The following is a 53,496-nucleotide window of genomic DNA, read 5'->3' on the forward strand; positions in this document are numbered from 1 at the left end:
TTTATTTTTAATTAAAATAAATTTAATCAGTAATCATTTTTAAATATTTTTTTTAATTTGAAAAATCACCGAAAGAATATATTTTATTTTTAATTAAAATAAATTTTATCAATAATCTTTTTTAGTTGCAACTAATTTTTCTTAAATGTAAGTAATTTTTTGGTATATTTGTTTATTTTTATAGATCTAAGTACTCTTTTGGTTCAAAAAATGTTTAGAAACTTAATTGTTCAAAATATGAAAGTTCATTGGATTTTTTTTCCAGATTTTTTCCATTATTTTACTACATTAACCAGTTGTATATGTCATAAGAATGTATCTAACATGTTTTAAAAAGTTCAATGAGTTATTTAACATGTTTTTGAAATGTCTAAGGACTTGTTTGTTCCAAAAAATTGTTCAATGATTTAATCATTCCAAACACTAAAGTCCATTGGTTTTTTTTTAGACTTTTCTTTAACAGAAAATAGAAAGTGTGTGTTTTGTTTAGGGCAAAAAAGGTAACGAGTTTTATTCTAATTAAATTGATATAATTGAAATATCAGGTTCATGTATATGCAAATTGCCATTCACATGATCGGAACAAATTTTAGGTGTTTTGGTGGATACGAGCTTTATAAATCTTAATTATATTTGCAACAGGAGGGGAACGGATTTACGTTTAATAGTTTACACTGTGTTATTAAATTTGGGGAGAAATGAAATGAAAAATGTCATTTTTATTGATATTTTTTTGAAAGACAGACAATAATTGTATTAAGCAAAAACGAGAAGGAAAAACAAAACCAACCACTGCGAGATGCAATGGTCAAAGGAAACACGAAACAAATCAAACTGGTAGTTAACGAAGAGAAAACAAAACAAGGAACAGAAAGACGAACTAAACTCGAAACAACGAAAATGAGAGCTTAACTAAATTATGAGATGGGAGAAATATGGTGCGGTCCAACGATCCACTACTCCCAACTCAAAGACTCCTTGTGTGATCGTCTGAAATCCACTCGAACACTTGAGTTCTTATTTCGGCAAATAAAGCATCATTCGAAGGCATCTTGCCGTGAAAAACCGTGTTATTTTAGTGACCCCGAACTAGGTAAAGAGTAGCTCAAACGAATACTTTCCACATCCTCTAAAGCCAAGAGGAAAACGTGATAGCACCTGGATGATTTACATTACCAACACACCGTATTTCCCAAGTTGTTGTCAAGAGCCACCATGTCCGAAGTAATTCCCAAATTTCTGATGGAAATTGCATCCCATAAGACAATGATCCAATAATTCATTTTTACTAATATACTATTTAAAAATATATCATTTAGAATGAAAAAGTGGGTCATTTTGTAATTTCAATAATTTTTAAGGGTATTAATTTATTTTATTTTCTTTAATTTCCTCCCACATCTGCAAGAAATTTTTTAGCAGGAAATTTATCATTATTTTTCTTTTCGTTATCTCTTAAAAAGTTTCAAGAACCCAATTCCCCTTTACCTTCTTTACTTCCTTTCATAAAAAATGTCTTGAGAATACAATGTTAATATAGTGGAATATTTCATCTGTTCAGGGTTCGTTTGCAGACACCAGACATACACAATTAAGGTGGAAGTCCGAAAGTAAAAGCAAAGCCTATAGAGACTGGTGTCCCAAAAAGTCTGTAAAATTCATAGAACCTATTTCAATTTCCCAAATCCAAATCTGTTTCAATATGTTGCTGTGGTTTGAGCTAATAGCCTCATAAGTACAAAAATTAAGACCAAGCTATCATCATATGTCAACTACAATCGAAGATGGCTTTGAATGTGTTCGATTTACAGAGAGCAGTTTTTGAATCCGGGTAAACGAATTGAATGATTTATGAATCAGGATAGATTGAGCGATAACCAACTAAATCGGATACAAGGTTGAGCGATTTAACACAGCTATTGAGCGATTTAGTTGAAATCAAAAGAAGACTGTTAATTGATGAACGATTTCCCTTGAACCCAGCTTAAATCGGACAGCAAGAACCTTGAGCGATTTATAAATCCGTTGAGCAAGATACTGTTGGTGAGCGATAAACATGGATATCTTAAATCGAGATGGATACCTTAAATCGAGATGGATACCTTAAATCGAGAGGTAGAAGACGGTAGAAGATGGTAGGCGCAGCAATGGAGAGCAACTGGAGATGAGCGACCGACTGGAGAAATGAGCGACTGAGAGTGCAGGCGGCGATGGAGAAATCGACTGGAGATGAGCGACCGACTGGAGAAATCGAGGGCTTGAGAGTGCAGGCGGCGATGGAGACCGACAGGAGATGAGCGACCGACTGGAGAAATCGAGGGCTTGAGAGTGCAGGCGGCGATGGAGACCGACTGGAGATGAGCGAGTGGAGACCGATCGAGAGATGAATGATTCCAGCAACAGCGATGGAGAAATCGGGGCTTGAGAGTGCAGGCGGCGATGGAGAGGTTAGAGCGACGAGGAAGGGGAATCAAATTAAGAGGTTTTCAGAGTTAAATTTACATCTAACCGATTCAGACAAAATGAGACATTTTCAGCACTTAATTTATAAAAAAAACAAACGCACTTAATTCCTCTAGGTCTGAATCGGTCAGACTTAAGAGGCAATTAAGTGATTTTTTAGAAAAACAAACAGGGCCTAACACTTGTGACAATTAAGACCTGATTTTTGACGGGATTAATACACCGGGGCACCCTTAACAAGCAGACACAGCGTTAATGTACAATACGACGTCGCACGGAACAAAAATGACAGGGGTATTTTTGTCTTTTGGGACTGCTGATAGAGCATGAGATTTCAGGGGCAAAGTGGCGCTCAAATCACCGGTGTACACGAAACCCGTAACCAAATTCCTCCCAAAATCTCTCCTCCATTCGCATAACTGTTTCATACACTTTGAATTCAATCGGATTTCAGATTGTGGGAAGAAAGAGGGAAATTCATAAAAATGTCGTGCAGGATAGTATTTCGAACTGTGATGCTCACCGAGCCATGGCGAGCTTCCCCTAATCGCACCTCCTTTTCCTTATCCTTAGCTAATCAGAAATCTAGAACATCAGCTTCGAATTCAAGATGTGGATTTAGAATCCCTACAAAAGTTAGAGATATTATAGCGGAAAGACGAATACATCAACGGTTTAATTGCTCTCATGATGAAAACCTATCGTCATCGTCTGCTGAGAGTGACCAGGAACCTCCTCAAGAAGCCGTTCTCAAGGCTATTTCAGGTACTAACATTTATCCCCAATTACAGTTTTATTTTGATTCGGATTCGAGTTAGGTGGTAATTGGGATGGACAGTTATGGAGATAGAGTTTGCAAATGAAGGATTCTAATTGTATTTTGAAATGCCATGGATTAAATTTGGTAGGGGGTTTGAAGGATTTTGATAAGTGTGGTTATGACTTATGAATAATGGATTAACTGATTTGATGTTGCATTCTTAAGCTGACTAATTCTACTTCATAATCCACTTACCACTGTTTTCCAATGCTGAAGATGATGGATGGAATCACCGTTTTCAGATTATGTTAGATGCAATGTTGCTTATTGTTGGTTGATGAAGATGCATATTGTATGAGATACTCCATCGTGTAGATTATAGAGTTCATTCACCAAAATTTTCATAACTTGAAGAATTTACACCATTGTGACAAGTAAATTTGAGGAGATTGTTTCCTTATGTACCACATGGGACTCTTAAACCAGAACAAAGTTCTTCGCAAAGTACATGATAGTTCTGGAATGGTGGAGCAATAGCAAGTAGGTGGATAATTGCCAATGGTAGTGGTGTAAAATTGAAAGAAAAACAAGTTGCAATTGTTTGAATGGAATCGAATGATTTCGAATGTACCAGCAGTCTCTAGAGGCGGGGTCTCTCCCAAGGCTTGAGCCAGAAAACACAATAACCAATACCCCCGCTTGATTCGCCCCCTATCACGTAGCAGAAATAAATCATTTTCGTTTACCCTCGTACTATCATTATTACCTTTCAACTACTACTACCATGAAAGGCGGACCTAGAAATTTTTTCAAGTGGTGGCATAGTTTGACTATAAGAAATGAAGATATGCGTAAAATCATCACCGGTCAGTTGGTTAGTTCCTTGCTTTTCATATGTGAGGTCATGTATTCAAGTCCTTTATTGCAATTTGTTTTAAAAAACATAATAAATCTGAAATTAAAAGCTAAAAACTAAGCAAATGACACAAATGGGATTCGATGGGGGAAAAATCTTGCTAACCAACTCTACCAAGGGGAATTTGTGTTCTCATTGTAGTTTCAAAATATATACAGTTGCATACAACAAAATAATACAGTGACACCTTTCATTACCCTATAATTATTTACATTACGACATCATATCACTAGACTAGTGTGGATCCACCCGTGACTACTGCTACTAAATATACTTTGTCCTCCTCACATACGTGATATTTTTATCAAGTAGTTGGTGTGAGTTGTTGTAAAGTTGCTAAGACTAACTATTGAGTTTGATTCAGAAGTTTCAAAGACCGAAGGTAGAGTTGGACAAACCACAAACATGGTTCTTGGAGGAACGGTTACTGATGATTCAACCGACGAGTGGCTCTCTCTTGATCAGAAGGTATATGTTACTTTTTCTTATTTTCAACTACAATGAGTTGTTTATCCTAAACTAGTTAGGCTATACTAAAATCAAATCCATTAGCAACTGATAGAGGTAAAAGCATCAATGCTGTAGACAATTATTAACATCTTTCTAGCATTTCCTAAAGAACACCAATTACATCTGTTTGTATTCCAAATTTGCATTGTCCACACCTGGATCAGGTTTTAAAACACCTTTGATAGAGGAGGTATCTAGTCCCTTATAAGACAACCTTTGCTCCCCTCCCCAACCGATGTGGTATCTTACAATTCACCACCCTTGGGAGGCCAACGTCCTCATCGGCACACCATTCCGGTTCCGGACTCTAATACCAATTATGACATCCCAGGCTAACCGCACCAAATACTATCCACTTTGTCCACACCTGGACTCACAAAAAACGTGTCTGATAAGAGGAGGTATCCAGTCCCTTATAAGGAAACCTTTGTTCCCCTCTCCAACCGATGTGGGATCTTACGACCCACCCCCTTGGGAGGCCAACATCCTCGTTGCACACCTGTCCTTGAAATAAATATGTATTGACTGGAAAATGAGATAAAAAGTGACAACCTTTTAGATGAATTGACCTTGGAAGGAAAATAAATCATGAAAAAAATAATAAAATCAAAATGGGAGAAAAATTAACAAAATATTGTCTTGCCATAGTGGTAGTAACGTTTATAATTGTATATTAAAAAACAAACTTTCACCTAATAGATTTGAAACCATGACCTCTTGTATATAAAGTAGTATTCCAACCATCTTGCCTATGTTTAGTTTCTGACATAGATTTGGTTTCAAAGTATTTAATGGCACCCCTCGAAATCACGTGGATGTACCTATCAAACGGCTAACTTTTTTTCTCTTGCAATAATCGAGTGAGCATGTGCACGGGAGCTACTCACCTCCTAATAGGTCCGCCCCCAGATCCAACCTTGGCCTAAATTTGTCAGAAAAATGATGATTCTTTGTTAAGAAGACAGTATATCCATGTTATCTTCTTTTCTATCTGAACTTTCTTCTAAGTAAGATATATTCACTACCCATAATTATTAAGGTACAATATATTGTGCTTGTTTGATTATTTCTTAACAATCCCCTACATTTTGCTGTGGTTATTGATCTCAAAGTCAATCCAAATGATCATCATGGAGATTTTCATACCATATAAAGCACTGCTGCATTAGTTTCTTAGGGAGTGTTTGTTAGCAGCTTAATGAGCTTAATGAGACTCACAACTTATTCCGTCAGCTATACATGACTGTTTGGTAGTGGCTTAATGATATGGAAAGTGGCTTATTCAGTAAGCTTTAGGGGGAAGCTTTAAGTTTTTTTCAAACAATCCCCTCCCAATCTCTTCTGACAGACTAATCCACATAAACAGTTTTATCCATACAAGATTTAATGGAAAGCCAACCAAACAACCGCTTAGTCAGAGCCATCCCGAAACATCCTCATTTCTAGTTATGTTTTATTGGTCCTCGATTCTACATTTACCCTATAAACCTAGTATATCTTCTTGTTGAACTATAAATTTACCCTTTTAGTTTTTAGTCAGATTTTTTTCAACATTGCAAATGCTTTTAGCTACTCAGATTATTAAAAATGTCAATTATGTTCCGATCACATAATAACTTTCACTCATGATTTGCGAATAACCATATGTACCAGGTAAAATTTATGGAAAAGGGTACTGGTGAAAAATTTATATTGTTAGAAATAGAAAATAAAACCATATAACTCTTTCAACCACAAAGAGTTAAAACACCCAAATCTAACTGTAACTTTGGAAGGGAGACGGTAACATTTTAGCTTCAACAACATTGCATGATAAACAGTCAAATTTCTATAACGGGTAACTGATTGTCGGTGAAGAAGGGCAGTTGAGTCAATTTATACTACTCTAGTAGTCTAGTTAGCTAGTCGGTTAGATAGTGCCGTGTATATATTTCCATATCTATATGCTGTTTTCCTTCAATGAATTCACTTTTCAGTTTCACTGCCTACTTAGAGCATCTCCAACAGATTCTTAAAAAGTTATCCAGATTGGAGTATCGAAGTTCAAAATCTCTAAAAATAATTGCATTTCAACTCCAACAGATTCTCCATTTTTGAGATTACATCATTAGTTATATTATTAAAATATTTCATACATTTAATAAAATATTATGTTCTCTCTCCAAAACATTTCATTTCAATGTTTTTTATTGGTGGAATATAATAAAAAATAATTTCTCTTTCATGGTAATCATTTGTGGAGAGTTCTCCGTATTTGGAGAAATTTACATTCTCTCCTACTTTCTCCGTTTTGGAGAATCTGTTGGTGCATAAAATTGTCCAAAATCCCCATTTTCTCTATTTTAGAGAATCTGTTGAAGATGCTCTAATGGCTAGAAGATTTTATCTCTGTGTGCCACGTGTTTAGTTATCGAGTTAAATAATTTTACTTATTCATATAACAGGTAAACACGTACCCAACGGTAAGAGGATTTACAGCAATTGGAACCGGAGGTGATGATTTTGTGCAAGCTATGGTAGTTGCTGTTGAGTCAGTCATTCAACACCCAATTCCACAGGTACATATTTCTTAAACTGCATCCTTCGTTAAATATGATGATGAACCTGCTAATTGTACCAAATATTGTCTGCTTTGTCCATACTTGGACTCACGGTTAAAAAACGCGTCTGATAGAGGAGGTATCTAGTCTCTTGTAAGACAACCTTAGTTCCCCTCTCCAACCAATGTGGGATTGTACAATCCACCCCCTGGAGCCCACCAGCATTGCCGGCACACCAGTTTGGTTCCCGGCTCTGATACCATTTGTAATGTCACAAGCTAACCGTACCAGATATTACTTTTTCCATACATGGATCTATGATTTTAAAACGCGTCTGATAGAGGACGTATCTAGTTCCTTGTAAGGAAAGATTTGTTCCCCTCCCCAACCGATGTGGGATCTTACAATTCACCCCCGTGGAGGACGCTCGCACAACAGTCTGGTTCTTGGCTCTGATACCATTTGTAACATCACAAGCTAACCATAATGTATGCCTTTCCATACATGGACTCACAATTTTAAAACACGTTTGATAGTGGAGGTATCTAGTCCTTTCTAAGACAACCTTAATTCCCCTCCAAACCGATGTGGGATCTTAAAATCCACCCCGCTTGGGAGCCCAACTTCCTCGTTGGTACACCAGTTTGGTTCCTGATTTGGAAACCATTTGTAACATCACATGCTAACTGTACTAGATGTTGTCTGCTTTGCCCATAACTCACGGTTTTAAAACGCATCTGATAGACAGTTCCTTATAAGGCAACCTTAGTTCCCCCTTCCCCAACGATATGGGATCTTACAATCCACCCCCCTTGGGAGCCCAACTTCCTGACTCGTAAACTGTTTGTAACATCACAGGCTAAGTGTACCATATGTTGTCCACTTTGTCCACACATGGATTCACGATTTTAAAGTGCGTCTAATAGAGGAGGTGTCCAGTTCCTTATAAGGCAAACTTTGTTCCTCTCCCCAACCGATGTGGGATGTTACAATGAAAATATCAATAGGCTAGTAGTAAAAGTATTGGGATTATGTATGAGGTCTTGAGTTCAAATCATTGTAAGATCCCATATCAGTTGGGGAGGAGAACAAAGGTTGCCTTATAAGGGGACTGGAGACCTCCTCTACTAGATGCATTTAGCGTGGACAAAGCAAACAATATTTGGTATAGTTAGCATGTTACAGATATTGTCACATTTGGATCTTGTTTTATAGATGCAGACATGGGGCAAAACCCCGAAGAATCTGGGGTTTTTGTCATTCATGACTCGGCATCGATTATGGTAATTGCTGAAACAGAAAAAAATGATTGATAATCACACACACAAAATAAGAATGCAGAAACGACAAATTGCACACAATACTTATATGGTTCAACAACTTGTCTACATCCATGGCCACTTTTTACGATTTTATTGTAGTTAGGGAACTCTTGAATAGTACATTCGTCATCGAAGAAACCTCCTATTCCGATGAATTTAGGGTTTTGGTAATCCTCGATGTTAACGGTCATAACTGTCCTGATTGATTTCTTAAACCATGAAACCGTAATCCTCTTTCTCAATTTTTTTCCCAACTTCATACTATGATATTTACAAGAATATTGATAAAAGGCAATTGTATTGGATGATTGTAGCATGAGATGGTAAAAAGACACAAATGCCCTCCACATGAATTTTCGGTACTCTAGACCTTCTAACGCCTAGGCTTTTGCTTTCTGTTTACATGATGCACATTTGGCTGATTTAGGCAACCCAAGATCTCTTTGGACTTGATCCAACTTGGTTATATGATTCTCTAACAGGGCCAGGTGAAGCAGAAAATGTCATCTGGTGGGAAGTATGTATCGGTGAACATTGGACCCGTTCAAGTAGTTTCTAGCGAGCAGGTCCTCTCTCTCTCTCTCTCTCTCTCTCTCTCTCACACACACACACACACACACTCCGCATTGAACTTCAAAATTCAATAACAAATTGTATATGTTCAAGTAAACAATATAAATTGAAACCGATGGTGTTTAATTGCTAATAAAATTGATATTTTTTGGTCGCTTATTTATTATTAGTATCGGTGGTGTTGGGAGGGTATTTCATCTTGATGACTATGGGCCCCTTCTTTTTAGAAGGGTGTCCTAGGCTATGTCTAGACTAATCCTGGCAAAGTGTGACTGCAAGAAATCAAATCTTATAAACCCAGTGGCTACAATTGTTATGTATGCTTGGAATCGAACCCTAGGCAGTTTACTAACAGTTTAATGAGCTTAATGGCGTGGGCAGTTTATCCGCTGAACTATAAATGAGTGTATTAAACCAAAATTGGCTATATGGAATAAGGCAGAACCCTTCTATTGTCTCCATTAAGCCACCTCAAACAAAATAAAACCAAAAATGCGTTAGAAGTAATCCAACTCTCTCTTTGCCTCTCACACCCATCTGTCTCCATCCCTAAGATAGACAAATCTATACCCATGTAGGGCTTAATGGAAAAGCAGAAGTAAATAACCCTACATAATGTTTCCATATCTTTTTCAGGTTCAAGCTGTATACAATGCCATGAGGAGAGATGATCGAATGAAATACTTTCTGTAGCGCATTTCTCTTCGCCTTATGTATGTATGCAACACCGATCATCTCGTTACGTTCTCATGCTTTTCCTTTTTCTTAACTAATATATGCCCTTTGTTCTTTCACATGTCTTTGTTTCATCAAATCATCATTGAAACCTCAAACTCATCTCCCAACTTTCACCTCAGAGGTAGTCTGAAATCTAAGTTTTCTTTCTGCAAGGTTAATGGTTGCATTTATAGTTTTGAATGAATGCATACTAGGGGAATAAAGTGGCTATTTAGTCAATGATCTTATCGACCCACAACTTAATAGGTGAGTTATACATGACTATTTGATAGTGACTTAATGATATAGAAAATGGCTTAATGATATAAAAAGTGGTTTATTCAGTAAGTTTTTAGGGAAGCTTTATGCAGGAAGCCAAGATTTTCCAAACCTACTCCTAATTAAAAAACACGCTATTTCCATCATTGAAGCACCCCTCGAACAAAGACCTTTCCAATCTATACATAGACAGAACAAAAAATCACAAGTTTAAGAGTAAACTACAATTTTCGTTCTTCTGGGTTGTCAAGAATAATACTTTTAATCATTACAGTTTCGAAATTACAAGATGTCCATAATAGTTCGTAAAAGAGTCTGGATTTGATCACTCCCTCCCATGACTGTTAAAAAAATTAAGCGGGTAGTATTTTCATCATTTTATCAAAAAAATTTATCATTTACCTGACCAAAAACCACATAAATCCAATCATAAAATCGATTTTAATTGGTTAAGAAACAAAAATATAAATCAATAAAAGAATTTTTTGCATTTGATTCAGTTAATTAGGTTAAAATATGCCTTACATTAGAGGGAGGAACCAAATCCGACATTTTTATAAACCATAATGGCTATCTTATAATTTCAAAATTATAGAGATGAAAAATGTTATTTTTGAAAACCACGAAGACCAAACATGTAGTTTACTCCAAATTTAAACAAACCATGAGAACATAAATCATAATTTACTTATTTCTGGAAAAAAATAGGAAAACCTAACAAAGTATTCCATTTTGAATGATTAAGTCCATAAACTATTTTTTTTGAATGAAAAACCATTAAACTTTATCATTTTAAACGATTAAGTTTCTAAATATTTTTTTCAAAAAAATAAATCATCGGACTTTTAAAAATTGATTAGTTACATCATTTTAACCTAAAAAACTACATGTAAGTGGCTGAGAAGATATTAAAGTAAAACTACTTATAACCCCTAAAAATAGATCAAAAAAAGAGAGAGATTGATTACACGAGTCAACAATACGATAACCGATACGAAGTACACACAACAATGGGACGAGAGAGAGTGATACCGTTGTTTGCGAGGGGTCTTGATGGGCGTATGATTTAATGTTTTTGTTAAAATATAAATTTTAAAACTTTTCTAATGGGTTACAAATAGTCCTTTTAAAATATTTTAGATAACTAATTTTTAAAAATTCGATAATTCATTTAAAAAAATTCAAAGATTGAATCATTCAAATAAGAAAATTTATAGTTTTTTCATTAATAATAATTTTATATTTTTTTAATTAACTTAGATATCTTACTCGTTATGCGAGCCAATTAATCCTAGGACGACCACCTGCTTTACAGATAGTTCGGAGTCATCGCATTTGACCTCCGTGGCCACAAGGGGATTTTTATTTCTTCTTGAATTTGAAACTGAGACCTCCCGATACTTTTGACATTTTGAGCTAAACTCAAACCAATCAAGCACCACCTTTGTAGTTAAATAATTCTATATTTAATCATTTAAAATAAAAATAAAATATAATTAAATAAAGATTTAAAATATTCTTGTGGCAATTAAATCACAAGGTTTTCGGGGAATTGTGGTGACACATCCAAGATTTTCTTCCATGCAACCGACCATACCAACATTTCGTGTTTCCACTTTCCCTTCCACCGGAGATCTCAAAATGATGAACAACCTTCCGCCGCTCCCTGACCGGAGACTCTTCACCATATTCACCGTCGTCGCCCTCATCGGTTTCTGCCTTATCATCTCTAGTTTCATCGGCGCCGGTGATAGCGGTCTCTTCTGTACTGAATCCATCTCCGACGAATTCTATTCCACCACCACAACACCGCTGCAACTCGACGCCATCCTCCACTACGCCACCGCCTTAGTCGTCCCTCAACAATCTCTCGCCGAGATCACAATCTCCTTCGATGTTCTCCTCTCCATTTCCCCCTGCAATTTCCTCGTTTTTGGGTTAGGTCACGATTCCCTAATGTGGGCCTCGTTTAATCCACATGGCAAAACGCTATTCCTTGAAGAAGACGCAAAGTGGGTCCTTAGCGTCCTTAAAACCGCCCCAGATCTAAACGTCTTCACCGTCGATTACCAGACGAAACTCTCCGACGCCGACGATCTCCTCAATTCGTATCACTCCGAACCGGAATGTTCACCATCCAGAGCTTTTATTCAAGGTAACACCCGGTGCAAGTTAGCAATCACCGGTCTACCAGATGAGGTTTACGATACTGAATGGGATATCATCATGATCGACGCACCGAGGGGGTATTACAACGAGGCGCCGGGAAGAATGGGGGCGATTTACTTCGCCGCCGTCATGGCGAGGAATCGTAAAAAACCAGGAATAACGCATGTGTTTTTGCATGATGTTGATCGGAAAGTGGAGAAGGAATACGCCGAGGAGTTTTTATGCCGGAAGAATTTGAAGAAAGGCGTCGGAAGATTGTGGCATTTCGAAATACCTCCGGCGGAGAATGTCACCGGCGGTGGCGCAAGGTTTTGCTAGGATCACAATCGGCGGTGGCGTATTGTTAGGTTACAGGCCTGTTTGCCACCTTTTGTACCAGTACGATGACCAAGTATTTTGGTTATGGAAATAGTGACCAAAATCGTTTGTATATGTTTTTAGGTTTTCAGAAAACAAATTATTATTATTTTATTGTTATATTTATAAAACTTGCACGTACAAATTTGGAGTTTATTTGGTTGGTTAATTCATGTTATGTATTCATAAAGTTGTCTGTATGAATTAATCTACCTTAATAGATTAAGAAGGTTTTTATTTGGATGAGTATGAAAAAAGTTTGCTTTTTAATGGGAAAAACATGTTTAGAAACAATTTGATTTTTTGTATAAAGTTTCTTTTTACTGAATAAGTCATTTTTATATCATTCGACCATATCAAGTAGTAATTATACTGAATAAGTCACTTTTTTACTATTGCAGGTTCTCTCCCTCAATTTCCCTCATGTAGGTTCGCTCTATCGATTTCCTTATTGTTGCAGGTTTGGTGGAGATTTGTTGAAAACTCCACCACACACCACCATCACAGGTTCCTTCCAGTCTCCACAGTTCCTTCCCTTTGGAGATTTATTGAAGACTCATCATTTCTTATGTTTCTTCTGCCGGTTCATACCATTTGCAAACCTGTTTTTCTTCTTTTTGTTTCATGAAACAAAATCATGGCTCTCATATGTAGATATACTTTCTTCTTGTTATTTGCTATGCGGGCTCAACTCTCGCACTCCTCCCATCCGCGAGTTCACAAGAAGTAGAATTCTAATTGGGAACTTGGGACAGTGAACAATGAGTTTTTTTTGTTAATGAAAAGGCTAAAAACAAAGAAAGGGAGTAAAATGGTCATTTATATTATTCAGACAACTTATTCAACACAACAACCAAACAACAATTTATAAGTTATTATACAGACAACTTTATCCATCCAGGTCTTAACAAAAAATTAACCGAACAATCCCTTAGAAACTTATAGGAATGTAAACAAACCGATAATTCTAAGCCCTGAAACTACCATAAGGTGTTTGGCTTAGCTATATATGGTCTATTTAACTTGAATAGGATTTTACCAGATCCCGAGTTTGAATCTCCTTGTTGATTCCCAAAAAAGGTCGTTTGATTGATTCATAATACTAAACACGGGTTATTTAGCTAAATGTCCTTCTGACATGGTTTTCTAATTCTTGTCTTTCTTACAAATCTTAAGAATATTTTTGCCCAACTGAAAAAATGTCTCCTCTTTCAAATACAAGAATGCCTAAAAACCTGTCATTAGACCATCTAACTAAACAACCCTCGATCATTTGGCTGAATGGTCTTTTAATAGATTTTTTTTATATCAACGATCTTCTGTTTTTTATGCAAGTGTGAATATTTATACAAATTTCTGTAAAGATTTTTTATTATTATTATTTTTTAAATTAAAAATCAAGTTTATATAAATACATAACCGTACTTGAACATATACAAAAAAGAATAAAATATTTTAAAAATAATTATAATAATATTTAATCCGATTATATTATTTTATACTCATAAAAAAATTAAAATGTCGACTTTAAAAAATAATGATAGATTTAAACAATAACAAAAAAGAAGTCAAAGTTCAACCAAAGTTTACAAAACGTGATAATCATGTTCGGTATCATCTCAACCGTTGATTCCGTCAAAACTCCATCTATCTACAATTCCCATATTTCTTTCAACGGTTTTTTAATTATATAATATAATTAGTTTATTTACTAATTTATTAATTTTGTTCGTTAATTTTAGTTGAATCTTTTTGTCAACCAACATCTCTGTTTCAGTTCTCCAAATTCCCATTTTTATGCCATCTTAAACCTCGTCCAGTTGTCTCCCACATTCCCTTGTCGTTAGTTCTTGCAATCATGCTACAATGCTAACGTTGGTTGATGATTTTGTTAAATACGTCTCAATTTTTTTATATTTTAGTTTCAAGATAAATCAATTCATCTAATGTTAATTTTTATATATGTTCAAACCAATTCATCTAGAAGGAAATTATATAAATTAAATAATAATGTAAATTATTATTCGGTTAACCGATATGGAGCAAAATAACCGAAACTTACTTTATTCGGTTATCTTAACCCTTTAACCCGAAACCGAATAACGTAAAACCGTTTTGATTCTGTTGAGTTAGTCGGTTTCAGGATTTTTATACCATTAGGCTCCCGATCACTTAAGTTTCTGGATCCATTACTGTGTATCTAGTACTCGTACGACTAACATGCAAGTTGTGCATTTTCAGTGTCACCCTCCACTGCTCCAACCTGTTGTTCATATGTACCTCCGACTCTGTAATAAGTATAATGTCGTCAAATTCTTGGTTTTTACCATATTTATCCAATAAAATATCTTAACTTAATAAGCGTTTGGTAAATCAAATCCAAATCAAAATCAATAAAAACAAAACAAGAGGATGAGAAACACCAATAAGCAAAGTAAACCATTTGCGTCCATAACAATCCTCAAATCGCAAACTTCCAAACACGCCCACCCTCCAAATTCACACGCTTCTACGTGTACAATTCCATCACCACTTCAATTTATCCCAATCTGTGTGAACTGTATATTACTGATATACATCGCATCCCCAAATATCAATTCCATTCACCCAAAAAATCTTCACAGTTCCTTCCTATTATAATCAATTCTCCTCATCATCGATCCTATACTCCCTCTACGAACCTCAATTCTTCGATATCCGATATGGGTCCGATCGTCTTAACTCAGATCGCGACTGGTCTCTCCGTATTGGCCGGAGCCGCTTTGTTGAAATCGGTAATGGATCAAAACCCGATGATGGGTCCGGGTTCAGGTGAGTTCCCAAGGTGTTCACGTTGCAATGGAACGGGTCGGGTTACTTGTCTTTGTAATCGGTGGTCCGACGGGGACCGTGGGTGCCGGACTTGTGCTGGTTCAGGTCGGATGATGTGTAGTAGCTGTGGTGGTTCTGGTACTGGTCGCCCGCTTCCCGTTCGGATCTCGGTTCGTCCTCCAAATCAACCGTATTAACCCGGTAAACCTATTTGGGTTTCTGTAATTGTAATATCTTGAGTAAATTCTTAGTTCTTTTGAATGATGGAAACGAAATTCAGATGTAAAATACTCTTCTATTCATTCAATTACACTCTCTAATTACGTATATATAATCATGTATTATAAGTTGATTTGAGTGGCGATTGAGATGTTTGTGATCACATTTTGAGGATTCTATCAATATATACATACACACACGCTATAAAATACCCCTTTTATGGATGATTTTTGCGAATTTGTTTGGATGATTTCTGGGAATTTGTATGAATGGGGTATAAATTCATTTTTCATGAATAATTTGTGGTTTAGTCTATGAATCAGCTTTCAGAAGTGCATATTTAGGGTTCTATTGAACTGGGTTTGCATTGAATAAAAGGTGTAATCTGTCCAATTTCATGTTTAAATGTGTTTTAACTTCTTGATTATAGGTTAAATATGTGTTTTAGGGTTTAAACTTGGCAATTTCTATGATTTTTTGATGATTGTTGGATGAAAACTTTGTATATAACTTGTTAATTTGTGTAATCGAGCTGCGAAGGTTCTTGATTCGGTCTTAATCTTTAAGAATGTTGATATTTTTTTGGGTTGCACTTAATTGCATCACAGTATATGCAAAACTTCATGTGATTGTTTGGTTGGTTTTTGATCAAGTTCTTTGTTGATAAAGCTCTTTGTGTGGATTAATCTGACTATATAGATTGAGAAGGTTTTTGTTTGGGAGGCTTTTTCATAGATGGAAGGAGCTTGTTTTTTAATCGAGGGAGACATGTTTGGAAAAAAAACTTGACTTTCTGTATAAAGCTTCCCTCTAAAAGCTTACTGAATAAGTCACTTTTTATATCATTAAGCCACTACCAAACAGTTGTATATAGCTGATTGAATAAGCTATGAGTCCGATTAAGCCCATTAAGTTGCTAACAACATGCCCTAAATATTGTCTTTATGTTTTTTTGACTAATTTCCTTAACGATGAGCTTCATGAGAGATTTTGTAAAGCACTACGAATTTCACAAGCCTAAAGATGGGAAGATTTCTTCCTTTCTTCTGTAGGATCATAGGTTTAAGCCTCACCTCTTTTCCCTTTTCCTTAAAAATAGCATAGAAATTGAAGAAGTGTTGTAATGATTTCGTAGTAAAGGTTGCAATAAGAAGTTAAGAACCGAGCACGTAGCCATATGCAGGAAAAAAATGGTGTTTTCATGGTTAAGTGAAACATTCCGGGCAACCGTACCGGATATTATCTCCTTTATCCATACCCGGACTCACAGTTTTAAAATACGTCTAATAGATGAGGTATCCAGTCTCTTATAAGACAAACTTTGTTCACTACCCAACCAATGTGGGGTCTCACCTCTCAACAACTCAAAATTGGCATGAGGACTAGTAGAAAGACCTATGTGATAGGTTAACCGGATAGCGTATGTGTAAAATGTGGTCGATGGTCCCGTTGGTTTCCTTATTTCACTATCTATAGGTTCTGGTATGTGTTTCTTGAATCCCATCTGCTCCCAAACCAATTTCTTTATCAGAAAGGATTGGGTCCTTGTAGCAGAGAGAATGGTTGGTCTCCTTTGTGAAGTAGTGTGCATTTACTAAAAAATTATGACATAAAACAAAGAGAATTTGAATAGAGAAAACACATAATGACACTACAATGAAGCTGGTGGTTGGGTTTATGATGCCCTGTGCAGGAATGCTAAAAAACGTCACTATGCCGATTTTTTAAGCAAATGAAACGTACTATTTTCTAAGGGTTTGGGACCAGTCAAGCAAGTCTCCTCATCCCCATACCAAAAGAATCAAAACAGTCAAACAAGAAGGGATGAGGTATAGTAGGAATCGGTTGGTTGTTCAATTGTTTGATGGCCGTATTCATGTTGTCTTTTTTTAATTAGATTAGTCGCTTAATTGATGTTCTGGACAGCTTGGGCTTGTTGTTTATAGCCCAGATGATTAAACCAAAACTAATAAACACATAAAAACTCGATGCTCTTTGGGCTTTTGTTGTCTTGTGCAGTTGCAAGGACTGCATGTGGCCAAGGCCAGGCCTGTACTACAAACACACACACACATATATGTATATATATATATATATGCATATATACACATATATATAGGCGAAAGATCGTGTGAGAAGGAGAGTTAAAGTGAGAAACGTAAGAAGGGTTTGGACCTTTGATCACTTTTAATCTCAAACTCACTCATGAATCGCACTTGATACAGAGATTGATCCGATGCATCTCATCATAGTATGCATCCAAGGGTAGAGATCCCTCAACTCTTCTTCTCACTAAAACTCAACTATATGTATGTGTGTGTGCGCGCACTAGTTTAGGTGGAAAAGAGAGGGAAATGGTTCCTTTTATGGAAGAGAAAAAAACAACTAGTCTTTGACATTTGAATGTGAGATTTCCATTTTTTGTGTTGGCATAAAAATGATTTCCAATTGTGGATAGAGGATGGTCACTTCTAGGGGTATTACTAAAATTTCACCTACCTCTATTAGTTTCCGTGTTCATGGATAGTTTTAGGACCATCCTTTCTATGATTGAGCCTATATTTTGAGCTTAATGAAAAAACCTCATTTCGTAAGCCATAAAATAGCTATTCCGGATAGTAGCTTATTGGGGGTTTTCCCACTTTTTCTAATTATACCCAGTATATTTTTAGGCCATTTTATTTTATATTGAAATTATCAGCTAGTTTTACCGAACATGGTTAGTTTATCAAGCCACAACCAGCTTTTTAGCTAACATCTAGCTTGTCAGCTAGTTTGCATATACAACCTATAACACGCCTCGATCTTGTATGCAGGGTACCCTATACCATCGTCTAATATCGTATAAGGAAAAATCGTGATGTTCATTGTGGGTTTTGTACTACCATGGGGCGAACAAAATAAAGAACGAGCATAAATGGTGTGAAGGAACATAAACCATCTTTTTCGATCAAGAATGCCTGCCATCATGGTCAATCTCTTTCATGACTTTCCTTGAACATCTTTTACAATCCCTTTTTAGCATACTTTAACTTCCATGAGTACATATTTATGACACAATAAACTCTAGCACGAGATTATAGAATTTTGCAGTTATTTTCGCATATTTTCTTGGTACTCGCTAGTGTTGCCAGACAGGCAAAGGCTCATTACTGTTTGTGCATCTAAGTACATAAAAGGGTACTCTGGAAGTCAGGTTTGCTTACATTAAGTGAGATATACTGGGTTGGGTTGGGTTGGGTTTGGTTTATGAAGGGCATTTTGGACCTTTCATGTTTTGTTTCTTTGCACTCGTCGATTTTTTAGATGCTTTGACTTTTGGGTTGCAGCACACAGGCATCGTCCAAGCCCAAGGTGTTCCCTCGGTGGATTATGAGGTAACTAAATGGTAGATAGTTACCAACTTGCACCATTTTCTTTCATTTTGTTCTCGTATAAATGGGCCCACAAAACAAAAAGGGTTAGAACGATTGGATTCATAGCATGTGAACTTCTACGAGGGCTGGTCCTCGAGTTTTTGATGCCCCGTGCAAAAATGCTAAAAAACTTCCCCTATTTTCTTAAACAAGTGAAACGACGAAAAGTACGAAAAAAATGCCCTATGCTAAAAAAAAATCCCCCTAAATGTTGGAATTTAGATAGAAAAAAAAAATCGTACCTACGACTTAGGTAGTAGGTTCAATTGATTTTTTTATGTGAGGAATCGACGAATCTCACTGAACCCTAAACCAATCTTCCACTTCTAGATTTGAAGAATACAATCGCAATCGCAATCGAAATCCCCGATGATTATTTATTAGATGAAGATTTGAAAACCTATAAATATTGAGATTTTAGAGTTGCCTAAATCCCTGAATCTTATGTCCATGCATATAGTAGGCATCGGTTGATGTGTTGTTTTAGTTAAAACTCAGTTGCCCAATTTCCCAAATTATTACACATAAAACTAGTAGTAGGTAAAAACTTGATTCCCCCTTGGACTTTGATGCGTTGTGCGGTGGCACGAGCTATACATCGCCAAACTCGGTCCTGACCCTGACCATAGGGGCTTTGGTGGTGTCTTGATTCCGGGAATTCATAGGTTTCTTGAGCTCTTCTATGGTGGCTTCCATAACAACGATGTTGGTTGATTAAAAATTAAGTAAATTACGATTTTCGTCCACACGGTTTTTATATTACGACTTTTGCCCCTATGGTTTACAATTTAATGTTATTTTCGTTCCTAGACTAATTCTTGTACAAGAGACCAAAACATTAAAGAATTGTGTAAACCAGAGGGAACGAAAGAACAACAAATTGTAAATTATAAGGATGACAATAGTAATGAATTACAAACTACAAGGACGAACCATAATTTTTAAATCTTAGGGATGTAAATCACAATTTTTTAACAAACCATAGGGACGAAAAACATAATTTACTCTTAAGAACGTATAGTTGCTACTTGCCGCAAAAATCATGGCATGGCTGGCATAGGAAGGTGAAAAAAAGGGTTGTCGATAGGTTCGTTTTCGGTATGGATAGCTTGGAACCAAGGACCTATTACAGCCAACATGGCTAAACTCACATTGAGCTCGAGCTTAGCATCTCTCAACCCAACAGCTCTAGTGTGGGGACGACATGAGCCAACTTTGAGCCTAGAACCTAAAATGGTTTAGGATTAGCAGCTCAAAGAGCTTAAGTGAGTCGAACTCCAAGCCTATACAAGCCATATGGGGATGCAATTTCTGTAGTTGTAATCGGCTGCAAAATTTGTAGAGATGGTTTAATATGTAATGTTGTACCATGATGTAACAATATTTAATGAGTGTCTGTTTGTTAGCGGTTTAATGAGCTTAATGAACCTCACAACTTACTTGGTCAGCTATACATGACTGTTTGGTAGTGGTTTAACGATATAGAAAGTGGCTTATTCAGTGAGCTTCTAGAAAACCTTATGCAGAAAGTCAAGTTTTTGCTAAACTAGCCCCTCCCAATTAAAAAATACATTTTTTCTATCTATGAAAAAACTCTCTCAAACAAAAAATTTCCCAATTTATATTGACAAATTAATCTACACTGACAACTTTATCAATGCGGAACTTAATGAAAAACCAACCAAACAGCTTCTAAGAGTACAAGTGATAATGCACAAGTCTAATGTTTAAAGTCTCACATAAGCTAAACTTGGACTATTTCTCTTCAATTTATATAAGGAGCCTCTCTTCTCTCTTAAGAAGCTTTTTGAAGAGTTATAATAGGGCGTTTCACAAATTCTAACATGATATCAAAGTCAATGTCTATTACTCTTGGGGAAATCTGTACTTTTTTACCCCCCTCATGCGTTCTAACCTCCATTGGAGGGGACATGTTTAGAGTTCCACATCGGGTGGACTTTTATACTATTTCTTCTCAATATATGTTAGAACCACCTTTTTTTTCTTTCTTTTCAATGACTCTTTAGGAGAGTAATCTAAACGGGTTCCACATATCCTAAAATGGTATCAGGACAGTATCTATCACTTTGGAAAATAATCTAATGAGATTCTACATATCCTAAGATGGGTATTCAAGGACGGAGCCAGTGTATTGAATACGGTGGCACAGACCACCCACATAGTTCCTCTGTCATAGTGTAACAAATTATAGGGTCCTGAAAAAATGCTACCCGATAAATTTATTGTGTGTCACTGTATATATTTTGAAACTATAATGAGAACACAAGTTTCTTTTGTTAGAGTTCGTTTTCAAGGTTTTTCTTCTACTCCAGACCTAGGTTTGAATCTTGTTAGTATCATTTTTTTTACTTTTTAACTTTTAATTTCAGATTTATGATGTTTCTGAGGAAAAAAATTGCAATAAAAGACTTGAACACATAACCTAATATACAAAAAACAATGAACCAACCAATAAACCAATAATAATTTTATAAAAAAAAATTCTTATGCTTATTTATTATAGTTAAATGACGTCACCATTTAAAAAAAAACATTATGCGGATATTGAATGCTTGTAGTTAAAGAAACTTGTGATGGTGAAGAAAAAGCAGCCAGCTGCAATGGAGTCGTCTGTAAAGATAAGAGAAACAACTAATTGGTTGGCTGAATTGGCATTTAGGACTTGCAAAATGTCCGTTTTGACCTTGATACATGGCTGATTTTGGCATGGAGATATTTCATATTCGTGGTTCATATTGTAAATTACTTGTGGCTAACATTTGGCAATGTCGGCTCCCTTAATATATTTATCTGTACGGAGTTAAAAGTTGTTATCCGTCGCTTAAACGGAGTCGTATTGAGACCATCTCCAACATTGGAATTAAAAAAATCAAATTTGATAGACTCAATAACATTTCAGCCACACTAAAAAACCACCAAATTATATTTAAAATAAATATTAAAATATCGCTTAAACGGGACCGGAGTTAGTATCATTTAAGGGAGAAATGATTAGTTTGTGATAATCGTGAGATCCAATATAAACCACTCGTTTGAGATATTTAAGGATATTTCTAAAATAAACTAAAAAGATAATATAGTAATTATATTTTTGACAACTGATCAAAACATTTAATTAAATTTTTTAGAAAGAAATATTTAATTAAAATTAGTTACATAGTATATCAATTACCTAATATATATCGTATTTTAAAAACGTTTGTGAATCAAAATGTATCATAGTGATAATGTTCATGATGTTTCACGTGTATCACAATGTATTTTATTTGTTTTATGAAATGCATCATAGTGTGCATTTTCTTTATTTTCATTGTTTTACAAGGTTCACATTATGCATCTATATCTGGGCATCACAGTGAATATCGTTTGCAGGTATTACAATGTGTATCTTGTGTTCACATAAAGTTTATCGAAATAAGGTTCGCCGAATAAGATTCCTCGGAGAGACGAAATAGGAGAGATGAGATATGATATTTATAAAATCTCTAAAATGCCCTTAAGTAATATTTTAAGTTAAAATTACCAAAATTATTAATTTCATAATTTAACCTTTGATTTGTGGTTGAGATCGAATCTTACGTTTACCACAAACAAAACAGTTCTCATTTGATTATGCCTCTCTATATATAATTGAAATTAGTGGTGGGACCATGCGTCTGCTATTCACGATAAATGGAAAAGGGTAAATTGCATGAAAAAGTAATGTATTTTAACTTGATTTCTATTTTTGGTAACATACTTTCAAAACTTTCATTTTGGTATATAAGATGTATAGTTTTAAACATTTAAGTACCCGGTTGAAGCATTAACCGATTATCATGCTGATGTAGCGAGTGATTTGGTATCAAACTCAGTATTATTTGCTGATGTGGTTAATGACATGAATTTTTTTAATCTAAAGTTAGTATCTAACCGGTTACTCGATTACTTAAATGTTTAAAAATACATTAACTAAAATATGAATCAAGTTAAAATATATTACACTCTCATTTAATTTACCATTTTCTATGATATGTTTGGCCATAGTTACCCATTAATGGTAAAATAGAAAGTTTGATTATAATTAATGTTGGAGGTTTTGGGGGCAAAGGATGGTTATAATTAATGGTAAGAGGCCTACCAAAAGTAGTAATAACTAAAAAAATGTGATGTTAAAACAAGACTTAGAAAAATGGCAACAAATAATGTATGTGGTTTGATGTCATATGAATCAATGAACATCATCAAACACCATGTGCTTACTATCACACCTTTCCAATTATATTTTACTTTCTTAAATATACCAACATTTTAATTATTTTTTATCTCATTATAATTCTTTTTAAAATATATAATATTTTTATATGATAAATAAACTCACACACTCTCTTTACATTTGGTAAGGTTTGAACTCTTGACCTCCTAGGAGGCCAAAGACTCTCATACCGTTAGGTATGGTAATAGGGTGGGGATGGGGCAGGAACCTCAATCCCTGTCCTCGTTTTCATCTCCACCGGGGAATTTGATCACATCCTCATTCAAAAAGAGGAACGGGGATCCCCAATGGGGAAACAAAGACTTCTTTTTTCCTGTTTGTGTAAGATTTTTAAATCAAATGTGTGAGACGCTATACATGTTTAAATCTCATATTTTTCCAATAAACCTAGAACCAAAAGAAATTTAATTTAATACAAAAAAATATACATTATCATATAATCTATACTATATTATAAAGTATTTGACAAAAACTCTTAAAACCTATTTTTTATGCATGAAATATTGTTTATTGATGCATATTACTTAAAATTCAAGATTACAAGTAACTTTGCGTAAGTACAACTTATTAAAGCTCAATTTTTAAATTCCTGTAACTAACTGTAGATATATATTATCTCTTCTATAATCAAACTTTTAAACCTAAATGGTTATATAGAATAGGCACATATTATAGAATATGTAATCAAATACATGATAAACATCTATTTTAAACATAGAAAATATAAAATATAATTAAGATAATCATTAAGTTCTAACAGAATGTTTAATTATTATCTTTATAAAAAAATATATATTATTAAACCAAAAATAAATTACTTTGTTAATAAATCTAAATTAAATTATAGTAAAAAATTGAATTAAATAAGTTACACCAAAAAAATGAGAACTATTAGATAGTTAATTTGATACTAATATAAAATTATATTTTTAAAATTTTTATGCTATCTTCAAATTTATATTTCATTCAAAAATAAAAACATTATCGCTTTCTCAAAACGATATAAAATCGTATTATATTGATAGAGACAAAGAATAAAAACTAAACATTAAAATCGAGATTTATCTCGCTGTATTACACGAGTACCCTTCTAGTAATTAATAAATAGAAAACCAAAAAAATTAAATTTAATCTAAAAAATTAGTCACATGCACCATAACAAATTGAGTAATATCCAAAATATATTGAAATAGAAATCACCAATAGAAATAAATAATATATAACATGATGGAGAAAGTGTGAGAGAAAAAAAAAATCTCCAATGGAGATAACTCCCAAAAATTATTAACAAGTGAGACCACCAATTAAATACTTTAACAATAAATATTCAAAGAGATAAATTACATTCTAATAGATAAATGAGAATATTTTAATATTATCTTAAAACTCTTTAAATAATTTTATATCATATATCTTTTTTATCATTCAGTATTCTAGTTTTATTCTAAACAATTATCAAACAATTATATTTAATTTTATATTATATTATAATTTTTTTTTAATTATTCTAACCATTTAATCTTTTATCTTAAATAATGTTTAGGAGATGGTCGAAGTTGTATTGGAAATATAATTATGAAAGATACTTTTATGCGTTTCACATGGAGATAATGATTATAGGATTGAAAAAAGTAAAAGTCAAAACAAGAACCAAGAAAAGGTCAACCTACCAATGGCTTGACTAGATCTTGTCTACTTTTTATGGATATTCCCAATACCATAATTAATCTAATTCCATTCCATCTCAATTTTGTTTTGTTAACGTAACTATTTGACAATTGCCGAATAGTTTAATATAGAATGATTAAGAGACTTTTATGATATAGTACAAAATGAAATATAATTATTCGGTAATTGTTTACGATAGAATTGAGGTGCTGAATGGTTAAGAGAAGCCCATGATACAAAACCATTCAGAAAGTTTTAAAACCATTAAGAAACAAACTTTTTTTTATCAAACAATATTCACCTCTTAGCGATTCAGAGAAGGTCTCTTAATGGAACTATTAAGAGGTAAACAAACAACCCCTAAACCTTATTACTGCAATTTTAATGTTAAATCTTCTAAATTGTTCTATTGTTTATGTGTTTGTGAAACGAAAAATACATTAAAAAATTTCATATTATGAACCCCAATATATCAGATGGTCGTCTTTAATTAGTCAACTTGCATAACGGGTTAAATATTCATGTTAATAAAAAAAGATATTAAAGTTGAAAATTTACTAGAGAATCTAGCAATTATATTACATCTGACTTTGAAACAAACATATGATTATATTTCAGTATCTAAATATTTAGTTAATAAATAAAACCAAATGGCATTTGGTCCACGGGTATCGTAGTCGTTGGTCTTCTAGTAAGTCAAAAGTTCAAACCGTATCAAAAGTGAAAAGGATATACAGGTTTATTTATTGCATTTACTGTATATAAATATTATATATTAAAATAATAAATTAATAAATGAGTTGACTTGTTGGGAGTATCAAAGTAGAAAGCCAAAAGAATCGTATTGGTAATGTGTTGTTGAGGTTAGATGCCGGCCTCACATGAGAATGTATGTTCTATGCCATTATTACTCAAATTTTAATATTTAATTTTATTTTTTAATAAAAAAAACTTAATATTTAATTTGATTATAAACTAGGTACATAACTCTTAATATATAGGTAATAGGTTGACTGGTTGATGAGTCCACTCTTTACATTGAGTCTAATACCAGGACCATTTTGGTTGTGTAATATTGGTTAAATCTTATGGGATGTAGTGAAAACCTGTATTTATTTAGGGTTTGAATTAAGACATTGTTAAAGCCCTTTATGAAAGTTCATATACGATTACTTCGCACATTCATGGACGTCAGGGGGATTAGTTGGTGGTGTAAGCTAGCTCGGAAACCCACTGTTATAACACACACACACACACACACACACACATATATATATATATATATATATATACATGTGTGTATGTGTATATATGTATATATATACATATATCCATAGGTTATTTTAAGAAATGATAAATATTTGAGAAGTAAAGAGATGATTCTTGTCCTTCATATGGTCAAAATCAAAATCCCTATCCCTAACAGGGGTTGGTGGGACGGGTTTTCTGACAGATCGGAGCCCATTCTCATGCCTAGGCAGTAGACGCGATTAATTAATACCGGGTCAAGGTCGGTTGTATTATTTTAAAAAAAAATAATATTTATTTATATAAATTAAAAAGATTGAAAAAGAGGTTGCTTGATTAATAGGCATTGTTTTGGGGTCTCTTTTGGGTACTGGAGACCAGCATGTTGGTGATTAGGGCTGCCAGATATATATTTGTCATTATGTTGCTTGATTTTCCATTAATTAATCATCACCTTAATAATAATCCTGCTTACCATTTTCCATCCACCTTCCTTTCTATTTACTTCCATATTCAAACTCTAACCTATTACTTTTCCAAATATGTTAAATTTATTCATTGTTTTCTGTATTTTTAAAATATACCAAATTGTATGAAAAAATTACATACTTTAACTTGATTCTTATTTTAAGTAACATATTTTTAAAACTTTCATTTTGGTACCTAAGATGTAAAGTTTTTAAACATTTAAGTACTTGAATAACCGGTTGAAGCATTTTGATGTGGTGAGTGATGTGGTATTCAAGTCAGTATTATCTGCTTACATGGTTAGTGACATGGATTTATTTTAATCTAAAATTAGTTCTTTTCTAAATTTAAAATTAGTTTTTAACCGGTTACCTGGATACTTAAATGTTTAAAATTTTATATCTTAGGTGCCAAAATGAAAGTTTTGAAATACTAAACCCAAAATAAGAATAAAGTTAAAGTACGTTATTTTTTCATGCAATAACTCTACATTTTAGTTTTATAAGTTACTTTAATCCTGTAATAACTTTCTTGTTTATCTATCAATGTTGTTCTGTCTCTTAGTTCTGTGAACCCATTTTTTTGCTAGGCTCTAACCCTTCTGCAATAAACAATTTTCCACTACCTCGCTCCAATTGTCGTAGTGGATGCCATCACAATGTGGAATTGTATCTTTTCTTGGTTTTTACGGTTTTTTTTATTAATCTGAATATTTAAATTGCTATACGAGCCGACTAATCCTAATACGACAATTCGTTTTACGAGTAGTCCGAGTCACTTAATTTGAACCTCCGTGGTCACCTTTCTTATCATGTCCAGTGAAAATCCGATACCAATTGGTATCTGAAACCAATAAGGTTGCTTTTTACATATGCAAGTTCTTGCTTATAACAAATACCAAAAGCAAAAGACCAGGGATTCCTTTTGATCGGCGGCAGAAAGGTGGTTACATCATCGTGAGCAGGGTACCTGGCGGCCGTCATGAAACACGTGACTTGTTGGAAGCCGCCAAAAAGGACCTAACAAATCGTACGTCAGAATAGTTGACTTACAATGTACGTACGGTAACCTCAACCACACATGTTTTCCCTCTGCAACACTCTATTATACTACTACTTCTCCTTATCTCTCGTGGCATCCGCATGCTGTTGCCACAACTTTGCTGATTCAAAACGATTCTGTCCACGTGTCATTTCATCAAAGATGCCGTGCTCCAATCGCAGGGAACAAATCAATCTGTTTCTTATCTTCGTAACAACACCCCGGACCCATATATTTATATACACCTCTCTCTCTCTCTCTCTCTCTCTCTCTATATATATATATATATATAGAAATTAATAAAAATAGGCTTTTTTAGATCATTTTTAATAATTATTATTAATTTTTTTAAATAAAATATTAAAATTAAAAATGTTTAAAAATAATTACATCAAACTTTCAATGAGTAGTAAATAAGTATAATATTAATTATCTATACTATATTATAAAAGTATTTGACAAACTGCATAATACAACTTATTAAACTTATTCGTGCATAATACAACTTGTTAAAGTTTCATGTTTGAATTTATGTAACTAGATATAAATAAATATAATTAAATACAAGATAAACATTTTATTTAAATATAAAAAATCTAAAATATAATTAGGATAATTATTGAGTTCTAACAGAATACTTAATTATTATCCTTATAAAAAATTATATCATTAAATCACAAATAAATTACATTGTTACTAAATCTAAATTAAATGATAATGAAACAATTGGATTGAATAAATTACATAAAACCCAATATTGATATATTTATTTTTGAAATTTTGTGATATCTTCAAATTTATATTTTAATAAAACATTATCCATTTCTCAAAATCACATAAAAACGTAATATAACATCTACAAAGACGGAATAAAATGAAACATTAAAATCGAGATATATCCCGCTGCATTGGACGAGCAACCTACTAGTATTATTAAAATATTTAATTTTAAAATAAAATATTATAAATCTCTCCTAAACATTTATTATTAATATTCTTATTGGTGAAAAATATTAAAATAATAATTTATTTGATTTCTCTAAATTTAAAGATTTTTACGATCTTTCAATTTTTAGCATTTAAGATAGAATAGCTATTGGAGCAAAAAAAAAGTCAAACTCTCTCTTTTCTCCATTTTAACGTAGCTCTTAGCCAGTTCTATCCCCAAAATTTCAAGAATATCACTAGGTCCGTAAATGACACTTCCTCAATTTACGGAGGGGTCAAAATGTGAATAATAGTTTCTGAATTAGATCAATATGTGCAGAAACTAGATCTGTAAATTAGATAATGATCTCAAGTGGCACTTCTGTCACTTGTGAAAGTGTTGAGACTAATTTACAGATTTAATTACTGCACTTAAGTACCTAGTTCAAAAAAATTACACTTTGACCCCTTTACAAGTTGAAAAATTGTTATTTGCAGAGTTAGTGGCATTTTCAAAACATTTGGAGAGAAATGACTAATGATGAATACAAAGTCTGAAAATGATTGTTTTAATTAATTTCCTTAACTTATATTTATATATACAAGAGTGAGATCAGTGGGGAACGCTAAAAAGAAAAAAAGAACCAAAATATACTAAATCGAGATAATTCAAAATATATGGTTATATAAAAAAAAATATCATCCACCATTTTTTATATGGCAAATTGCATGAAAAAATAATGTACTTTAACTTGATTCCTATTTTAGATAATGTATTTTTAAAACTTTCATTTTGGTACTTAAGATGTAAAGTTTTAAACATTTAAGTACTCGAGTAACTGGTGAAGCATTAACCGCTTATAATGCTGATTTGACGAGTGATATGGTATCCAACTCAGTATTAACTGGTTATCATGCTGATGTGGTGAGTGACTATTATACCGAGTGATGCGGATTTTTTAATCTAAAATTAGTCTTCAACCGGTTACCCAGAGATTTAAATGTTTAAAACTTTACATATTAAATAACAAAATGAAAGTTTTGAACGTACATTACCCAAAATAGGAATCAAGTAAAATACGTTACTTTTTCATGTAATTTATCCTTTTTTAAATTTAAAATTTGTGAAACAAAACAATCATTTTATTTATTTTATCGTTTTTTTTATGGTTTTCTATTTTTTTAAGGTTATATTTTTAATATTTTCCTATATATTATAGTTGTTAAATTGAAATTAAAGTTCCAACTTCTAACCATAACAAACACATTAAAACCAACCTTTCCCCAACAAAAAATATGCTCTCAACTAAAATGTTGCTTTCTTTAAAATGCTTTAAAGCAACAAACAATTTATAGAGATACGTAGAATTTAGGAGCCGTTTATCTAAACACTTACTCTGTAAGCGTTTAACGGTAAAATTTAGCTCTCTCGCATACTTATCGGGTAAGATTTTAGTCTATCAAAACGACATTGTATATAACAATTTACCCGGTAAGCGCTAACCGTGGTAAGAGTCGTTGTCATCACTTACTGGGTAAGACTCTCGGTCCATGCTTTCACTTTTATCAGGTAAGATTCTTGGTACTTGTCATATTCATCCGGTAAGGGAATATGACTTCGTAAGCACTTACCTGAGTAAGCATTTGATAAACAGTCTCTTAGTTAAATTGTTTTCTTATAAAAACATTAAAATAAGAAAATGAATTCATAAATTGTTTAAATCAGATCGATATATGAGTACTTTTTAATTTGAAGAATATTTGCAAAGTTTTTAAAAACCGACATCGTTTTTATAAAACGAGACAAGCATATTTTTGATGTGTTTCCAGATTGCAAAAGTGGTTTACAAAATAATTAGGCATGATTGCTGCTATCAACACGAAAATACAATTTTTTTTATTCCAATATATGTTAAAAAGATGAAGGCCCGACCGGGTCCCGATTGCTTGTTCAAACAATTTTTGTAAGTAGAAATTATTTTAGGGTATGAAATGTGTATCCGCTAAACTTTAAGGAGTGTTTCATGATATCTGAAAATATATGAAATATCAACCAAAAACCGAAAAATCTCCCAAAAATATTCGAAATAAACCAAAAAACCTAAAAAATTACTTGAAATGGTGGAATTTGATATATGTTTGTGATTTTAGTGTCATTAAGCCGTTTAGTATGATCGAGATTAAGGTGAGACAAACCAAAATTAGACTTAGCTATAATTCAAGTCAGAAGGTGCGGAGTGCACGCTCGAATAAGTTAAGTTGATCTCGGGTACACGGGGGGTCCGGAGGCAACGCCCCTGGTGGGGTTCCAAGGGGCATCGCCCATGTTAGGGTCCAAGGTGCAGAAACTCATATGTATGTAAGAAAAGGGTCCCAACTTCCGAACAGTCGCGTTTGTAGGAACAGACACGACTCTCGCCAAAAATTACTTACTTAACGGCCGATGACTATATATAAGATTTCGATTCGATAATTACAGGGTGACGATCTTTGTGCATAACGTTACACTGCCGGATTTATTGTCTCTTAAGGTACATAAAACAAGGAAATTGTTTTTGATCTTTGATTTTGCCTGAAATCCAGATCGTTGTTCTTGAATTATCCCAAATCAGATTTCGTGGTACCTAGGCTATAGGGTCGAAATTATAGATTTTGGAAAGTGTTTTATACACGATCCTTGAATTATCCAAGTATATTTATATTCGGTTTCCAAAATCTAACGATATATATAATACCTTTAGATCATTTACATTTTATTAGTTAATTTTACAAATAATACTATTTTATTTACTAGTTATCAATTAATAATAATTTTTTAACTGATATTTAAGTTTTCATGTACCAACTAGCTTATTATAAATTACTTTATAGACACGACAAAATAGCAGGTTGTTTATCATGCCACTTGTTTTACCAGACGAGGAGGACAAGAATTGAGAATATTACCCATTAAGAGACAGAACAAGGGTCGAGAATCTTACCCAGTATAAACGTGGCAAACAATCTGTTTTGATGGTTGAGAATGTAAATTTATAAGGTAAAGCGACTGTAGTAGCTTTTGCTGGTAAATACTTGGGTAATCGTAGGTTTACGAGTCAGATTATATGCACTAACTAAATCCATGGCGACCAGGATTGACCTGAAATCACCGTAGATGAATCTCAATAGCCACAAGGGACGGTTTATTCAGTTTGCGGATTAAACTGTTCGTTTAACCAAACAAGGTAAAATTCGATTTTGGTTATTTTTACCATGTCAGATTATATAAATTAAATGATAAACTAGTAGTAACAATATATAAGGAGAACGATTGTCAAACAAGAGAGTGAGAGTTCCAATAAGACGAATTAAGCCACTGGAGGGAACCGTAGAAAATGACTGGATGAACTAAATACATAAGCTTAAAAAACAAAGTTTTACCCTACAATATTTAAAATTTTGACATTTGACGGTGTCTGAATTCGAACCTAAAGTAGATAGAATTTATCACATCATACCGCTGAAGCTTAATCAGTATACCATAAATAGTAATTCATTAATCATTTGATAAACATGTAAATCCGCCTCTATCAGTAGTGTCTGAATTCGAACGTAAAAGTAGATGAGATTTTTCAATATATATATATATATATAGCTTAACCAGTATACCATAAATAGTAATTCAGTAAGCATTTGATAACATTAAAATAATACACACAATGTGTTAGAAGTGTGTGGAAAATGGGACAGAAAAAGCGGAGAAGGCGTACAAGGGTTCTTCTTAGCGTGGTTTGACCAAGATAACGTTATAACAAACTAAGGTGAGTTGCAGGAAGCCAAGGGTATTATTGTAATTTACTAATACTTTTTCTTTCCCTTCCTTTCCAACATTTTTTATTTATTTATTTTTTATTAAAATAAAATGTTATTGCTTTAAGAAAATACAAAAATCAAATTTGGTACCTTACTTAGCATTTGGTACACAAATATAACTGAACATGACTGAACTAGACAGGACAATAGGATAGGACCGGATTGGACAGGTTTGGCGTCTGTCTGGTGTTAGACAACTAAGACCGGATATAATACAACTAAATAAGTTGTCCCCAAAAGTTATTTTATGATTTCATATATCATATAATAGGTATGATTAACACAAATAAAGTAATAATTGATTTATAAAGATTTTTACATAATTTTCATATACATAAATACAAATTAGTACCAAATTAGATGTATATTTTTTATATAATTGATGACAGTTTGAAAATTAATGAATTTAATATCAATATTCTCCTCTCACATGGTAATACAATTAGTATATTAGGATACTGCAAATAAATTTAGGATTTTTTGATTGATTTTCTATTAAATTTTGTGTGAAACAAACTGTCTGTATGGATTAACTGTATTTTTAATCGTGAAGGACAAGTTTAGAAAAAGAAAAAAACACTTGGCTTTCTACTATACGTAATGCTCCATCTAAAAGCTTATTGAATAAATCACTACCAAATAGTCATATACAGCTGACGGAATAGACTGCGAGTCTCATTAAGTTAATTAAGTCGCTAACAAACATGCCTTAAGAAATCTTTAAATAGAATAAACTGAAAAATGTATGATTATCATTATTTTAAAAAATGTTTTAAATGGTATGAGATGGGATGATGTGTGGTGGTGAAGGTAATTCTTAAGCTTTAAGGATACGTTTCGTGTCCAGATAGAATAGGATAGCACAAAACATGATATGACAGAACAAGACATGACATAATAATTGTTCAACGTTTGTAAGACGGAACTGGACATAATGGAACCAGTAAGATAACTAATTTACCCATAATGAGTTGTTTATATATTTTGATTAATTTATGTAATTTATTAAATTATAATAAAATAATTAATTTTTATAACAAAGTATATCATTAGAAAGTTTTCATCAAAACAATTAAAATGACATAAAAATATAAAGTTTATGTAGTTTCTAATATTTATTTTATCCCTATTTTACATTATTTTTTTTTATTAATGTATAATAAATTACATAATTAATAAAAATATAGAGATCATATGACTAATATTTCGAGAATAGTAAAATGAAAATTTAAAAAACATAATATACAATAAATAAAATTTAAAGAGTGAATAAAATATAAAAGTGAGACTTATTTAATGATTTAGAAGATAATTAAGTTTTTAATTTAAGGTTATATTGGTAAAATATACGTCTGTTCCACCTCTGTTCCATTGGGTAGAGATGAAATAGGCCTATTTCACTTTGTTCTTGTTTGTTTCGCATAAAAGTTTTATCAAACGTGGAAAAACGATCTTTCTTCCGTTCTATCTTGTCATGTCATGTCCAGTGTACCAAACACACTCTAAGAGTTACGAAGTAGACGCATCATTTTTCAAGTCATGATTTATAACGACAAAATACGTATATTATAGATATATATATAGATGGAGGATCAAATGAGAACATGGTCAAAATTAGATAACACGAGAATAACTAAATCATATGTGATTTTGAACTGAAACCACATTAAAGAACACAATCAACGAATGTGTGGGCAACTTAGTCCCCAAACTAGCTCGCAATCAAGGTCATCCATAATCACATGTGATTTAACCGTTTCGTAAAGGAAAAGTCACCAAAACGACCAATATATGCCTGATATATTAACGAAATAGCCATTTGTTACAAAAAAAATACCAAAATAACCATATGAATCACCTCCGGAGGGCATGGTTTGACCATGGGAAGAGGGGGTCCTTTTTATATTTGACCAAATAATACGAAAAAATAATAAAAAATTAATTTGGTGGGGCTCATATGTTTCTACTTTAGTTAACCAATATCTATTTACCTCGGTAGATGAGATCACCCCCCACCTCATCGGATCTACCCCGGGGGCGATCCATCCTTTTTTTTACTACTATTTTGTCTTTTAGTGTACATAGATTAATTGGTGTTTTTAATAAATAGATGACGATTTAAACTGATTTTTTTACCGTTTTCGGACAAAATGTCATGGTTTTACTTTATAAAATAAAACACTTTTACTTTCACAACTCGTAAACACAATCTACTGCGACAACCCTTAAAATAATATGATTGTACGTGAAGATTTCTAATTTTTACCACTTTTTTAAAAACGCAAAAATTAACCAACGAATTTTGTTATATTTTCTTATAAAAAATATATTTTTACCACACTAAATGTTGAAATTCTATAATTATTGTGGACACAAAAAAAATTATTTGTTGATTTGGGGGACAAAAATCAGATATTATATCTGATGTATATAGTTTGACCGCTATTTCGGGGGAAGATCCGGTGAGGTGGGGGCGATCTCATATATCGAGGCAACTAGTGTTTGGTTTCCTAAAGTAGATATATATGGACTCCATAAATTAATTTTATATTATTTTTTTGTATTTTTCGTACTTTTTGGTCAATTAAGAGGATCGCCCCCCATGGTCAAACCATGTCCTTCGGGGGCGATCCATATGGTTATTTTGACAATTTTCGTAAAAAATGATTATTCCGTTAATACATCAGGTACATTCTGGTCGTTTTGGTGATTTTCCTTATATTATTTGACGAGTGTTTTTGGTTAAATCCAACTCTCTATATACACATGTCTTTTAATATTACTCGATGAATTAATTATAATAAACAATTTAAATTGGATTAAATAGTAAAAATTAAAAACTAAAATACCAATAAAATAAAAAAGAAGTAACAAAATGATCAAATCACTAATTAAATGCCGACTTTCTAGTTGGTATACAACAAACTCTCCCCAAAGTCATTACTCGAAAACTAGTCCTCTCGTATATGTATATATATAAAGTAAAAACTATATATATCACATATAAGATGTATTGTAATATCATTGTGTTATCATCAGAGAACGGTGGCCAGATGATGGAGAACGGAGGACGGAGAGAGAAGAGAAGAGAGGAGAGAGGAGAGAAAAATACCTAAAATGTCCTTATATTAAAATTTTAATTCAAAATTACCAAAATATAAATTTTCTAATTTATCTATTGATTTGTGGTTAAGATTATATCTCACGGTTACCACAAACTATTCAGTTCTTCTTTAAATGAGCTCCTATACACACATGTATATTCATATAGGAGCCTAATCAAATGAGAACTAATTTGTTTGTGGTAACTGTGAGATCTAATTTAACCACAAATCAAAGTTAACTTAGGAAATTAATAATTTTGATAATTTTAACTTAAAATATTAATTAAGAACATTTTACATATTTTATAAATATCTTCTCTCATCTCTTTTTTTTTTTCTCTTTCCGACGAATCTTATTCGACGAACCTTATGTAAACGCAAGATACACATTGTGATACCCAAATATACATACAAGATTCACAATGTGATACCATTTGTAAAACAATAAAATAACGAAAATACACATTATGATACATTTATTAAAACAAAGAAAATACACTGTGATACACGTGAAACATTGTGAACGTTATCACTATGATACACTTTGATTCACAAACGTTTTTAAGATACAATATATCTTATTAGGTAATTGATATACTAGGTAATTATTTTTTAATTACATTAATTATTTAAAAATTTTAATTAAAAATTTTGATTAGTTATCAAAAACAGAATTACTATATTACCATTTTACCTTATGTAAGAAATATCCTTAAATATCTCAAACGAGTGATTCACATTGGATCTCACGGTTACAACAAACTAATCACTTTTCTTTTGAATGAGCCCCCATATACAATTAAAGATGTATCTTGATTTAATAAGTCTATACTATATTATAAAACATTTGACAAACTCTTAAAAACCAATCTTTTTTATATATGAAGTACTGCTTATTGATACATATTACTTAAAAATTAAGATTACAAGTAAATTGTGCATACGTACAACTTATTAAGCTCCATAAATATAATCAGATAAATGATAAAATTCTCATTTTAAATATATCTAAAATAATTAAGATAATTATTGAGTTTTGACAGAATACTTAATTATTATATTCATAAAAAATATTTTATTAAACCAAATTATATCTCAAAAAATTGAACATAAATTTTTATAGACATGTATTTATTGAAAGAATTATTTATATTGAACATAAATTATATTATAATAAAAAATTGAATTATAAAAATTACAAAAAGAAAATGAAAACTTTTTTAAATTTTTTTATGATATCTCAAATTTATATTTTTATTAAGACAAACATTATTACTTGATCAAAACCATATTAATTCGTATCATAACATCAACAGAAACCAAAAAAATAAAATGAAAAACATTAAAATCGACATATATCTTGCTTCATTTGGTGAGTACCCTTTTAAAATATATATTATAGACATGTATTTATTGAAAGAATTATTTATATATAAATATATATATATACACCACATAAATGAATAATTAATAGATCGTTACTCAATCTTTTATTTTTTTACGGTATTTCTTTCGTATAGTATATACATATTATTATATTGGAAAAATTGCATTAAAATGGAAACAACTTTACCTAATTTCTATTTAAGGGAACCAACTTTCAAAATCGTCATTTTGGAGAACCAATTTGCATCTGATTCCCATTTTGGGGAACCAACTTGCACTTGATTCTTATTTTGGGGAACCAACTTTCAAAATCGTCATTTTAGGGAACCAACTTGCACTTGATTCCTCTTTTGAGGAACCAACTTGCAAAATAATTATAGAAAAATAACTAAAATTCGTTTTTTTCCTAAAAATTAATGCAATAAAATCTATTTTTCATTTCAAATCTCGTTTTTTTAAATTCAGATATTAAATTGAACATTTTAGGAAAAATCCAAATTACCACAATAAAAATTATTTTTTTTACTAATGTCAAAAAAATCAATTTAATAGAAAAAAATTAATTAATGCAATTGGTTAGATATAAAAATCTTGAATGTGGTAATTTGCATTAGTAAAAATTATTTTTTCTATTAAATTGATTTTTTTGCATTAGTATAAAAACAATTTTTATTGTGGTAATTTAGATTTTTTTAAAAACTGTTCAATTTGATATCTGAATTAAAAAAAAACGAGATTTGAAACGAAAAATAGATTTTATTGCATTATTTTTTGGAAAAAAAACGAATTTTAGTTATTTTTTTATAATTATTTTGTAAGTTGGTTCCCCAAAATAGGAATCAGGTGCAAATTGGTTCCCCAAAATGACGATTTTGAAAGTTGGTTCCCCAAAATAAAAATAAGGTGCAAGTCGGTTCCCTAAAATGACGATTTTAAAAATTGATTCTCCAAAATAAAAATTAAATGAAAATTGGTTCATTTTGATGCAACTTTCCCTATTATATTTGGTATATAAGGACTATTTTTCTTTCATGTAAGAAAATATAAGAAAATCACGACCTCTACATATAAATTGCTGTCCCACATAAAATCCGTATCCATTTGTGTGTTTATAGAGAGAGAGAGAGAGAGAGAGGAGGAAGGAAGAGGGGAATGAGAACTCGACGGGGAATTTGCTATCCAGAAGTCAATACCATGTGTTACGAGAAGAGAAGGAGAGATGGCAATTTGGCCGGAGCACAGATGATACTCAGCCGGAAAAGGCTCAAATCGTCATCTGGAACACCGGTGGTAAATGCTTCAAGTCACTGTGATTTCTTCGATACGCTTCCTGACGACATCGTTTTATCTATCCTTGCGAAGCTCGGCTCCACCGTCGGTTGTCCTGCTGATTTCATTAGCGTTTTATCAACGTAAGGATTTGGAATTCGGAAAAACAAACTCATGTTTTTGCATCAATTTTGTGTGACTGATTGTGATTCTATTTGTGATGAACAGATGTAAGAGATTTAACGGATTAGGACTTCATTCTCTTGTGTTATCTAAGGCTTCATCTAATTGTTTCGCCGTTAAAGCTAAAAAGTGGTCGGAATCGTCTCACCGGTTTCTTAAGCGATGTTCTGATGCCGGCAATGCTGAAGCTTCTTACACACTCGGCATGGTGAGTTTTAATTCTTCTATAAGAAAGCGAAATTTCAACTTTTGTTTCAAGTACTAATTAGATGTTTCTGGAATTCTGTTGAAACAGATTCGTTCAAACTTTCGTTTCAAGTATTAATTAGATGTTTCTGGAATTCTGTTGAAACAGATTCGTTTCTACTGTTTGCAAAATCGAGGAGGCGGAGCATCATTCATGGCGAAGGCAGCGATTCGATCTCACGCTCCGGCTTTATACTCGCTCGCCGTGATTCAGTTTAACGGCAGCGGCGGACTGAAGAACGACAAGGACCTCCGTGCCGGAGTTGCTCTATGTGCCCGCGCGGCGTTTCTCGGCCATATCGACGCTCTCCGGGAACTTGGACATTGTCTACAAGACGGTTACGGCGTGAGTAAAAACATCGCCGAAGGCCGGCGTTTGTTGATCCAAGCAAACGCCCGTGAACTCGCCACCGTTCTTTCAACTACTCCGGCGACATTGCTTTCCGGTAAACACCTGACGTGGAACCCGCTCCCACACCTCATGGGCCCAGGGTGCCCGTTACTTAGTGATTTCGGATGTAATGTTCCGGCTCCGACACCTCATCCGGCGAACCAGTTTCTTTCCGATTGGTTTTCCGATAAACCTCCGTGTCCGGAGCTAAGGTTATGCTCCCATGGCGGTTGTGGTAGACCGGAGACGAGGAGGCATGAGTTTAGACGGTGTTCGGTGTGTGGAGATGTGAACTACTGTTCACGCGCGTGTCAAGCACTCGACTGGAAATTGCGTCACAAGGCGGTGTGTAGACCAGGTGTCGACAATGGTGGATTTAACGGCAATGTTAATGAAAATGATATTATGGTGGTTGAGAGATGAAACGAAACGACGACCGGAAAGGTCAAAAATATACCTTAATTTTGACTGTAACGTCTATGGAATGGAGTGTAGACAAAGCAAAGGGCTGCCGGAATTTATGATTCCGTCCCGTTATCACTTAGTGCACTCGCAAATCTCAGGATTACAAATGATTTTGAACAGCTCCAAATTCTTGTTTTTCCTTTCCCTTTTCCTTTTTCAAATTAATTACTCAATCTTGTCTAAAACAAGTGTCAATATTTTCATTTCATCAAAATAGATGTTTATTTTCGAAGTAAAATTGTTTTTAATTAATTAAAAATTTATAATTATACATTTTTTTAAATATAGGCTTTTTTATTATGAATATTTATTTGGGGACCGAAGGTAGAAGAAGCATTTTAAAAAGAGAAATAAAATTATATTATTAAATAGCCATATCAAAATCAATTAAAAGCATTTGTATGTGAATTAAAGGGATGTTTGGTAGAAGGTACTAAATAGTAAAAATTTGTTTGATTATATATTATATAATAGCTTTTCAGAAGCCTAAATTTTCATTCGAGTTAAAGTGTAAGGAATGCAAATCCATTTTCATTTTCATTCCTTTGCCTGAACTAAACAACCTCTAAAAGTTATATTATTCTCAAATACACTAAACGTACATCTATAGTTTGTTTTAATTAGAAGCATTTGTATGTACACGTCTTAACTCTCTTTTTTGATAACTATGGATATCCATATTAGTTTATATACACCAAATCTCTCGGACAACTACATGTGATCTTTTTTTTGAAGTATATAATATTTATACATGAAAAATGCAACAAATAAATTCACACACTCTCCGCCACCTTTGCTGATGTTTGAACCCCTGACCTCATAGGAAGACAAAAATTACGATATCGCTAGGTCAAAGACTCTTTAAAAACTACATGTAATTTGAAGTCATCAAGTGAATTTATTCTAATTTTATAACTTTGATTAATTGTATTGAATCTAACCAAGACAATATACGTTTTTTAAAGATAGAGATGATATTGGACTAAAACTTAAGAAATCTTTGCATCTAATTGATTTTATTGGAATATAATAGTTTTGCTTTATATTGAATGGAGTCCACTATGAGAATATTTTTAAGAAAATGGAGATGTATTGAAATGACCATCAAAATAGACTTCTATTGGTGGGTAAGATTGCACTTTTTTTCTTTTTCTTTTTCTTTTTATCATTATTTTTTTTATAAAAAAAATAAAGAAATATTGAAATTAGAATCCACAAAAGAAATGTAGTATGCATATGTTATGATGGTCTAATTCCAATCCATTTATATCCACACATATCATTGTGTTGTAGATATTTTTATAAATTTAATTATTCTAATTTAATAAAAATACAAAAACAATATTTTATAAAATTTGTGTTTGTTTGTAAGGCAAATTGAATGAAAAAGTAACGTATTTTAACTTGATTTCTATTTTGGGTAACGTGCTTTCAAAACTTTCATTTTGATACCTAAGATGTAAAGTTTAAACATTTAAGTACCCGGATAACCGACTACTATGTGTTGATCTGACGAGTGATGTGGTATATGGTTAATGTTTCAACAAGTAATATTGAGTTGGATACCACATCACTCGCCACATCAACCGGTTAACCGGATACTTAAATGTTTAAAACTTTACATCTTAGGTACCAAAATAGAAGTTCTGAAAGAACGTTACCCAAAGTAGAAATCAAGTTAAAATACGTTACTTTTTCATGCAATTTGCCCTTATTTGAAAGACTATTATATAATAACTGTTAATAATTTACAATATTCTTGTGAAAATGCCATGTATAATAAATTGTGTATATAAAATACTGTCTCCTTTATTAAACTCAATCTTTTCTTTTCACGTTAAAATGTGGGTCCGAAAAGTATATCAGGAAACTAGGTTGCTTCTCAAATGAGGTGTATGTTTACTTTTTCTTTTTTTCCATAGATATCGTCAGCAAAATTACGATAAGGGTATTAGTTAATATCAGCTGTTGTAACTGCGCTGTCATGATTCTTTCTTTCACATCTTATTCAAGTACAACACAAACTCAATTACACGTCTTTAATGCATTCATGATCCATAGGTTTTACACTTTACAATAAGAATGCGGTTTTGGTATATTAAGAATCTTTCGTTTGCTACCTTTTTATTGTGTTTTTTTTTTCATTTGTTATTGACCATGGAAAGGGAAAGTAGCGATTTGTTTAGAATCTTATAGTGACTTCACACCAAAAATCAGATAATTTCAACTAATTCTTGTCAACGTTTAATTGGGCATTAAATGTGTGTCGTACATGTCGCAAACAATGCATCAACATTATAAAAATAATGTCTATTCTTCTTCGGTTGATTGTAATTCAATTATTACATGTTTACAGTATTGTGTGAAAGCAAACGACAGCAATAGACTAGAGAACACATCAGATACAAGTGTCGTGTCTGATAAATGATTTCGATACCAGATTAATTAAATTTAATGTACATGATAAATTACTTCTTTTGCATTATGAATGCCCATGAATTGAAGATGACCTTCTATTAGTTGTAATTTCAGTAGTTATGTGTTTTAAATGATTAACATACTTCTGTTTTCCTTCCAAATGATCAATATTTGTAATTAGTGTACTTGGTTGGAACATTAATGACAAAAATGCATGTGAGGGGCATGTGACATTGAATGACAGACTTAGAATTTTTGCTGAGCCAATACACCTTGAAGGTGAATCAAAAGCCCGTAAAAAGCGTGGTTTGGTTATGTTAAAAATCAATGTGGTTTGATCCCGAGAAAAGTCAATTGTGCTGATTTGGGGGGATAAAACACCTTTTTCAAATGGAATCAACCTTTTTAGCAAAACTATATACAACATCTTAAGCGTAACCCTGGTGTGTGTTTAGCTGATATTCATTGTTTCGAGGGACTTTTAAGGTTTTTTGATTGATTTCGATGGATTTTCCCCCTTTTTGGTTTATTTCAATGAATTTTTTTTGGGGCCAAGGGGGTTTGATTGATTTCGAGGAGCTTTTAAGTTTTTTTTGCTTGATATCCCTAATATTTTCTAACTATCCCAGATCACCTCTCAAAATTTAACATGTGCACTTTTTATACCCCACAAAATTTATATCTACAAAAACCGTTTGAACAAATGCATAGGACCCCTAAGTCCTTCATACGTCTGCCTACGGTGACGCCACTCAACAGAAGCTCCTACACCTGTTAACGCCATAAGCAAAAACTAGTTTCCTCAAACTAGAGGGATGCCTTTTGTAATTTACTCTAAAACCAAATAAAGAAGTCATAAATATTTAACAATGGTTTATTTTTTCAAATTGGACAAAATATTAGGTTTGTTTTGTGTTGGGACCCTTTGAAGAGTCAAAGCATTTGGATTTCCTAGAAGGCACTAGGAAACTAGAATTTCTACCCTCAAGTTGTCCCTTTTCTAGCACCTAAGATTGTGGCTTCTTAACCAATGACTTTAACTCAATCTTAATAGTCATTCTAATGAACCTTTTTTTTGCTTACTATTTGAATTCCTATCCATCAATATATTTTTACACATATAATATTATATATAGGGTTGGGTTCATGTGAGACTAGTCTGTTTTCGTGAGATCACTTTTTTACACTTGAAATTTCACAGCAAAACGTTATAAAGGTAAAAATAAAAAAAAGCCGAACCTTCATAGCAAAACCATTGTGAAGGTTACCTTTACAGCGTTTTGCTGTAAAGTTTCAAGTGTAAAAAAATGGACTCACGAAAACAGGTAGATCTTACGTGTACTCAAGTCTCTCTTTCTATAATAGATAATTATTTAAATTGATTTCATAACACCATCCTTGGTGTTTTGCAATTATGACCATATAATTGGCCTTCTTTCCACTTGCCAATACCCTTTTTTAAAATATTAAACTTATGGATGGTTGCTAAATCTTTATTGGACATTTTTACTAAATATCAATTTAAACCAGTAAACATAATAAGATTCGAGAATCTTATCTAGTAAGTGAGGAAAAAGACTATTATTCAATAAACTCTAACCAGATAAGAGACACTTACCAATAACCCACTTTAATGGTCAAAAATGTTAACCGATAAAGTAAGTGTTGACCATTGTCAGTAAATATTTAACTGGTAGACGTTTGATAAATGACCATCAAAACGAAACAAAAACTGTCTTGGATATCGTGTATATATGGCGTAACTTTTAATAATGAATGAAATATAATTTCAAGTAAGGATTGTAAAAAATATGGAATATAATTTCAATCAGTTGGGAAAATTTTGTTGCATTTGTTTCTAACATCTTTTTCCATTCAATTTAAAAAAAAAACTAATTTATGTTAATTTTTTAATTCTCATATATTTTTATTTGAGTAAACTTCAAATTTAGTCGACGAGGTTTGTTAAAAATAACACTTTATTTATACAGTTTCAAAGTTACAAACATGGGATACATTTTCATCTTTCTAAAAACGTCTTGGATTAGTCCATTAGCATTAAAAGTAGAGTTGTTCATGGGCGGGATGACTCCATCCGGCCTGTTAGAAATACGGGCTTGGACAACCATTATGGAGAAAATGGATGAGCCCGGGTTTGTTTGTTAAAATTAACGGACGAACATGGACAATGTAAAAATAAATATGGACAGGCCCGTCCACTCCGTTTATATATTTTATAATTGTTTAAAATTATACTAGTGTATTTTAAAATTAAATTATTAAAGTTATAGGATGGTGATTATTTGGTTGTTTTTTTACTTCTTAATGATCTAATTAAGAGGTTCAACTCTGAATTTTGTTTTTCATTTTTTTTCTCCACTTCTTGAGATCCATGCGTCACTTTAGTTGTTTAAAATTTTAACTGCAACGATGTTTTCCTTTATTTTTTGGTTCCACATTTGTTAGTTAATTGCTAATGATCAAGTTTATAGATTATAAGAGTTACACTTTTTAGGCCCATTAGCCCATGGGTAAGTCCGACCTATTTATGGGGCAGACAATGACAAGTTGTCAAGCCCCCTGAAGAAAAGGGATTGAGTTTAAAATGTTAGGTCCATTGGACAAAAAAAAAAACAAGTTAGACCCAACCTGAACCAGCCTAGAACTGCAAATGATCACCTCTAATAAAAATTTTCGATTAAATGAGAGACATTTTCATATTTTTATCGATTTTTTTTTTGTGTTTTACCTAATCAAATAGATTTTATGAGTTTGGTCCCTATGATTTTTGATTGGGTAAAAAAGCAAAAAATTAACAATAAATGAACGAAAATAACCCTCATTTAGCAGAATTTTATAATGACCGTTAGAGATAAAGAACAAATTCGAACGTTTTTGCAAATCACAATGGTCATCTTGTAATTTCGAAACTATAAAGACAGAAAAATGTTATTTTTGATAAAACGTATGGACCAAATTTGTAGTTTACTTATTATTTTTAGGATAAAATGCGCGAAACAATAACCTACTTTTACAAATTTTCTTATTATAACATTGTATTTTTATAATAATTTTTAGGGCAAATTGCATGAAAAAGTAACGTACTTTAACTTGATTCCTATTTTGGGTAACGTACTTTCAAAACTTCCATTTTGGTACCTAAGATGTAAAGTTTTAAACATTTAAGTACCCGGATAACCACTGAAGACTAAAATTAGATAAAAAAAAAGACTAATTTTATATTTAAAAAAATCCACGTCACTAACCACGTCAGTAAATAATACCGAGTTAGATACCACATCACTCGCCACATCAGCATGATAATCGGTTAATACTTCAATCAGTTACTCAGGTACTTAAATGTTTAAAACTTTACATCTTAAGTACCAAAATAGAAGTTTTGAAAGTATGTTACCCAAAATAGGAATCAAGTTAAATTACGTTACTTTTTCATGCAATTTGCCCTAATTTTTATTAGTACATCATATTTTTTAAAATTTACCCGTTATAGCATTGAATAACCTTTTAAATTAAATTTATCCGTTATATCATGTTTTTTTGAAAAAAAATTAATGTGAAAACAAAAATAGAAAGCCCATGGATTCAATCCACGATTCCATATAAACTTGACCCAAATATGATTTTAACGCTAATGGACTTCAATATATAAACGATCACATGCTGAGACGAACAAATTGACTAGAAAAATCTCCTACTTCTTATTCATAGATCGTTTCGATCAAGGTAATGATATTTTGATTAATTTATGATTCTTACGAAGCTCCATTTTTATTCAATTTTTGCTTGTTTCCGTTAGATCTTTGGTTTCGTTTGTTGAGATCTATTGTTACATCGTAATGCTCAAGCTTCTGTAATTGAATTCGTGATTGTTTGTTTTATCGAATTGATGTTATGAATATGTGCTCTTAGAATTGTGCTGTTTGACTATGCTATCGTAGTTTTACAGAATTGAAATGGAAAACTTAGGGTTTTAATCTTCGGTTCGACGCCTGTTGTTTTATTTGAGTTGTAGACTCACATTTTGCGTTTTTTGTTTGGATTATCATCAATTAAGGGTTCGATTGCAATTCTCCATCACTCAGTTTCTACCCTGTTTCGTTTGAATTGCTGAAAATCGAAATCAATGTCGCATGCAACGACGATAAGTTCAACGTTAACTGATAGATTAGCGGCTGGTGTGTTGTAAAATTCATAGTTCATGTACGTTTATGTTATTACTCATAATACCACATTTCAAGGTATGCTAAGGTCGTATATTCAATCCTAACATCGTCATTTGTGTTAGGATTTTAACGTATTTCATCGTCAGTCCATCTGTTTCATGAATAATTTTTTTCTGAAAGCTGTTGGCCTGTTTTCTTACGATTTATATATTGAACCTGCTGAATTAATTCGTGGAACCTACGATTTCACTTGTTGTTCGAATTTTGTTTTATAAGTTTTAGGTTTCAATGAGTTCGTACTTTGTGCGTGCCTGTTTGGTGCTTTCTCTGATTATGTATTGAAGGCTTTATGCTAAATTGATACGTGAAAATTTGTTTCATATGTTTTGTTCGGGTCGTCTCTGAAGGAGATAAAAATGGCATTTATCTTGGAGTTTGCCGAGAACTTAATTCTGAGGTTGATGGAGGATCCAGTTGAAAGAGATCGCAAATTCAGAGACCATATGTATGATCTAAGGGAACATTGTGAGAAGACAAAAGAGATGTGGAGCTACCCTATTCGTCCTTACGGGTTCTGGACATTTGACCGCCACAATTCTCAGATTTTCTGGGATGCTCAGATTAGCCATGTCCGAGGTCGTAGGGACCCCTATGATGATCTCCTGCGAGAGCACCAGGTTGGCTCAACCTCCAAATAAATTGTGAGTTCCTATCTTGAATTTTGTTTTATTTGAATTCAGGGGTTGCTATCAACCGAGCTCGATAAATATCTCTTAGCCATGATGATTCAAAATATCCTCATTGTTAATTTTGCATCTACTTGATTATGCATTTGATTTCAACTTATATGCCTTACCAACATATTATAAGAACATAAATGGATCAAAAGAAGTGATAACTATGCCTTTATTAAAGAGCTTGTTCTTTCTTTTCCCTAGCATATTTATCCATCGCTATGGCTGTTTACTCTTTGTACGAAACCACAGAGACTGTTGTTTTTTACTAGCATAATTGTCATATGTATAAAATTATGTCAGGCTGAAACAAGTCTGAGATGAGGAAACCCAATTTGGAGGGAGTCAAACAGAACATGAGGAAACAAAACTAGGAAAATATGATACATTTTTGGAAGCCAAATTTCCCTTTAGTGGGTAAATTTGTTTGCTTTAATCAATTTCTGCCAGTCACAGTTAACTATTTTAGTCATGGAACTAAGTGCTTGATTAGTATTTTGATTCGTTTGATGTATGATGGTAATACTTGGTATTGTCTTATCATAATCACTGCTCTGTTTGCAATGCCTGCTGATAGAGTATAATCTAATTGCCATTGTCCAAAAAATAAAAATAAAAGGAAACATAAATTCATTGCAATTGAGTTTTGAAATGTAAGTCCAGGACTCGAATTATGGGGAAATTGACCAAAATAACCAATCTTTCCTACCAAATTCATTTTTTTAGACATCTTTGGAACCAAATTCTTATTTTAGTCAGAGTTCACATAACAGTCTATTTTCAGATTAACAAAAAAAAGAAAAAAATATCTTTACGCAAATGGGGATACTTATGCAAATTCTTTAAGCAAATGTGAATCCTTACACAACTTTGCGGACATATATTTTTTAATCTGGAAATATCGGAATTTCAGTCACTTTTCCCAAATTATGCCCCCTTTGTTTTCGAGTATAAGCTATAATGTCATCATATTGGCGACCAAAAAACAAGAACTTGTATGCTTTCATGATGGGTTATGATGACAACATACGAGAGGATAGTTTTCAGGTGGGTTTTACTTGTGTAGTGGGTCAACAATAACATCTACTTCCCTTGTTGAAAGTGTACTACCCCTCATAATTAGATGTTCAAAACCTCTGGTTGCAAGGGTAACAACTACTACTATAGCCTAAAATTGTAACCCAATACTTTTTAATACAAAAACTTGTATCATAATCTAACAAGGGTAGGTGGAATCAATTATTTAACAAACCGAGTTTAGTGTTTTGAAATTATCAACTTAAAATGAAAGTTAGTGCCAAAATTTGTTCCATTTTGTGGGTGTAAAACTTTTTTTGATATGCTATACAAATGCATCATCCTCGAAACTCGTTCATTTTTGGGTCTTACCCTGCAGGAAAGAAGGTTGGTCCAAGCAGGTGATGGCCCCCAGATTCTGACAAAATGTTGCACAACTTCGACTGCAGACGAGACTAATAAAGTAGCGGTTGGATCTTTTTGCCCTTGAATCGTTGTTATGCAACTGTTCAGTAGAGGCTTCGACTTTCCAAATAAAATTTTAATTTGAGAATTATGTGAAATCTTTTCTTCTAACCTAGCTAGCCAAATACAACATAAAAAGAATGGCCAACTTTGATGGTTAGGACCGGGGGCGGAGCCAGGAAAATAACCTAGGGTGATCCTCTTAATAAAGCGAAAGAAGCAAGTATATAAAAATATTTTATTGATTTCAACATTCAATCCAAAAAATATTATAGTGATCCTCTTAATATATCAAATGATCTGATTATGGTTTTGCTTAAGTGTCCACTTAATTTCTGCTGATGTGATAAGCAAAATCCTTCTGATTTTAGCTTTTACTACCAATAAAAGGTAAGCCAATATGAATAAAAATGCCCAAAATTTGCAGAAATAACTAAAAGCTTTTTTTTGTTAACATCTTAATAAGTTAAATGACACTCACAGCTTATTCGGTTAGTTGGTTAGCTGTACATGATTGTTTGTAGCGGCTTAATGATACAAAAAGTGGATTATTCAGTAAACTTCTAGAAGAGAGCTCAAAGCCAAATTTTTCCACACCTGTCTCTTCCAATTAACAAAACACGTTCCTTGCATCTATGAAAAAACCCTTTCAATCCATTTATACAGATTAATTCAAATAGCTAGGTTTGTCCATACTCTCTCAATCCATTTCTACAGATAAATTCAAAAAGTTAGCTTTATCCATACAGTAGTGGTAGAGAGATCATGGTTACCATGGACCTTCTAAAAACTAAATTATTTGGGCTCTATAATTTTATTTCTTCTTGAACATTTAGGTAGCCCAAGATAACCTTAAGCCAGTGCTGACTGCCGACTCGGCTGGTGGTCAGGACCGGACTGATGACCAATTTAGCTAGGACTAGGGATATCGAACTAGCATCGTCAATGGTCAATCCTCCCCTTTTGTAAGCTTATAGATCTATCCTTAAAAGAATCTAAATTATCTTAAATATAATCAATTTTTTAATTAAAAAATTATACAAAAACCGAGTATTCTATTATCTTAAATTTGATATTCATATTGACATATCTAAAGTACAAAATCTTTAATTAAACAAGTTATATAAGAACGGATCTTATAAAGAACCGGTTACAATGATCCAAAATTTTAAATTTAATTAGTTTGCAAATCTTGATAGAATAAACAATTTAAAAAGTCATCTCAATCCAAATTATGAGTTTAAGGGGCCGTTTACTAAATAATTACTTGTTAAGTGTTTAACGTATAAATTTCCTCATTGGATAAACATGAGAAGGGCCAATAATCTTACTGGGTAAGAGTGATGAGAAGGATGTACGTAGAGTCTTACCCGGTAAGTGAGGATGACGACTCTTACCCAGTAAATTGTTGCATTCGATAGGTTTTGATGTACTAAAATTTTACGCATCAAAATAAATTATAGTGTTGACTCCTATTGGTAAGTGCTTACCGGCTAAGCATTTGGGTAAATGGCCCCTAAGAGTCCTAGAACAGATGGTCTTCGTCATCGATAATCAAAGCACCAATAAGCTACCCGTTTTTAGAGCATCTCCAATATAAGGTTTTTCTAAGCAAAAAACATAGAGTTTTACCAAAATCAACATTGTTGAGACTTGTTATAATTAAGAACATCATCTCTTTGAGTTCCTGTACAAGAATCGTGGTTCTTAGTTCTTACCTTGAAGTTAGTATTGAAAAGTGACAATTTGCTAGGGTTTTCTTTATATATTTTCTTGACTTTTATATCCCAATATAATAATTAATATGTATATATTTATTTAACTTATATATTATATATGAGACTCACAATATGGGTTTTTATAAGATTATTGATTTTGTGAGTTGAAAATGACTTGGCAAAGAAAAAAAATATATAAAAAATGAGTTCTTATATATAATAACCTCCATTAGGAGCCCTTCTATTTTTTGGTCTACTAGTTTATGTAATTTGCTTAGAATAATGAATTAAAGATAATTTAAGGTTTGATTTTTAGCTCAAAAAAATAGTAGCAAAAATTGTCATTTTAATTTTGTTTGTTTCTACCTAAATGTTAAATGAAAATTAATTGTTCAATAAATCTTTTAAATGACAAAAAAACCTAAAATTGTATTAATTATATAAAATAACATAAATAATATAAATTAACGAGTTTATTACAGAATATTTAATAACTTAAAATATTTTAAAAACAATTAAATATTATTATTTGATTACAAATTTTAATTTATATATTTATTGGTAAATTATAATTTTTTTTAATGAGACATGCAATTATAAGTAATAGAGCACAAAGGTAATTTCGAATAAAAAAACCTTAGCTTAATGAATTAAGAAATTAAAGGTGGACGGCTTACCATGTTAAGCCCAGTTCTTAAAAATCAAAACAATTTAATATAGCTTAATCAATTTGAAATCAAACACTTCCAATTATATACTAGAAGACTGATAGTATATAACAAATAATTTATGTTTAATAGAACCTAACAAGTACTGTCGACGAAACCAAACAATTTAATGACTCAAATTTATAGTGTACTTTTAAAAAAGTGTCTTAAAAAGATTAATAAGATGATATACATCTTGTGTGCTATTAGATTAAAACTTGTTTGGTCAATTAATTCCGTCGTAACAACTTATTGTAATGCTAATATATATATATATATATATATATATATATCAAACACATTTCCAATGAATGAAATCGTGCATTGCATCATACTCTCCATCATCCTTACTACAATCACCCCAATTTTGCCATTAATTATCAACAATATATGGCTTGGATCATCCATACTAAAAGCTACAAGTAAATGGAGATTGCACTTTAGATAGTGACAACATTTTGCTCCATCCATATAATAATAAATAATATCAAGCAATCGAAAACCTAATCTTTCTTTACATCATGTCTATGGGCATATAGATGTATGATCAAACAAAAAGCCAAAACTTTAGGGGTAAACTCCAAAAAATCTTTGTCAAAAAGGGTTTATAGCTTTTGATCCATTTAATATCCAAAAGATCTCCTTAGAAAGTTTTTAGTATTAAATTAATTAATAAATTAAAAAAAAATATATATAGTTTATGTGTTTATTCGAATATAAATTAAATGGTTAATTTGATGTACATTGCTTATTAAACAAATTATTCTTATTTTACCTGCGATCTGAAACCATCTTTAGATTACATATATAAACACGTAAATAGTCTCTAGAAAGAGGGAAGAGGAAAAAAATTAGAGTTTACGTTTATCATATATAAGATTATGTTATTTCTTGATCAATGTTAGGTGATAATTAATCAAGATGTTTTCCGTTTTGCAAAGCCATTTAGTTTCTTTTTTATTCAGACGATTAAGAAAACGACACTTTGAAAAGACCGAAACTTAACTTTTGGTTAACACAATACATGATTGAAGTATAGGTAGATACAATGTAATTAACCATATGATTAACAGATTAATCATCTAAGCACTTAATTAGAACCAATTCTAGTTATTCAAACCCCATGCATGTGTACACATACAACTTCTAATTATTGAGATACATATATACATACATACATATATATATATGCACCATATATAGAGAAAGCGTTGATATCGAACAACCTACGTACATTCGTACGAGCCACAAGTACGGCATGCAACTTATTTACGTATTTAAAGGAAATATTTTAAGTTCCTTAACAATAGTACGTAGAATTATATATAAGTGTACGTACGTTCTGATCTACCGTACAATGGCACGACAAGCGAGTGGGTTCTTGAGCTCAAGAGATAGCTTTAGGCACTCCGAAAGGTCTACCTGCTTTGCAGTTGCAGGAACCCACTTGTATTGCTGGAGAAGTCGAGCTAGCCACAACTGAACCGTGGCTAGCCCTAGTGACTTCCCCGGGCAAACCCTACGACCAGAACCAAATGGTGCGAGCCTAAGGTCCGAACCCATAATTGGAACATCCTCTTCCATGAACCTTTCGGGCCTGAACTTCCATGGGTTTTTCCATATGGTTGGGTCGTGTGTGATAGCCCACATGTTGACCATGGCTGTGGTTCCGGCTGGGACCATGAACTTACCTAAGTGAACATCATGAGTAGCAAGACGAGCCCAGGAAAGTAACGGTCCGGGTGGGTGCAACCGCAGGACTTCTTTGACAATGGCTTGAAGATAAACAAGATTCGGGATATCTGAGTCTTGAACATGCCTATGATTCCCTACCTGCTTTTCGATCTCTTCTTGAGCCTTTGCTTGAATGTCTTGGTGTAAAACCATTCTTGCCATGATCCATTCCAGAAGAATGGCAACTGTATCGGTTCCTCGAAAGATCATCTCCTATATATATATATATATATATATATATACATTAACACAAGTTCAGTTAAGGAATTATACAAAATTATGTAAACCCATTAATTATGTAACCAGGGATGGGTTTCGGTTAGAAATGTCATATTTTCGTGAGAAAATGCTAACATTCACATAATATATGTGAATGTACATGTATATTGTATGATGAAAGTGACTGTCTTCATAGAAATTGGTGAACAACGTACACATTCATAAAAATCTAATATAACATTTACACAATATAAAGGTGTATTTACCACTTCTTATCAAAAAAAAAAAAAATTTCTTTCCCTCGTAGATGATCCTAAGAGCATCTCCAATGGAGGTTAATGAGAGTCATTACATGCATCATGCATTGTGAAGGGAGGTTAATTAATGGCCATTGTACGCATCGTGAAGAGGTCAATGGGACCCACTAATTTATATTTTCTTTTATAATTAAATTTGTAAGGATTTAATTATGATATTATATATATATATATATACACACTATAATATGATATTTATTAATCAATAAATTAATAAACAAAGTTTGGATACGAAAAATGAATAAACAAAGTTTGGATACGAAAAATGAGTTGAAAAAACAACAAATCAAGAACGCTGAGATGAAGATATTTTATATGGATCCCAGCACTATGTCGGAGGAGGGGCGACAGATTTGGAGGAACCGTTGTGAAGAGATCAAAATAAAATATAATTTGTAGGCATCGTC

General features: G+C 32.6%; 5 protein-coding genes and 1 long non-coding RNA gene across 7 annotated transcripts in view; 5 read left to right on the forward strand and 1 right to left on the reverse strand.

Moving 5' to 3' along the window:
• The first annotated feature begins 2,791 nt into the window (after positions 1–2,791).
• On the forward strand, positions 2,792–9,974 carry LOC112522985. Of its 2 annotated transcripts, none has more exons than XM_025132368.1 (5): positions 2,792–3,228; positions 4,504–4,607; positions 7,094–7,207; positions 8,994–9,077; positions 9,721–9,974. In XM_025132368.1, exons 1-5 carry the CDS (start codon positions 2,949–2,951, stop codon positions 9,775–9,777), a joined length of 639 nt encoding a protein of 212 aa, XP_024988136.1. In that variant the 5' UTR covers positions 2,792–2,948; the 3' UTR covers positions 9,778–9,974. The 2 variants fall into 2 exon arrangements, with proteins under 2 accessions (XP_024988136.1, XP_024988137.1); XM_025132369.1 differs by having other exon boundaries at positions 2,811–3,228; positions 4,507–4,607.
• Positions 9,975–11,721: 1,747 nt separating this feature from the next.
• On the forward strand, positions 11,722–12,567 carry LOC112522372 (probable methyltransferase At1g27930). The gene has a single exon (XM_025131463.1). It carries the CDS (start codon positions 11,722–11,724, stop codon positions 12,565–12,567), a length of 846 nt encoding a protein of 281 aa, XP_024987231.1.
• A 2,587-nt stretch (positions 12,568–15,154) lies between these two features.
• LOC112523115 lies at positions 15,155–15,801 on the forward strand. Its single transcript, XM_025132567.1, has one exon. The coding sequence runs from the start codon at positions 15,309–15,311 to the stop codon at positions 15,612–15,614; it is 306 nt and encodes a 101-aa protein (XP_024988335.1). The 5' UTR covers positions 15,155–15,308; the 3' UTR covers positions 15,615–15,801.
• A 22,373-nt stretch (positions 15,802–38,174) lies between these two features.
• Positions 38,175–39,680, forward strand: LOC112523437 (F-box protein At1g67340-like). The gene is made up of 3 exons (XM_025133033.1): positions 38,175–38,434; positions 38,520–38,682; positions 38,830–39,680. Exons 1-3 carry the CDS (start codon positions 38,175–38,177, stop codon positions 39,532–39,534), a joined length of 1,128 nt encoding a protein of 375 aa, XP_024988801.1. The 3' UTR covers positions 39,535–39,680.
• Positions 39,681–45,668: 5,988 nt separating this feature from the next.
• On the forward strand, positions 45,669–48,482 carry LOC112523567. The gene is made up of 3 exons (XR_003070283.1): positions 45,669–45,738; positions 46,586–46,879; positions 48,309–48,482. It is a non-coding gene; the product is annotated as an uncharacterized LOC112523567 (long non-coding RNA).
• A 3,406-nt stretch (positions 48,483–51,888) lies between these two features.
• Positions 51,889–53,496, reverse strand: part of LOC112523011 (cytochrome P450 78A5-like) — a 5,159-nt gene continuing 3,551 nt past the window's right edge. Inside the window, exon 2 of the mRNA XM_025132427.1 lies at positions 51,889–52,766. Coding sequence (XP_024988195.1) covers positions 52,167–52,766 — 600 coding nt within the window. The 3' untranslated portion in view covers positions 51,889–52,166. The remainder of the gene's footprint in view (positions 52,767–53,496) is intronic.

This window comes from Cynara cardunculus, assembly GCF_001531365.2.
Source record: "Cynara cardunculus var. scolymus isolate 2C chromosome LG 12, CcrdV1, whole genome shotgun sequence".
In the NCBI taxonomy this organism is placed as follows: domain Eukaryota; kingdom Viridiplantae; phylum Streptophyta; class Magnoliopsida; order Asterales; family Asteraceae; genus Cynara; species Cynara cardunculus.

What these genes read in the sequence shown, in the direction of transcription:
- LOC112522985 (XM_025132368.1), top strand. Translation starts at nt 2,949, where the DNA reads ATGTCGTGCAGGATAGTATTTCGAACTGTGATGCTCACCGAGCCATGG. An exon ending in CGTTCTCAAGGCTATTTCAG is followed by an intron (nt 3,229 to 4,503) that starts GTACTAACATTT and finishes AGTTTGATTCAG; the next exon opens with AAGTTTCAAAGACCGAAGGT. An exon ending in AAGTAGTTTCTAGCGAGCAG is followed by an intron (nt 9,078 to 9,720) that starts GTCCTCTCTCTC and finishes TATCTTTTTCAG; the next exon opens with GTTCAAGCTGTATACAATGC.
- LOC112522372 (XM_025131463.1), top strand. Translation starts at nt 11,722, where the DNA reads ATGATGAACAACCTTCCGCCGCTCCCTGACCGGAGACTCTTCACCATA.
- LOC112523115 (XM_025132567.1), top strand. Translation starts at nt 15,309, where the DNA reads ATGGGTCCGATCGTCTTAACTCAGATCGCGACTGGTCTCTCCGTATTG.
- LOC112523437 (XM_025133033.1), top strand. Translation starts at nt 38,175, where the DNA reads ATGAGAACTCGACGGGGAATTTGCTATCCAGAAGTCAATACCATGTGT. An exon ending in TTCATTAGCGTTTTATCAAC is followed by an intron (nt 38,435 to 38,519) that starts GTAAGGATTTGG and finishes TGTGATGAACAG; the next exon opens with ATGTAAGAGATTTAACGGAT. An exon ending in CTTCTTACACACTCGGCATG is followed by an intron (nt 38,683 to 38,829) that starts GTGAGTTTTAAT and finishes CTGTTGAAACAG; the next exon opens with ATTCGTTTCTACTGTTTGCA.